This window comes from Zea mays, chromosome 2 (genome assembly GCF_902167145.1).
Source record: "Zea mays cultivar B73 chromosome 2, Zm-B73-REFERENCE-NAM-5.0, whole genome shotgun sequence".
Classification (NCBI taxonomy): Eukaryota; Viridiplantae; Streptophyta; class Magnoliopsida; order Poales; family Poaceae; genus Zea; species Zea mays.
The window spans coordinates 49,026,708-49,098,796 of NC_050097.1; the positions used below are offsets into that span (position 1 = coordinate 49,026,708).

The following is a 72,089-nucleotide window of genomic DNA, read 5'->3' on the forward strand; positions in this document are numbered from 1 at the left end:
TCTTCCTTTCTCCAAAAGCGAGGTCATAGACTTGGCAATTTTAGAGAATCCTTCAATAAATCTCCGATAATATCCTGCGAGTCCCAAGAAACTTCGAATCTCAGTAACTGTAGTGGGCACTCTCCACTCCATTATCTCCTTTAGCAGGATCCACTGCTATTCCACCATTAGAAATAATATGACCAAGGAATGGCACCTTGTCAATCCAAAACTCGCACTTGCTGAACTTAGCGTAGAGTTGATTATCTCACAGCTTTTGTAGCACCAACCTTAGATGTTGTTCATGATCACTTTCATTCCTAGAATAGATCAGAATATCGTCGATAAACACCACGACGAATCTGTCCAAATACTGCATAAACACTTTATTCATCAAATTCATGAAATAAGCTGGTGCATTGGTTAATCCAAATGACATAACAGTGAACTCGTATAATCCATATCGAGTCGAGAAAGCCGTCTTAGGAATATCTGAGGGTCTAATCTTCATCTGATGGTAACCCGATCGGAGATCAATCTTCGAGAATACTCTAGCACCCCTCATCTGATCAAATAAATCCTCAATACGGGGTAATGGATACTTGTTCTTCACAGTAACATCATTAAGGGACCTTTAATCCACGCACATCCCTTGCAATCCATATTTCTTCTGTACAAACAAAACCGGTGCTCTCCAAGGTGAAGACTCGGACGAATGTACCCAGCCTCTTGCAACTCCGTTAAGTGCTTCTTGAGTTCTTTTAATTCTTCTACAGACATCTTGTATGGCCGTTTGAAAATAGGGGCAGTCTCGGTAAGGGATCAATGACAAACTCAACTTTCCTATATGGTGGCATCCCTCGTAACTCCTCTGGAAAGACATCCGAAAAATCCTTAACCACACGGATGTTGTCACCAACAAACTTCCCATCTACTAAGAATGCTGCTAGTCTGGTGGCGGTAGTTACTGCAATTCCAACTTCAAATCTTTCTCCTTTGGAACTGGTGAGTTCTATGGTTCCTTTAGCACAGTGTATAAACTGCCTTTACCTTTCTTAACCATGACATACCAAGGATCACGTCTATAGTGCTCTCTTCTAACACTATAGGGGTAGCCCATCTGGGTTAGAAACATAAGGTAAGAAAGAAAGGATTGTAGGCAAGGCATGTAATTTCGAAGCATGTTACTTCGAGTGATTTATTAGCTAAGTGTGTCCTAATAAAGACAATACATTATCTTATGGTGGTACATGCTAAGATGTCCATATATAATATTTCAATCAATCAAAAAAGCAAATCAGACATTTATCATCAGAACAATCAAACAACATTTTTTTTAAAAATAGAGAAAATAGTTTTGGTTTGGTCTTAGGCCTCCTATCTCTTAAAAATGTCATAGGGGTAGGGATTCCAAGGTGTGAAATCCATCTTGTCTCAGAATAGAAAAGATAAGAATCATTAGAGTAGAACAGTAGAAGGTGAGATAGGATCAACATAAGGTAAGTATAGAATGAATCGGAGTAAGGTAAGTAGGTAAGGGCTGTCCATTTCTATCTAGGTTTCGTCCTACAGTCAACATTTGCTCTGATACCACTTCTGTAACACCCGGTTTTAGCGGACAAAGCCGGGTGCATCTCATACATGCGCCAAGAAGACAACATATATAATAACAGAGTGTATAGAGATAAATGTCATAAACATCAGAGTATTTATTACATAGCGGAAGACTTATTACAAAATAAAATAATAAAGATAAAACGAACTAAGGATCATCGGCGCCAATGTCAACTGAGAAACGCCACCTAGATCAGATCAAACTCCTCGCCTTGTGGCTCCTCCTGAACCACCTGCTCTTCTCCTGTGGGGGGGGGTGTGAGACAGCAAGAGTGAGCTCACATACGTTCATAGCTCAACAAGTCGTGGGGAATAATGTGGCATGAACTCACCAAAGGTGGGAGTTCATGAAGTGTAAGGCTGATCAATGAAATAGAGGCTGAAGCTGAGCATTGCTTTTATAAGTTGGTCAAAATTTTATTAGCAATTACTAAGTGTAAGTAAATACCAAACCATAGTAATAATAAGTAAAAGTAATAATAAAATAATCCCAAATGCAATGAGATGACAATTTGAGTTTAAGTTCCATAAATTAATCATGTGAGTGTCCGAGCCGCTCATGACCGTGAGCACGGCTAGTATACCAGTTTTACACTCTGCAGAGGTTGCGCATCTTTACCCACAAGTCGTGTTACCCATTTGCCACGGAGTTGATCAGACTCCATACACCTCTACCTAGGAAGCGAGGCAGGGTACCACTACGAGGCCTTTACAAAGTTCCACTAGCTTCAGACTACCCGCTACAGTTTATAGGAAGTTCCAATGCAGGGTTCCTGACTGACTGCCATCGCAGCAAAATCAACCAGGGACCTCCCTACACTGACCACTCCCCTACTGCCCTTGCCCCTTTCGGGTAAGGTAGCCCTCCACTGGCTTTCCTAGTTAATCAGCCAAGGGCGTCCCATTAAACCCTTGTGGTAGCACTGTTTTCCCGGGTGGTTCTCCATGTTCCCATTAACATAATGATCTTAACATGAACAAGGAAGAATAAAACAGATAACAATAAATAGTATAACAATGAGTGATGAATATCTCTATACCCAAATCCACATAAAGCAATAGCATGTACTACCCAAAACTTTAGTAGTAAAACCAGTGGTAAAACAAGGTATAAAGATAGTCAAAATCTAGGGTATCCTATTGGGTCCCATCAAAATTAACCTATGCAGATCATTATGAATAATAAGAACATGAATGGGTAAAAGAAGTGATCAAGGGCACAACTTGCCTTCAACGAGCTCCTGCTCAGCTACTTCAACTTGTTGAACCTCAGGTTCCACAGTGGCTTGCTCGTCTACTCGCATCAACACAATACATACATAGCATAGCATAAATTAACATTACACCAAACATATAAATAAAATACACAGTAATAAACTAGACATTAAAATAAGATCACAGGAACTGGAATCATAATTTTTGGAGTTATAGATTTTAAGATATGAATTCTTAAAGGTTTTATGTGCTTAAAATAGGATTAAGTGAGAGATTAAATTTCTTATTGTTTTCATGATAAAACAGAGACTCTAAGTGGTAGAGAATAAAATTACAAAATTTTTGAAACTGAAATGGAGTAATTTGGAGCTCATATGAATTTTCTATGAATTATCAAAGTTCTAGCATTTAGTTTCTCATTAAAAATCATTTCCAGATATCATTTATCCATTTCCTATGAACTCTGGATTGGGCGCATTAATACTGAGAAAGGCAGGGGCCTCGGGGTAACTTCTCCAAGACACAGTGCACAATACCCGCAGGACGGCGGGTTCATAACACAAAACCCCAGGGACTCTTTAGTAAAATCACACGGCCGAAGCGGTATGGTGTGATATGGGCCGTTGGATCCGAGATCGAGCGCCCCGATTAGATCCGGCGGCCGCACGAATCGGTATGCAACGCGAACCCCACGATTTGAAAGGAACGGTTCAGATTTTATTAAGCCCGATTCACTGAGATCCACCCGATCGGATCCGACGGCTACGGTTTACGCACGCGAGAGGGTATTCGGCGTTCTAATCCTGACCGTTCATCCACGAATCAACGGCCACCAACCCCTCTTCCTTCTTCCCACGACCAGAACAGCGGCGCAGGGGCCTGACGCGGCGGCGCGCTCGTCGGAGAGCAGCCAATGCCGCACCCAAGAGCCCTACAACTTAATTTAATCGGCACAACACAACATAGATACGCATGGGGATTTCTTGAGGGGACTCACACCGTGAAGGATGGCGCCGAGACCCCGGGTCACGCAGCATGGCGGCAACGCGGCGGATCCGTTGTCCCGATGAGAAATTCCACTGATTTGGCGGTTTCCTGTTCTGGGGGCACCGAACTGTCCGGTGGGTGGCACCGGACCGTCCGGTGCGCCATGTGACTGTTGTCCTCCACCCGACGTGGCCACTAGCCGTTGGCTAGCTCGCACACCGGACTGTCCGGCATTGTAACACCCTGAATTTGGGGGTATTATGTTTCTTTCCTAATATCCACCAAACTCATGTGTTACTCTCTCATTTCTTTGTTTTCCTTCACTTTTTCCTAAATAGTGCAGAATTTATTTTGTTTTATATACATGTAAGCATAGTAAAATAAAACCCTAGAGGTGCTTTGATTGTTGCATCATGCTGGAACATTTTTATTTTGTTTGATGAGTGATCTTGTGGAGCATGCATTTAATAAGGAATTCGATTTGAATTGGTAGAGAGAATAGAAAAGAAGAGAAGATAAAGAAAATAGGAGAGGAAAGGAAAAGGGTCCATCCCTCCCTTCCCCTCCCGGTTGGTCCAGCTCACCTCCCACGCTCGTGGCCCAGCTTGCTCACCCCGGCCCAACGCGCTGGCGCGGCCCACACGCATCCCCCCGTTCCCGCGGACCAGCTGTCGCGCTTCCCAGCCCGCCTCCTCGCACCGCCCACAGCGCGCACCCCCACCCGCAGCCCAGCGCGCCCGCGCTCCCCAGGCGGCCCAGTGCTACGCTCCGCGCCCCTTCGCCCATGCGCGCGCGGCCATTCCCCGTTATCGGCCACGCTCGCTTGGACGCCCAGCCGCGCATGCAGCCTGAGTCACGCCCATGACGCAAAAAGGAAAAATAACCGCGCCCGGCTTACATGCGCTGCATGGCTTGCCCAGAAACGCCCAGCCACTTGGGGTCTGCGTGTCAGGATCTTCTTCCCCACGCAAACAAACTGTCTGCCCGCTCCCTTCAGCGTCCACGTCGCGCACACTCGTGGAACCGCCCAGCGCCTCTACTCCTTCCTCATTCATGCGCGCAACTCCCCAACCGCACGCTCCTGTCGCCCGCTGCTCCAGCAAGCCTCCTCGGTGCTACCAAAACCAGCGCTCAGCCCACCGTTTGTCGTGCCAAGCAGCGCCCTCGCCTCGCCATCGACGCCCGTGCAGCAGGAGCGCGCGCCTGAAATTCCGCCCACGTCGAGTCCGCCCCACTGCCTCACCGTCGTGTCTTCGTAGTGCTGCCATCGTGTGTCGTCTGCGCGCTTCTCGTTGCGTGTTTGCCGCGTTCGCGCTGCAGTAGAGCTGGAGCCTCGCCATGCATGAGTCCAGCAGCCGCTCGTGGGCTCATCGTCTGCCCGCTCGGCACGCCTCGCCGTCCGCCGTCGTCGCAAGCTGAGATCCCGTCCACCTCCCCTTCTTCCTCGTCGTCTGTCGTGTACCCGCCCCGCCGGGCACGCTATCGTTCGTCACGCGCCGTCGATCGCCCGCGCACACGCAACAGCCCCGAAACACGTCATCATAGCGCGCATCGATCACATGTGTCGTTGTTGCCATTCGCGTGCACCGTGTGCGCAGTCACCACCCATTCGCGTTGTTTCGCACGTGTCGCGCGCGCGATCCGCGCACGTTATTTAATCGTTTCGCTATAGTCGTTCATGCTTATTAATTAGTTCTTGTTTAATCGTTGACTAATTGATAATTTAATTTATCTAAAATATCTTACGCAAATAATTTATATTAACTAAAATCAACTTAGAAATATAGTTTTGCGTATTTAATCATAATCTAGTGGTATTCATATGTCGCGTCGTGGTTAGCCACAAATGGTCAGTTATTCAACATATAATGTGTCGTAAACCCATTTCGTCTCATTTTAGTCGCGTCAACTTCGTAACAACGTCGATTTCATATTAGTAACATTATTTTGTCACGACGCAAGTTTTAATTAATTAATTAGTGAATTGTTTGTTCATCCGATATTTTAGAATAGCAATTTAAATAAAACTAATTTTATAATTTTACTTGGGCTTTATAAATACAAAGTAATGTGATTAACGTCGACTCGCATGTCCTGAATTAACAATAAACATGATATTTGTTAGTGATCCTCGCGTGTTGTGCACGCTGTTCGCACGTTGTCGCGTGTGCTGTTCGCACGCATTGTCACATGTCGTTTGCGTGCGTCGCATGTGCCATTTACACGTGTTTCTCACCTTGCCGCGCATCGTTCGTGTGTATCTCGCGTGTCGATCAGGTGTGTCGCGCGGCGTCTACGCGTGGTAATAAATTGTTTTCGCTTAAACACTCATGTTAGTAATGTTAATTCGTTGGGTCATGTATTTTAGATAATTAACTTAAGGTTTGCTCGACTAATATTTATTAGATTAATATTTCAATTAGATTAAATGTGTAGTATTCAACTTGTGCTTTTTATAATAAACATTAACATGACTAATATTAACTTAACTATTTTTTTATTTAATATTTGTTTAGTATAAACGCGTCCTCTATTTAGTATTTTATCACATGTCGCACGTGTTGTTCCGCACGTGGTGGCGTGCTGGTTCGCGCGTCGTTCGTGCTGGTCGCGCGCACTATTTTGTGTGTCGTCAGCGTGCTATGTCGTGCGTGTCCGCGCGTCGTTTGCACGCTGTCGTGTTGTTTCGCGCGTCGTAAATTCACCTCGATTAGAATCTCTCGTGTTAATTAAAATACTTATTTAACTAACAGTTGTTAGTGTAGCAGATTAATCGAAACTAAAATGGTAGATATTATTTGTATTTGATAATGTCGAATAATGCGAGTATGTCAACTTAAATATTCTAATTAATACTTGTTTAGTTTAAACGCGCTAACTTTTTGACCGTAGCTTCGAGTTCGATGTTTCTTTTCCTCGTGTAACCGTAGAAGCGAGCTCTATTTTATACTGCACGTTTTTATAATGTTTTATCTTGTATGGCGTAATATTCTTATATATATATATATATATATATATATATATATATATATATATATATATATATATATATATATATATATATATATGTGTGTGTGTGTGTGTGTGTATGTATATATGTTTGTTTGCTTGTGCTTGTTCGTCTTCGCTTCACGTTGCGATTAGACTGTGATCTATTTCCGAGCTTCGAGGAATCGACGATCAAGTTTTGACAACCAAGAGATCAAACTCTTCGAGTTCTACGAGGCTGAAGATCCTGAGCATCTGTTGGTGAAAGCAAGTGTCCTGTGACCCATTATGTCCTACATACTTTATAATTCACTGTCCCGTATTACTTAATTGAAACCTAAGGATTGACTAGCTTTGTATTTACCTTACCCTTGATTACCTTTTGGGTTATTATGGTTAGCTTCACGCTATTGCTCTACTTTAATCAACGAACATGATGAGAACATTTATGATGCGATGTTGTTATTATAATTATGATGATGTTCCTGTGACACTTTAGGGTACTCAGGCTGTTTTCCTGAGTACCTCTCCGTAAGGACCTGTTCGTTGAGTACCTAGGATAACAGTGCAGCCATGAGGGTGGAATGAGACGCCCTTAGCTGAATAATTAGATGAATCTGGGGTGTAGTTGGCTTTGCTGGAGGGCCATCATTGGGGTCGGGGCATAGTGCTCGCTCTGCTAAGGGTGGGTGCCGAGGTTCATTCGATTTAGTTTTGTTAGTCACCCACCTTAGGGAGGAGTACTGTGTTTGTACGACTGGCGAAACCTAACGAGCAGCTATACACTAGGGGAGTCTTTGTAAAGGCTGCGTAGTGTATCCTTGGCCATTCACCTTGGTAGTGAAGATCGGGTCTTACAATACTCAGGCTGGAAATGGATCACTGCTCATGGGTAAAGTGTGCGGCCTCTGCAGAGGAATGAAACTGATATATCAGTCGTGCTCACGGTTAAGAGCGACATTGGGATCTTCTTTGATTAGAGATATAGATGGTTCTGTTGATGGTTTTGGTTACGATGATAATAATGATGTTCCTCGATGAGGAAATGGTTCACGGGTTGGTTATTGCTAAAACTTGGCTTCCACTAATAATAAATACCTGACTAGCTAAAATCAACTGTTTTGAGCTTAACTCCACTTAAAGCTAGTCCACCTCAGTCAAACGGGACATTTGATGAGTACGTTGATGTGTACTCACCCTTCCTTTCACAAAACACCATGTTGCCTTTGGTGCAACCTATGCTCAGGTAAAAAAGAAGAAAAAGAAGGCGTCGAGGCAGATCTCCAGGAGTTCCAGGACTTTGATGAGTTTGAGGATTAGGCTAGCGACCTCTCCCAGTTATCTGTTTGTGGTGGGTTTATTTACGTTAGCTACATTTCTATTTTGTGCACTTTAATTTATGTTGTGTAAATGACTCTAGTATTTAATATTATTGCTTATTCTTTATTGTTATTCGAAGCATTTTGCTATGATGAGTCATTTATGTAATCGCTGTGTACGTGAATTTCTGATCCTGGCACGTACATGGTTCGCATTCGGTTTACCTTCAAAAACCGGGTGTGATAGGCGCTCTGCGCGGACGGTCCGATGAATTATATCCAACGCAGGCTAAAATTCCTGAGAGCGGCCTGTTTGGCGGACAGTGCAACGGACTGTCCGGTCGGTGGCACCGGACTGTCCAATGCAACGCAGTCCAGCCCAATTTCTCCTTTTCAATCTTATTCACTTTTGCTCCTTTTTGGCTTAGCTTCATAAAGTCTCTAGCACTTAGACAAATATAATTAGTAACCAAAACAATTGACTAAATGTCTAGAGCTTACCTTTTTCATAAAGTCCCTAGCACTTAGACAAATATAATTAGTAACCAAAACAATTGATTAAATATCTAGAGCTTACCTTTTTCACTCGATCCCATATAGATTTGTATTGTCCTCTTCTAAGCTCAATTTTCTTTATGTACCTATGCTCATTTCTCATGTTTGTTTTTTTTTTGCACATCTCGGCTCCGTTGAAGCGGAAGATAAATAGATAATTATCAAAGGCTTCTTCGATTTACTCCCATCAAGCTTGCCGAGGCCAGCAGAAATTCGAAACAGAGCTGTCATAACGAGCTGATCCTGCTTGATAGCAGTATAGTAACCTCACGGAAAGCATTACAACGCACTGCACTCAGCTCTACCTAAAAACATACAAGAACCCTCGTACAAAAGACGCCGGCAGGTCGCAGAGTGATGTCAGAAACAAAGCAACTCAAGCGACATGGGAGAGTTGCCAACAGATGACGAAACCAATGACTGATTGTTAACGATCGCATGATCATCTTGAACCTTTTTTTAATTCGATATGAAGAGAACTCGGATAGGCAGACCTACTCATCATTTTCCTGAACATTTTCCAGAACGGTAACTTGTACATTATGTCTACTGCTGCCATTTTTTAATGAGCCCAGGTATCTGAGAAAAGTGAAATGTCAAATATCAGGTCAAGGCAAGGAGAAAGAAAAGGTGGAGAAACTGCATATTTTTCAAACCATAAAGGTGAGAGAGCTAACGAAAGGTTCATTACTGACCTCGACACCATTAGGCCCTATTTTGTTGCGGGATATGAACTTCAGTATGTGCGATGCAAATTCTTCAGGTACATCTTCCTGAAATAAATAACGGTTTGATGACATGGCAAAAGCAGTAAAGGTTTGTAATTCGTTGGCTAAAACTATATTCCTAAACCAATGCTTCCAAAAGAAAAAGTTCACAGACTATAACAGAACACAATCAGCACTCGGAGAATAAATCTTTCATTGTCAATTCCTGCTATTGCTACGTGAGTGCAAATTAGTGAAAAATTGAAGTAGCCCTAGAGCATTCAGGCACAGCACGATCATCACAAGCTCTAGAAATGACTACTGAACGAATCTAGAAGAATGGTACAAAAGCTCCTAGCCTTGCAAGAATTATGCAATGGACTCATATATTAACATAACTCAAACATACTATAAGAACCAACCTGTATAGCATGTCCAGTGTGCCGAATCACCACCATTTGAAATTTTCCTTGCATTTGACCGATTGTTAAAGCTCTGCAAATTGTAAACCAACTAACCGATACATTACACAATTTATCTTCGATAGTGGATCATCGGCATGAGTGATTGAAGGTGTTTGATATTTCAGAACACTTAATTATGATGGCAATATGATTCCACATCCAACAAAATCAACAATTCAGAACACAACAAACAATTTTACAAGAGGTTTCACTTCAATAAACAGCATTTTGATAATCGATTATCACCCATCCGATTTGTCATTCAAAAGCTCTAGCAACAAAGCCTGGCAAAAATTTCCATATTTTGCGAACCATAATCATGACAAGCAACTGACTTTGCTACCTTTTGATTTATAATTTATAAGCCATAATCAACAGCTGATAAACCATAATAAAATATGCTAAAGACTGACTTTGCAAGCCCATTCCGTTGAAACTGACAAGCAGCAAAACATTGAATGACACCGAGTTAAGTCACTAGCCAAAGTTGATGAAATTAAATGTGGAGTAAACATCATGAACATGGACTAGAAAATAGATAATTTCTCATACTCGAACATAACAAACCTGTCCAGTCTGTCGGTACCAGCTAACAACAGGATCTTTTGCACTGGGCAAGATAGGAACTTGTCTGAAAGACCTTCATACCTAACAAAGAAACACATGCACTTTAGTATCGACTAACACAGAAGAGAAAAAAGGACATGAGAAGACAAACGATTTTACAAAACATAGATTTTTTTTTTTTTTAAAAAAAGAAGGAAATGTCAGACTGAAAGCATACCATCCTTTCCAGTACTTTTCTGTTTGCTCAAGAGGAGTGCGATATGTATAGCTGAAACAAAGTATGACAGCATACTTAGTTTCAAAATAATAACAATACTACATCTGCAATGGTGGCCAACAGGCCACCATGATTCTTTATGTGCATAGGCCTGTGAGATACAATACGAAAAACATACACTTCTCAAACTACTCACCATTCTCGTGATTCATCGTATTTCAGGGTAGATGGAATGGACACACGAGCAGACTCGATGTTCCTTAATGGCCCACCTTTGACACTCCATTCAATCTGCATAATTCCAAAATTGATTGAACAAGAAATAAGGTGAAGAGAAAAATTTAACAATATAAACTGCTGCCTTAGCAAGAATGGTTTACTAAGCATGATGCTAATTCAAAATTGAATTAGTTTCATTGTATAGTTGTTCTTCCATTCTATTATCAACCTTTGCATGTTTGTGTCCATGCCGTACATACACAACTCAAATACATATGTGACTGACAGGTACTCATTTCATCTTGAAGTGATGAACACGATATCTTTTAAGATAATGAGGGAAATGGATAATTACACATATTCAAAGCTGATTTGAGGTATCAAAAACAAGGTAGGCCGAAATCAACATACTGCTTTTTCAATGCTAGGAAAATGCTGTGCCCGGTTTGCTAAGATCTTCTGCATATGAACTAATGAAGCCATTGCTGTTCCCTGTTTAGAATAAAGATATGCCAGAATCAGTGATGGTTAATATTGTACAACCACAAAGTAAGATGCCAATAGGGAAAAATTCTTGCTGACCTCGACAACATCAACGACAACAAGCCCATGAAGATTTCTAATTTCTTTTCTTGCAGCCACATGTATAGCCACTGAACCGCCCATGCTAAAAAAGGAAGTTCAACCACTCTATTAATAAGGTTTTTTCAATGATTTAAGCTATAGACAGAAATAGAAATATTCTATACAAACAGGCTGGCTGAACTTAAAAGAGAAAAGAAGAAATTTTATAAAGAGAAGTGATAATATATATGTCATCATTCGTGTAGCAACACCAGGGTACAAAGATTATCAAAAGGAGAGAATTAGGAGGGAGTGTGGCGCAAGTCGGCTGTCGCACTGAATTTGGGCACGAGTGCGAGCCAGCATGGGTGCAGTTATTGAGGTTCGATTGATGAACACAAAGGTAGAAAAGATTATAAGCTCAAACACCCGTGAGTATCAAGACATTCTAGCTCCCCGTCACCTCTTTGTTGTGGTGGGAAGTCTGGCTTAATGGTTCTAAATCCACCTTTATGCCTGCCCACTGACCACTGTGAAGAGTGCATTCTACACTAGGGGAGTGTATATTCTCAGATCCCCTAGGTATACCCGGAATGGTTCTGTCCTACTCAGCTTGTTCTATCGGAATCGAGTCTGGTCTCCAACGCGGAATCGATCCTTTTCCCTTCCTTTTATAGTGCAAGGGACGAGATAGAGGTTACATGAACCTCGGATTCCACTAGCTAAGCCCAAGCCCAACTACCATGTTCTTATCATGATTCAGATAATGTGGCAACAGAAGAAAACAGAAGGGAAAACGCATGCTGCTGACTCACCTATGCCCAACAAGTATAATTGCTGGTGGCAAATCTCCATACATTGTACGTATAACAGCTATGACATCATTGGTAAGAGTCTGCAGTGTCAAACAAAAACACTTTTAAGGCTGAAATGTGTCCAGCAATGAGCAAATCATATAACAACTTATGTAACAGAAGTGTAGCCACCAATCAACTAAATAAGCATGAGAGTATAACCATTATATTTATAAAAAAAACAAGTCTGGAAACATGATGGGCATACTTCAATGGACAAATCCAGATCATCATTCGTTGTTGATTTTCCATGCCCCCTTAGATCCATGGCAACAACACGAGCCTTGTCCTTCATTTGACTTGCTGCTAGAGCAAATGAAAGCCTAAGGAAAATCAAAGAATAATTGCAGCACAGTAAGCACATCGTTTTTCCAATAGTCATGGCAACATTGCATAAAGCAATGTCATTAAAGAACACTTAAAAGATTATCAGAAAATTTTGTATTCACATGCTTCCCTACCAAGCAAGGTTTCAAATCGTGTTTGTAGCAGAAAGGCGCCAAAGTCTACTACAACAACTATAGAGGTATGTACAACACAACTATAGCTAGCTATTTAGAACCTTACCAAGAACCAAGATCAATTATGAAAAGTTCCAGAAGGATTGCTCCAGACATACAACAAGATGCACTAGCAAGTAGCAACTCTTAATTTCACAAAATAAGCATTTCACACTGGTTTATTCAAGTGCAGCCCTTAAGCTCATTAAGCACTAACTTTGCCCCCACAGCTTTGAATGTCACAGATAGCAGCTGTTGCTTAAAAATTCTTTTATGCTGAGTCCATCCCCAGTTCCTCACCAATACGTTTACAGGGTAAGACTAAAGAGTAAAGACTATTTCGAGTTTAGATTGAACCCATCCCAATCAACCTCAGTGCCCATGCTACGGATTTCTTGCCAGTCCCAACTCCCAACACATGGACATTTGCACAATTCACTAGCAAAACATATAGACTATTTGTAGATAAAGCTCGGCGCCAGATTTTCACCCCGAATAACCGCCTCCGTGCAGGCAGAACACGACGGGCCCCTCCGATCCGGTCGTGTACGCATTGAAAACCTATAGTAATAAACAAAAAATAGGAGAGGGGGACCCGACAGTTAGATCACATCGCGTATCAGAAGCACCCGAGAACTCCGACTAAGGCCAAAACTCACGTTGTCGGTGTCGGGGATGGCTACGCGGCGCTCCTCGTCGAAGTAGGCGGACCAGTCCAGAGGCGCGTACTTGTGGAGCGAGTGGCTGCTGCAAAAGCACCGACTTAGGGCATCGCGGTACCGAAAGAGTAATTAAGAGGTGCGGGAGAAGTGTGTGTGTGTGTTGTGGGTAGAGGGGTGCGGATGACGGGAGGCTTACTGCGTGGCGGGGCGAGGCGGCACAACGGCGGCGGAGAAGACGGACGAGTCCTCGACGGTAGGCCCCTCCTCCCCCTCCTCCTGCAACGAGGAGAGCGGCGGGGGCTCCATGGACAGCGCTGGTGCTGCGGTGGCAAAGGAAGCAGCCGGAGGTGCCCGCGAGAAGAAGCCCCGAGACTGAGAGAGGAACACAACGGCGAGGACGGTGACGAAAGGAAACAGAGGAGCCCAGAACGCCCGATTCCGAGAGGAAGCGGTTCTGTCTCTGTCGTTTGCTTAGGTAGGATGAGATTCTAAAATTCAGATTATGGATAAAAATAATCTCGGATGTTTATTGGATTTCTCATATGTTTCTTAGATTTTGTCATATGGTTAGAATCCTCTACAATATTAGGGTTTTTGCATAGAATTATATGGTTTTGAAACTTTTTATCCGGATTTTAAAATTTTCTGTAGGTTCAAACACTACGTAAGAGCATCTCTAATAATTCTTATAAAAACTTGGTAAGTCAATGAGTTTTAGAATTGACTAGAAAAAAGCTACAAGCATATTTGTTGACTTTCACTAGCAGCTTCCAAATTCTCACTACTAATATAGAAGATAATACATCGAAAATCTCAAATTATTTTTAAAATATCCAAATTCATTTATTCCTTTTCTTTTATACATCTGTATCAGGAACCTTGTTTTACTCTTTATTCTTTCCATATTCTTCCACCCCCAGATTATCATGTCGATATGTGTGCCTAAATTTTTTAGGCGATTGGATTGAAATTTTTAAGTGTAGAAAGATTGAGAGTTGAGATAAAAGGTTATTGAAGAGCCCTTTTAAAATACTGCTAAAAACTAGATTGGGGTGTGTTTTTAGCAACTTTTGGAGATACTCTAAGCCATGTTCTTAGTCCTCTATTTCTAAATAAGTATACTTTAACAATAAAATAGTGGTACTATAAAATTATATACATACTAGGTGAGTGCCCGTGCGTTGCGACGGGATTAAAAAAATTGTATGAAACATATAACTGAACGACAAATATCACTATGATATACAAAATATGTGTGGTAAACATTATGGTGATCATGTTCCGAAGCTGCAGTTTAGAAGGTGACATCTAGTCTATATATGCAGTTTCCTAAATGCAGGTACAATCTCAAGAAGAAAGCAGTCCTTGAGATGACATCAAGTCTATATATGCAGCAGCTTAGAAGGTGTACGGCAATATATTTCAATCCCAGGGAGACCATGTTTGATTAAAATCTGAGTTACCGGAGCCACAACATCAACATTAATCTCAGTGTCATCTTTCTGAAAGAAATTACAGTTGCAGGGCATTGTCGGCGGTCGCCCACATATGCACATACCGTTTGCATTTCTTGAGTATATCTAGTAGTCATCTCAGTGAACTTTGCCAAAACCTTCCAAATTAGCGATGTGTTTGAGCAGTAAAACTTTATAATAAATAAAGAACCTGCATAAATAAAATGTCTAAGGGAAGTGCATACCTCTTGATACTCAGCCTCAAATTTAGACAGTGCAGATCGTTTTTGCCTCCACACCTCTAAGTAACTGAATTTCACTTTCTTCCGCAAATAAAAGTAATCCCGATCGCGCTGAAGAGATATTTTGACCTCCAAATCTGTTGTGCAGATGTCTACACCGATGAGAAAGGTCACGATGTTCATCTGATTGACTTCTGGCACCGTTAATCTCTACTACTTATTAAGTAAGTAATAGTAGTCTGCCTCTGACTGTTCTGCCTTTTGACCTGTTCTGCCACCGACCCGTTCTGCCATCGACGGACAGCCTCGCGCCGCCAAAAAATCTGAATAACAGACAACACACAAATGCTTTTAGTCTGAGCAATAGACAACATACACTAACGCTTATAAGCCACGTTTCGATGCTCTTCGTGGCCGGTATGGCACTAATAAAAAAACCCCATAGCAGCGCCGCAGTTTATACAGCCCAGTGGTTCGTGCGGCCCAGTGGTTCGTGCGGCCCATTGTGCAGCCCAGCGCGCCTGCCATCCTCTTCGGTGTGGGTGGTGGCCTCCCTGCACGCCGCACTCCTCGACCTCCTCCACACGAGCACAACCTCAACCGCTCCGTCAGCTCTGCCACTTACGCACGCACGACCTGCACTACACCATGCGGCGAGGACGAATGGAAGAGCCATGGCCACCAGCACGATGAAGCTGTCGCCGTCGAAGAAGGCAAGAAGAAGAACAAGTCCTTGCTCCGAGCTCGAAACCCACATCGGCGTCGGCGACAAGGTGCTGGCCGAGTTCATCACCGAGCTCGACCGTGACTCCACAACCGTCCCCGAGTTCAACACCAAGCTCAAGGAGAAGGGCGCCGACTTCCCCGACTACTTCGTCCGTACGCTCCTCACCATCATCCACGCCATCCTCCAGCCTACTGCTTCCAACCCTAGCTCTGCCACCGTCGCCGAGGGCCCTACTGGCGCGGAGTCGGCCAAATTCCCCGGGCTCGCCCGCCCCGACGACCCCGACCATGCCCGCAACCTCCGCCTCGAGCTCGAGCGGGATGCTGATGCGGCCCCTCCTGCTCCGATGAGGGACGACCGCGACCGCCGCTGGGATGGGAGAGGCCGAGACCGGGACTACGGCCGCGGCGGCCGTGAGCATGATCAAGACAGGAGGCAGCACGATTCGGATCGAGACGAACTCCATGAACGCGATTGGGTAAGATTCTGCGCCTTTTTGTTGCTTTGAGCTTCGAATTTTGTGACATGGTGTTCGGATATCAGGGTTGATGAGCGCGAGCGATTTGTTAGTAGGGCCCATTGTGGATGGATCACACGCGATTAGTGCGATCGGTATGCTGCGATTATTAGGGATTAAGACGAGTGATTCGTGCTGCTGTCTACTTACCTTGTAGATAATTCAGTTGTTGTCCCAAAGTTATGGTTGAGGAATTCAATCCAAAGACAAGTCGATTACTGTATTGGACAGTTTCATTTCTCCAACTCCAAGTTTGTTGTATTAAAACTGAGTTGAAGATCTGGTTTAAGCATTCGATGAAAGGTGATCCCCAGATATCTTATATTCCTTACCAGTGATTCCATTCAGTTCATCTCTCATGAGCTATGAATAAGTGGACTTCTACTTTTGCAGGATTAACGCATGGACCGAGGAAACGCAATGACAAGCCTGATAGCCTAGAACTGATGAAAGGGATGGTCTTTGCAACATGTATTATTATCCATCCCATCTTTGTTTAATAGCGGCAGCTGCTTTATACAATTATTCCTACTTATGCTAGATTGTGAGACATTGTATATCAATGTATTCATATTGATTCCGTTGCAACGCATTGCAAGACGTGTGGCGGCCCAGCTGATCAGCGAGATGCATTGCAAGATATACAGGGACACTGTCTTAGGGGAGCTGAACCGCCACGAGCCTGTGCCTGTTTTCCTCAAGGACACAAGGTGTTTTTTCTTCTTCTGAATCTTCCTCTATCTGTCAGTTCTGTTTTCTTTTCCTACATTTGTTGGACTAATCTCTGATGCAGCTCAAATGGCACATTCATCAACTGGAAAAGGCCAAGAAAAATTCATCCCCGGTCAAGCTTAATCATGGCGACATTATATCATTATCATCACCTCCTCATGACGGTAATATCCTATGAATAATTCTGATTCATTCATACTGGGTTTACTGGGGTAGGTATTCATTACGCACTGTGTGCTACTATTGTTCTCTGTGTTCAGTTCATCATAATGTTTCTGTGGCATTTTATTACTGCTATGTTGTGATTGATGTTTCAAATCTTCTATTCAAGTTGTATGTTGCTTTTGCAGACAATTCCTTTGTATTTATCTACCGGGAAATGCAATCAGTCGTGTAGAGAATGGGGCTCCCATTCTTAAAAGGAAGTCAGGTGAGGAGTTTCTATCTTATTGTTTGGTGATCATGACTACTCCCTCCATCCAAAAAGAATGCAATTGTAGGTTTGGGACAAGTCAAACTTCCTTAAGTTCGATCAAGTTTGTAGAAAATAATAGAAATGTTTATATTTCCAAAATAGGTTTACTATGAATTTATCTGGTGATACTTATTTGACATCATAAATATTAGTACTTTGTTGTATGAATTTGGTCAAACTTGAATTTGTTTGATTACTTGAAGTGATAATTGCATTCATTTTTGGAACAGAGGCAGTATGTTACAAGTTTTGATAGTTATCATCGTTTGATGGTCATGCTATGCTACAAGTTTTGATATGTGCACTGTTATTTTGTTTGATTCTGAAGTGGAGGGTGGTTCTGGAAGTAAGAGGTTAAAGGGTCTTGGTATTGGTTCTCCTGATGGTCCTGTTTCACTAGATGATGTCCGAAGACTAGAAAAATCTAATGTTGTAAGTTGGCTCCTTTGATATGACAATAATTTTGTACCTTTGTAATTTGCTAACTTAGTAGCTTAAATTGATTCAGGATCTTAGGGAACAACTTGAGGCACATGTTGTGACAATTGAGACTTTGAGGGCTGAAATAAAAACAGCCCAAGTGCAGCATGGAAAGGTCATATATTACTTCCATGTCCCTCCCCCGTTTTTTGCATGATGTGTTTTTTTGCTTTTGTCTCGGTGTTATATCTCTCCTACCATAAATAATTTTGCCTCTTGTATTTCATGGCCCAATGTCACTTCTAAATTCTAATATTAGTCTACTTGATTATGATGTTTCACAATGTCGATTATGGACTAGAGATTGCAGGAAGTTGGGAAATATATCACCTTAGACAAATTTGATAAAACGGCTCGCCCATTTGCAATACTAGCTGAAGATTTTCCTCCAACTGCTCCTCAACCCTTGCATGTTCGCTTCTGCAAAGATATTGAATTACAAGGAGGAAAACTGGTAATCTCTAGCTCTGTTACATTGGACACTTTCATAAGTAGACAAAAAGAATTTTGTATTTTTTTGGACTTTATTATGGTATTTTTCCTTACAAGACAGAAAAGGTATTTTGCCTTACAAAAACCACAAATAGGACTATGAAATGTTGCAAATGATATGCCAATAAAAACAAGGATGATAAATTTTAGCCTCCATACACCACATATATGCTTCTTACCTTCTTACAAAAAACATAGTCAACACAGAAATGTACTTTCTAGATTTTTTGAAGTCCTCAAAATAATTGACAAGCACAGCAAGACCATAAGCAAGAGGTAGCTGCACAACATTTTCCAAGATCTCAACTCTCTTATTACCATCCCCAATATTTCATTCTTCAGATTCTTCACCAAAACTTGATTGTTACTCCTCTCAAGGCCACAAAAACAGTAGAACCAAAGACAAGGAGACTAAGTGGAAATAAACCAAACTTACGTGGGTTCAAACTTGCAACTGTCCACTGTTACAAAAACTACAATTTTCATTGTAAAAAGAAGCTACTCGGGTATTGAGAGTCTAGCAGCAAAAACAAAGAGACGATGTAAAAAAGATAAAAATGGATCATCACTAAGGAATAATTTATGTGTACTACTTTCTTGAAGATAAACGGTAAATGAATTGTGTTGATGAAAGACTCAAACAGTAACCAAGCTACATGACTATTATTATGCTATATTCATATGAGAACATTCTTTATTTTATATGTTTAAGTTACTTGCATGCAGTGAGATAGCCTCAATAGGTTGTGCACAATTCAGTCCCAACAATAATTGTCTTGCTTCCTATCAACAGGAAAAAAATGCCAATATCAACAAACTGAACCTAGATGCCATCTAGATATCCATATGATTATGACCCAATAGAGTAAACCGGGAGTTGAGTACAACAAGGTATAATATTTGATATATAGCTGTTAGAGCAACTCCAGTTGGATCATCTACAATATCTTCTATTTAATATTGATACCCAATTTCATAATTTTACACAATCTATACTACTTATTAAGAAGGTAAGAGTAGTCTGTCGTTCTGCCGTTCTGCCACCCATCCATCTCGACCATCCGTAGTATCGTGCGTCCCATCCGTCCGTTCTGCTTTTCTCTCCTTCTCAATCGCACAACCGTCGTCGTTCCCCTTCTCTCTACTCTCCCAATCGTGTAGCCGTCGCTGCTCCCCTCCACTCCAACGCCCATCTCCTCACACTCGGCCTCTCATCGAGATTCCAGGCACGCTCGCGCGCGGGTCTCCCTGTAGCATGCCCCGCCGCGCGCGGGGGAGAGAAGGTGACTCCGGCCTCGGTCGTCGTTGCCGGCATACAATGGTGCCGCCTCGTCGCCTGCGACCGCGTTCTTCGGCTTGAGCAGTTGCGGCGTCGGTGTTGGTGCATGATGCAGGAGGAAGTGGGGACGACGTCGTAACGCGATCACGACTTGGTGGAGGACATGGCGGGCCGCTGGCGAACCCTAGCTTCCTGGCGCTAGATCTGGCCTCGGTTTATAGAATCGATGCGCTGGCTCCTCCCTCTCCTCTCGCTGATGGGCCTGTAGAGCACCATGGGTGCGCCGTGGTTCGCGAGGCAGAACATGTCGAGCCCTCGGCACGCCGCTAGCACCTACCCCGACGCCTCAAGCTCCACCGTCGGGAGCTCCAGTTCGCCCCCCCTCATGCAGCGTGGTCGTGGCCTTCGCCCTCCTCCTCTAGCTCCAAGAAAGGGAACAACGGGCAGGACAAGTTCGCCACCGCTGCTGCCCATGACCCCGACTCTGATGATGTCTGTCCATCTCCTCGGTCGACGACGCCTCCCTTTGCTAGACTCTCTCTTCTTGGCTTTCTCATGTGCTCGATACTCTTAGGCTCAAGTGCACTACACTGCGCCTCTGCTTGGATCCATGGACAGAGTAAGAGGAGGAGCGGAAGAAACTAGCATGTCGGCCCCCATACTCTCAGGTCCATCTTTCTGAAATTTCCAAATGTATGTCCAAATGCAAACTAACCTTGCTTAAATCTAAATGCAGTGCAAGTCGCATGGAAATACCATCTACATTTTGATGGGAAGTAATTTCCCCACTGTTCGTGTTCAATTGCAATTTTGGCAGTTCAATTAAATTTGTTGTGTGGACCCAGGAGAAGAGTAACAGGAGTACAGGACTCAGTGCACCAAGAATAGGAAAGACTAGAACAATTGTATGAGATACTGTGATTTCTGGGTTCATTTGTTTATCTGATTATGCGTTCTTTGGTCTCTTGCATCACTCATGTGGTTGTATGCACTCCTCCAGAACTTCAAGATGCTTGAAGTGAGGACTGCAAGAAGGTCGGCTCTCGCCGACATCTCTGGTGGTGGGTTCTTTATCAGGACAGTAGAATCGCCAGCAGGTGTGCTGGTGAATGGTGCTGTCAAGCGACCGGCTCGGCAGTTTCTATCACCTTCAAGCAACAAGGAGAATGTGCCACCAGTGGGAGCATTGAGGGCTACACCAAAGAGGAGGACCCCCTTGCCTGACTGGTACCCGAGGACACCACTCTTTGACATCACAAAACGGTTATATTTTACTATTTACTGTGGTTAAAAGAATGCATATGTCAGACTTTAGTATCTGAACTTATTTTGCACTTGTTTTTTATAATTCAGTAACTCTGACGTAGGCATGTAATGACTCATGGTTACTGAGTGACACAAAACCTGGTTATATTTGTTATGTCACTCAGTAATAATCCAACTCATTCTACATTATTGTCAAGCCAGTTTAGTGTCCATTTGTACCCATTTTTGACCAATGTAAATTACAATATTGGTCTTTATTTCTCTAGGTTGTTCGGCTGAACTCTGGAGGTTAGAGATAAGTTTTAGGCATGATGCAATTTTGATGGTTTCTTTCTTGTATGAAAATTTCTATTCAAGACCGAGGTACCAATTTGAATTAATTTATTTAGTATAATTTGTAATTTTCTTAGTTTCCAGCATGGTCAAGTCTGGTTTGATGAAAAGAACCAAGGGACCTTTATTTTTTATTATTGCAATGTTATAACATATGTAGGTGCAGAAGTTGGGGGTATTCTGATTGTCCTGGACTCATTTTTGAAGCGACATCCATTTTCATGTCTAGCGCCACCCACGTCTACAACCTCCAGACAATCCAGCCGCTCCGCCTCATCCGATCTCGCAAGATCGACACATATATTTATTATCAGGTTAGATGCATATACAGACATATACAATGGTGTCCATATGCTAAAATTTGTATAATATCAAATAGCAATGAAGAACTTCTGTAGGCTCATTCCTGTTTGTTATTTTTAACCATTTCATTCTGGTATATGCCAGAGGTTCATGATGTCATTTCTGGTCACATTTTTGAAGTGTTTAAAATGTAAATTAATGCTCTGTAAACTATATCACCAACTAGACCTTCTCACTTTTGTGACTCAAATTTTTGATAATATATTCTAGCTACTTACACAGAAATAAAAAGATGAGAATTTACTGTGAGTAACTCGTAGATGTAGTATCAAATGTCATAATCTGTTATTGTTGGGTACAACACTTTGAAATATGTGTTGTTGGCATACTCCATACTCCAAGATCAAGTTGGGTGTTTTTGAATGTTGACCTCTAACAATATCAAGCAACTTCACAATGTTAGGGCCTCCATAATGATTCTAAAGAATTTTAATATCTCTTTTGATCTGCACCGGCACGAGAGTTGTGGCTTAAAATCGAGATGAAAATCGTCACTGAAATTAAGAAATTTAAATAGGTGCGAAATGAAAACAGTAGCCTGTCATTGCCGGAGAATGACAAATTGTAGAAAATAGGATTCATGGTCTGCCTTTTTTCCTTCACAGGCTTGAGGATCTTAATGATGCATTTCTCATTATTGTTAACATTTATACCCTTAATGACTTCACTGTATTTTCCTCTCCCAACCTCCCGTTGTTGTCGTTCTATCTATAGATTAAATTCTGATCGGCGTTGTTTCTCACGTTGATGCCTCTAAACAGTGCATCTGTCAGGGTGTGTGAACTGTAAAGTAACCTTAGGATAGACGCATAGTCTCTTAGATTGTTTCCCAAGGTAGCACAGGGTTAGTTACTGCATGCCAGTCATGAAGGTATTAGAAGATAACGTCAAATTAGATAAAGCTGAATTTATATAGATTTCCCTAAGTAAGTAGGTTCTGGACAATGTTTCATTGGCACAGTATTCATACACCAGGTACTGGTTTAGTGCTGCAGCTTGCAATGTGTTTATTCTTTTGTACCAGTGAAATGTATGTAGCCTATTTGGTGGCAGTTTCCCTGATGCATATTTAGAGTCTGCATTCTCTAATGGTTTTCAATTGGCCAGGATCCTACAAATAAGAATGGTGGCAAGTGGGTAATTAGATTCAAAAAGGCAGTTTCCAGGTTGATTCTATGTGGATTTGGTAAGTTAACTTGTACTATCAATATATGCGCTTTTACAAGATTGTTTGTTGCGTTGATCATATTTTGGTTAAACCCCAAACTCTTCCATTACCTGAACCCCTACTCTATGATGACACAATCACATAGGCTTGTTTGGTATTATATGCAGAAAATGATCTGTTAATTGCGAGAGCCTGAGCCAAAAAGTAAAAAAAAATGTTTGTGCTTCAATTTCTAAATTCTTTCAAAGAAACGCAACAAAAGAATTCAGTTTGGTTCCTACAAACAACGCTTCATTTCTGAAAATTGGACTGTTAAACAACAAGCAAATCACTCAAAAGAATTTAGTTTGGGCGTGCCTCTTCTGTTTATATTGACTGTTGAGTGATTTTAGGATATCAATTTAGTATAGCATGTCATTGAGTAAAGGAACAAACATCCATGTTTTTTTTGTTTTTTTTTGCGCAAAGGAACAGACTGTCCGAATACTCAGTTGCTCTGAATGCTATCTATCCTGTTTTTGATTTTCTTACAGCTCAGTTTTCATCATTCTTTGAAGTGATGCATTGTTGTTTTTTGGTTCCTACATAAATAGAAAGGGCTGATAGGTTATTGGATTATGAGTGATGATAACAAAATATTCTGTTTTTAATTCGGGCAGTCATGCTTTCAATTAGTGTTTAGAAACATATAATCTATTCAAGTGTAGGGTGTTCATTTGCTTTTAGTTCTTCAAAACAAAGCGGAATCAAGGTGTTCATTTTAAACATATATCTGTAACTAAAAGGGTCTATTAAACTAACTGAAATTGTGCTACGTGGTATGGCTATTTATGTTTTAAAATCCTATCTTTTATTAGAGTTCATTTCTGAAAATTTTGGTAATGCTTCTGAACACACAAAGTGTTTCATTGCTGAAAACTGGATTGTTAAACAGCAAGCAAATCTCCACATGAAGGTGGTCCTTGTGATGAATATCCATAGGATAATCTGAGGAACTACCTTATAATCCAAAGAAACATACAATTGGATAATATATATTATCTAGAAGACAAAAATAAGATGAAAATGTAATCAGCATTTGATAACAAGTAGTTGGAGTCCAGATTAAAATAACTTGAAGAAATTTTCTTCCATGAATTTCTCTGTGATCAAATTATTCCATAGATACTTGTAACGCATCAGTTGAAGCCTACCATAATCAGATGATCATCTATCATACAGACTTCATAGATCATAGTAAGATAACCGTCTATCATACAAACTTCATAGATGCTATCGCTCTCAATGTTTTTCCAATTGCACTATACCATCTTGTCACTTGTTTGCTAACTGCTCTGGTCTCAAAGTTACTGCTGCAGTAACGGTCAAACTCTTTACACGACAACACCACTTGCATGTATATAAATAGGATCAATCTATTTTTGATGCGGCCCTGTTATTGATTTATTTTGCATGCTACTCTGATTTGGTCAGAAAACCATCACTGAGAAAAAATATGTGGGCATGTTCTTTCTAAGCTTTCCTGTGCATCGATTTGAACAAAATAATTCAGTGAGTATACAAATTAATGCCTTTTGCCTCTTTTGTTTTTCTTTTTGTTTATTTTTACAAGCTTCTATTAATATACAAATTTATACAGTGCAGATCGTTTTTCTTGGAACATCCATGCTGCAGCTTGCAACAATGGGCATGGTTTGTCTTCACTTGGTGTAGCTACTAGAAAACCGATTTCATTTTGTTGGGTTAACAATATGATCAAAATACAAAATTTATTCTCTCACCTAAATAACTCCCGAACTGTCCTGATAAGAAGTATGTTTTGAATTGCTCTTTTAGATAGATTATCTGCAAATATGGTTGCAAGAACCTTTGACATTGTGGTATATGCTGTGCAGGAAGCTGCTAATTCTGTTGCACGAAAACGGGATATGAAGATAAGAGACCGCGTGTTGAGGCTCACCCATGCAAAACCGGTGGACGCAGCACCAAAGAAAACAGAAGTCAAGAAAAGGAGCCGCGTGCCAAACCACAAGGAGGTTTCGACACCAGGCAACAAATCTAATGAAGGCAGTGACAAAGCCAAATGTAAAGCATCAGTGCTGTCGTATCAAGGCCTGAGGTCGAGCAAATCTGGTGTTGTGAAGAAGGTGAAAGTGACCCAGCAACCCAGCAACCAAGGGAAGCAGAGGAAAACTGATGAAACTGGAGCAACTGCTCGCAAAGCTAAGCGACCCGCTGTGGCTGCAAGAAAAGCAAAGCAGCTGGCCAAGAAACGCAAGGTGGATGCATCAACCCCTGAGAATACACACAGGAGCAAGAAACCAAGGAAGTAAGTTGTCCATTGCGCTGGTCGTTTGCCCTTGCTTCGTATTGTAACAGGAGTTTCACTAAATCAAATCCCGGACGATCTTGTCAGATGATTGTGTTACTAGGTAGAGGCAATGTGCGACCTCAAGTCAGGTTAGGGCAAATACAAGAGCGCTCTCGCTACTGTAAACCTTGTAACCTTATTTGGCACTTGTTTTGTTTTACTATTTCCCTCCACAAACATTTGCATTTTACTATCTCCGGCACAAAGTTTCTTCCTAAGTCAAACTATCGTATGTTTCACAAGGTTGTAGAAAAAGATTATATTACAATTACAAATGAGCATCATTATTCCCTCTTGTGATGTGGTGCTCGCTAACAACCTTCAAACTAGGGTTCCTACTTATTATATTACTAGGTGAGTGCCCGTGCGTTGCGACGGGATTAAAAAAATTGTATGAAACATATAACTGAACGACAAATATCACTATGATATACAAAATATGTGTGGTAAACATTATGGTGATCATGTTCCGAAGCTGCAGTTTAGAAGGTGACATCTAGTCTATATATGCAGTTTCCTAAATGCAGGTACAATCTCAAGAAGAAAGCAGTCCTTGAAGATGACATCAAGTCTATATATGCAACAGCTTAGAAGGTGTACGACAATATATTTCAATCCTAGGGAGACCATGTTTGATTAAAATCTGAGTTACCAGAGCCACAACATCAACATTAATCTCAGTGTCATCTTTCTGAAAGAAATTACAGTTGCAGGGCATTGTCGGTGGTCGCCCACATATGCACATACCGTTTGCATTTCTTGAGTATATCTAGTAGTCATCTCAGTGAACTTTGCCAAAACCTTCCAAATTAGCGATGTGTTTGAGCAGTAAAACTTTATAATAAATAAAGAACCTGCATAAATAAAATGTCTAAGGGAAGTGCATACCTCTTGATACTCAGCCTCAAATTTAGACAGTGCAGATCGTTTTTGCCTCCACACCTCTAAGTAACTGAATTTCACTTTCTTCCGCAAATAAAAGTAATCCCGATCGCGCTGAAGAGATATTTTGACCTCCAAATCTGCTGTGCAGATGTCTACACCGATGAGAAAGGTCACGGTGTTCATCTGATTGACTTCTGGCACCGTTAATAATATAATAAGTAGGAACCCTAGTTTGAAGGTTGTTAGCGAGCACCACATCACAAGAGGGAATAATGATGCTCATTTGTAATTGTAATATAATCTTTTTCTACAACCTTGTGAAACATACGATAGTTTGACTTAGGAAGAAACTTTGTGCCGGAGATAGTAAAATGCAAATGTTTGTGGAGGGAAATAGTAAAACAAAACAAGTGCCAAATAAGGTTACAAGGTTTAAAGTAGCGAGAGCGCTCTTGTATTTGCCCTAACCTGACTTGAGGTCGCACATTGCCTCTACCTAGTAACACAATCATCTGACAAGATCGTCCAGAATTTGATTTAGTGAAACTCCTGTTACAATACGAAGCAAGGGCAAACGACCAGCGCAATGGACAACTTACTTCCTTGGTTTCTTGCTACTGTGTGTATTCTCAGGGGTTGATGCATCCACCTTGCGTTTCTTGGCCAGCTGCTTTGCTTTTCTTGCAGCCACAGTGGGTCGCTTAGCTTTGCGAGCAGTTGCTCCAGTTTCATCAGTTTTCCTCTGCTTCCCTTGGTTGCTGGGTCACTTTCACCTTCTTCACAACACCAGATTTGCTCGACCTCAGGCCTTGATACGACAACACTGATGCTTTACGTTTGGCTTTGTCACTGCCTTCATTAGATTTGCTGCCTGGTGTCGAAACCTCCTTGTGGTTTGGCACGCGGCTCCTTTTCTTGACTTCTGTTTTCTTTGGTGCTGCGTCCACCGGTTTTGCATGGGTGAGCCTCAACACGCGGTCTCTTATCTTCATATCCCGTTTTCGTGCAACAGAATTAGCAGCTTCCTGCACAACATATACCACAATGTCAAAGGTTCTTGCAACCATATTTGCAGATAATCTATCTAAAAGAGCAATTCAAAACATACTTCTTATCAGGACAGTTCGGGAGTTATTTAGGTGAGAGAATAAATTTTGTATTTTGATCAGATTGTTAACCCAACATAATGAAATCAGTTTTCTAGTAGCTACACCAAGTGAAGACAAACCATGCCCATTGTTGCAAGCTGCAACATGGATGTTCCAAGAAAAACGATCTGCACTGTCTAAATTTGTATATTAATAGAAGCTTGTAAAAATAAACAAAAAGAAAAACAAAAGAGGCAAAAAGGCATTAATTTGTATACTCACTGAATTATTTTGTTCAAATCGATGCACAGGAAAGCTTAGAAAGAACATGCCCACATATTTTTTCTCAGTGATGGTTTTCTGACCAAATCAGAGTAGCATGCAAAATAAATCAATAACAGGGACGCATCAAAAATAGATTGATCCTATTTATATACATGCAAGTGGTGTTGTCGTGTAAAGAGTTTGACCATTACTGCAGCAGTAACTTTGAGACCAGAGCAGATAGCAAACAAGTGGCAAGATGGTATAATGCAATTGGAAAAACATTGAGAGCGATAGCATCTATGAAGTTTGTATGATAGACGATTATCTTACTATGATCTATGAAGTCTGTATGATAGATGATCATCTGATTATGGTAGGCTTCAACTGATGCGTTACAAGTATCTATGGAATAATTTGATCACAGAGAAATTCATGGAAGAAAATTTCTTCAAGTTATTTTAATCTGGACTCCAACTACTTGTTATCAAATGCTGATTACATTTTCATCTTATTTTTGTCTTCTAGATAATATATATTATCCAATTGTATGTTTCTTTGGATTATAAGGTAGTTCCTCAGATTATCCTATGGATATTCATCACAAGGACCACCTTCATGTGGACATTTGCTTGCTATTTAACAATCCAGTTTTCAGCAATGAAGCACTTTGTGTGTTCAGAAGCATTACCAAAATTTTCAGAAATGGACTCTAATAAAAGATAGGATCTTAAAACATAAATAGCCATACCACGTAGCACAATTTCAGTTAGTTTAATAGACCCTTTTAGTTACAGATATATGTTTAAAATGAACACCTTGATTCCGCTTTGTTTTGAAGAACTAAAAGCAAATGAACACCCTACACTTGAATAGATTATATGTTTCTAAACACTAATTGAAAGCATGACTGCCCGAATTAAAAACAGAATATTTTGTTATCATCACTCATAATCCAATAATCTATCAGCCCTTTCTATTTATGTAGGAACCAAAAAACAACAATGCATCACTTCAAAGAATGATGAAAACTGAGCTGTAAGAAAATCAAAAACAGGATAGATAGCATTCAGAGCAACTGAGTATTCAGACAGCCTGTTCCTTTGCGCAAAAAAAACAAAAAAAACATGGATGTTTGTTCCTTTACTCAATGACATGCTATACTAAATTGCTATCCTAAAATCACTCAACAGTCAATATAAACAGAAGAGGCACGCCCAAACTAAATTCTTTTGAGTGATTTGCTTGTTGTTTAACAGTCCAATTTTCAGAAATGAAGCGTTGTTTGTAGGAACCAAACTGAATTCTTTTGTTGCGTTTCTTTGAAAGAATTTAGAAATTGAAGCACAAACATTTTTTTACTTTTTGGCTTAGGCTCTCGCAATTAACAGATCATTTTCTGCATATAATACCAAACAAGCCTATGTGACTGTGTCATCATAGAGTAGGGGTTCAGGTAATGGAAGAGTTTGGGGTTTAACCAAAATATGATCAACGCAACAAACAATCTTGTAAAAGCGCATATATTGATAGTACAAGTTAACTTACCAAATCCACATAGAATCAACCTGGAAACTGCCTTTTTGAATCTAATTACCCACTTGCCACCATTCTTATTTGTAGGATCCTAGCCAATTGAAAACCATTAGAGAATGCAGACTCTAAATATGCATCAGGGAAACTGCCACCAAATAGGCTACATACATTTCACTGGTACAAAAGAATAAACACATTGCAAGCTGCAGCACTAAACCAGTACCTGGTGTATGAATACTGTGCCAATGAAACCTTGTCCAGAACCTACTTACTTAGGGAAATCTATATAAATTCAGCTTTATCTAATTTGACGTTATCTTCTAATACCTTCATGACTGGCATGCAGTAACTAACCCTGTGCTACCTTGGGAAACAATCTAAGAGACTATGCGTCTATCCTAAGGTTACTTTACAGTTCACACACCCTGACAGATGCACTGTTTAGAGGCATCAACGTGAGAAACAACGCCGATCAGAATTTAATCTATAGATAGAACGACAACAACGGGAGGTTGGGAGAGGAAAATACAGTGAAGTCATTAAGGGTATAAATGTTAACAATAATGAGAAATGCATCATTAAGATCCTCAAGCCTGTGAAGGAAAAAAGGCAGACCATGAATCCTATTTTCTACAATTTGTCATTCTCCGGCAATGACATGCTACTGTTTTCATTTCGCACCTATTTAAATTTCTTAATTTCAGTGACGATTTTCATCTCGATTTTAAGCCACAACTCTCGTGCCGGTGCAGATCAAAAGAGATATTAAAATTCTTTAGAATCATTATGGAGGCCCTAACATTGTGAAGTTGCTTGATATTGTTAGAGGTCAACATTCAAAAACACCCAGCTTGATCTTGGAGTATGGAGTATGCCAACAACACATATTTCAAAGTGTTGTACCCAACACTAACAGATTATGACATTTGATACTACATCTACAAGTTACTCACGGTAAATTCTCATCTTTTTATTTCTGTGTAAGTAGCTAGAATATATTATCAAAAATTTGAGTCACAAAAATGAGAAGGTCTAGTTGGTGATATAGTTTACAGAGCATTAATTTACATTTTAAACACTTCAAAAATGTGACCAGAAATGACATCATGAACCTCTGGCATATACCAGAATGAAATGGTTAAAAATAACAAACAGGAATGAGCCTACAGAAGTTCTTCATTGATATTTGATATTATACAAATTTTAGCATATGGACACCATTGTATATGTCTGTATATGCATCTAACCTGATAATAAATATATGTGTCGATCTTGCGAGATCGGATGAGGCGGAGCGGCTGGATTGTCTGGAGGTTGTAGACGTGGGTGGCGCTAGACATGAAAATGGATGTCGCTTCAAAAATGAGTCCAGGACAATCAGAATACCCCCAACTTCTGCACCTACATATGTTATAACATTGCAATAATAAAAAATAAAGGTCCCTTGGTTCTTTTCATCAAACCATACTTGACCATGCTGGAAACTAAGAAAATTACAAATTATACTAAATAAATTAATTCAAATTGGTACCTCGGTCTTGAATAGAAATTTTCATACAAGAAAGAAACCATCAAAATTGCATCATGCCTAAAACTTATCTCTAACCTCCAGAGTTCAGCCGAACAACCTAGAGAAATAAAGACCAATATTGTAATTTACATTGGTCAGAAATGGGTTACAAATGGACACTAAACTGGCTTGACAATAATGTATAATGAGTTGGATTATTACTGAGTGACATAACAAATATAACCAAGTTTTGTGTCACTCAGTAACCATGAGTCATTACATGCCTACGTTAGAGTTACTGAATTATAAAAAACAAGTGCAAAATAAGTTCAGATACTAAAGTCTGACATATGCATTCTTTTAACCACAGTAAATAGTAAAGTATAACCGTTTTGTGATGTCAAAGAGTGGTGTCCTCGGGTACCAGTCAGGCAAGGGGGTCCTCCTCTTTGGTGTAGCCCTCAATGCTCCCACTGGTGGCACATTCTCCTTGTTGCTTGAAGGTGATAGAAACTGCCGAGCCGGTCGCTTGACAGCACCATTCAGCAGCACACCTCTTGGCGATTCTACTGTCCTGATAAAGAACCCACCACCAGAGATGTCGGCGAGAGCCGGCCTTCTTGCAGTCCTCACTTCAAGCATCTTGAAGTTCTGGAGGAGTGCATACAACCACATGAGTGATGCAAGAGACCAAAGAACGCATAATCAGATAAACAAATGAACCCAGAAATCACAGTATCTCATACAATTGTTCTAGTCTTTCCTATTCTTGGTGCACTGAGTCCTGTACTCCTGTTGCTCTTCTCCTGGGTCCACACAACAAATTTAATTGAACTACCAAAATTGCAATTGAACACGAACAATGGGGAAATTACTTCCCATCAAAATGTAGATGGTATTTCCATGCGACTTGCACTGCATTTAGATTTAAGCAAGGTTAGTTTGCATTTGGACATACATTTGGAAATTTCAGAAAGATGGACCTGAGAGTATGGGGGCCGACATGCTAGTTTCTTCCGCTCCTCCTCTTACTCTGTCCATGGATCCAAGCAGAGGCACAGTGTAGTGCACTTGAGCCTAAGAGTATCGAGCACATGAGAAAGCCAAGAAGAGAGAGGCTAGCAAAGGGAGGCGTCGTCGATCGAGGAGATGGACAGACATCATCAGAGTCGGGGTCATGGGCAGCAGCGGTGGCGAACTTGTCCTGCCCGTTGTTCCCTTTCTTGGAGCTAGAGGAGGAGGGCGAAGGCCACGACCACGCTGCATGAGGGGGGCAAACTAGAGCTCCCGACGGTGGAGCTTGAGGCGTCGGGGTAGGTGCTAGCGGCGTGCCGAGGGCTCGACATGTTCTGCCTCGCGAACCACGGCGCGCCCACGGTGCTCTGCAGGCCCATCAGCGAGAGGAGAGGGAGGAGCCAGCGCATCGATTCTATAAACCGAGGCCAGATCTAGCGCAAGGAAGCTAGGGTTCGCCAGCGGCCCGCCATGTCCTCCACCAAGTCGTGATCGCGTTACGATGTCGTCCCCACTTCCTCCTGTAGCATGCGCCAACACCGACGCCGCAACTGCTCAAGCCGAAGAACGCGGTTGCAGGCGACAAGGTGGCACCATTGTATGCCGGCAACGACGACCGAGGCCGGAGTCACCTTCTCTCCCCCGCGCGCGGCAGGGCGTGCTACAGGGAGACCCGCGCGCGAGCGCGCCTGGAATCTCGATGAGAGGTCGAGCGTGAGGAGATGGGCGTTGGAGTGGAGGGGAGCAGCGACGGCTACACGATTGGGAGAGTAGAGAGAAGGGGAACGACGACGGTTGTGGGATTGAGAAGGAGAGAAAAGCAGAACGGACGGATGGGACGCACGATACTACGGATGGTCGAGATGGATGGGTGGCAGAACGGCAGAACGGCAGACTACTCTTACCTTCTTAATAAGTAGTATAGATTGTGTAAAATTATGAAATTGGGTATCAATAATAAATAGAAGATATTGTAGATGATCCAACTGGAGTTGCTCTAACAGCTATATATCAAATATTATACCTTGTTGTACTCAACTCCCGGTTTACTCTATTGGGTCATAATCATATGGACATGGAGAGATATAACACCGAGACAAAAGCAAAAAAACACATCATGCAAAAAAACGGGGGAGGGACATGGAAGTAATATATGACCTTTCCATGCTGCACTTGGGCTGTTTTTATTTCAGCCCTCAAAGTCTCAATTGTCACAACATGTGCCTCAAGTTGTTCCCTGAGATCCTGAATCAATTTAAGCTACTAAGTTAGCAAATTACAAAGGTACAAAATTATTGTCATATCAAAGGAGCCAACTTACAACATTAGATTTTTCTAGTCTTCGGACATCATCTAGTGAAACAGGACCATCAGGAGAACCAATACCAAGACCCTTTAACCTCTTACTTCCAGAACCACCCTCCACTTCAGAATCAAACAAAATAACAGTGCACATATCAAAACTTGTAGCATAGCATGACCATCAAACGATGATAACTATCAAAACTTGTAACATACTGCCTCTGTTCCAAAAATGAATGCAATTATCACTTCAAGTAATCAAACAAATTCAAGTTTGACCAAATTCATACAACAAAGTACTAATATTTATGATGTCAAATAAGTATCACCAGATAAATTCATAGTAAACCTATTTTGGAAATATAAATATTTCTATTATTTTCTACAAACTTGATCGAACTTAAGGAAGTTTGACTTGTCCCAAACCTACAATTGCATTCTTTTTGGATGGAGGGAGTAGTCATGATCACCAAACAATAAGATAGAAACTCCTCACCTGACTTCCTTTTAAGAATGGGAGCCCCATTCTCTACACGACTGATTGCATTTCCCGGTAGATAAATACAAAGGAATTGTCTGCAAAAGCAACATACAACTTGAATAGAAGATTTGAAACATCAATCACAACATAGCAGTAATAAAATGCCACAGAAACATTATGATGAACTGAACACAGAGAACAATAGTAGCACACAGTGCGTAATGAATACCTACCCCAGTAAACCCAGTATGAATGAATCAGAATTATTCATAGGATATTACCGTCATGAGGAGGTGATGATAATGATATAATGTCGCCATGATTAAGCTTGACCGGGGATGAAATTTTCTTGGCCTTTTCCAGTTGATGAATGTGCCATTTGAGCTGCATCAGAGATTAGTTCAACAAATGTAGGAAAAGAAAACAGAACTGACAGATAGAGGAAGATTCAGAAGAAGAAAAAACACCTTGTGTCCTTGAGGAAAACAGGCACATGCTCATGGCGGTTCAGCTCCCCTAAGACAGTGTCCCTGTATATCTTGCAATGCATCCCGCTGATCAGCTGGGCCGCCACACGTCTTGCAATGCGTTGCAACAGAATCAATATGAATACATTGATATACAATGTCTCACAATCTAGCATAAGTAGGAATAATTGTATAAAGCAGCTGCCGCTATTAAACAAAGATGGGATGGATAATAATACATGTTGCAAAGACCATCCCTTTCATCAGTTCTAGGCTATCAGGCTTGTCATTGCGTTTCCTCGGTCCATGCGTTAATCCTGCAAAAGTAGAAGTCCACTTATTCATAGCTCATGAGAGATGAACTGAATGGAATCACTGGTAAGGAATACAAGATATCTGGGGATCACCTTTCATCGAATGCTTAAACCAGATCTTCAACTCAGTTTTAATACAACAAACTTGGAGTTGGAGAAATGAAACTGTCCAATACAGCAATCGATTTGTCTTTGGATTGAATTCCTCAACCATAACTTTGGGACAACAACTGAATTATCTACAAGGTAAGTAGACAGCACCACGAATCACTCGTCTTAATCCCTAATAATCGCAGCGTACCGATCGCACTAATCGCGTGTGATCCATCCACAATGAGCCCTACTAACAAATCGCTCGCGCTCATCAACCCTGATATCCGAACACCATGTCACAAAATTCGAAGCTCAAAGCAACAAAAAGGCGCAGAATCTTACCCAATCGCGTTCATGGAGTTCGTCTCGATCCGAATCGTGCTACCTCCTGTCTTGATCATGCTCACGGCCGCCGCGGCCGTAGTCCCGGTCTCGGCCTCTCCCATCCCAGCGGCGGTCGCGGTCGTCCCTCATCGGAGCAGGAGGGGCCGCATCAGCATCCCGCTCGAGCTCGAGGCGGAGGTTGCGGGCATGGTCGGGGTCGTCGGGGCGGGCGAGCCCGGGGAATTTGGCCGACTCCGCGCCAGTAGGGCCCTCGGTGACGGTGGCAGAGCTAGGGTTGGAAGCAGTAGGCTGGAGGATGGCGTGGATGATGGTGAGGAGCGTACAGACGAAGTAGTCGGGGAAGTCGGCGCCCTTCTCCTTGAGCTTGGCGTCGAACTCGGGGACGGTTGTGGAGTCGCGGCCGAGCTCGATGATGAACTCGGCCAGCACCTTGTCGCCGACGCCGATGTGGGTTTCGAGCTCGGAGCAAGGACTTGTTCTTCTTCTTGCCTTCTTCGACGGCGGCAGCTTCATCGTGCTGGTGGCCATGGCTCTTCCATTCGTCCTCGCCGCGTGGTGTAGTGCAGGTCGTGCGTGCGTAAGTGGCAGAGCTGACGGAGCGGTTGAGGTTGTGCTCGTGGGGAGGAGGTCGAGGAGTGCGGCGCGCAGGGAGGCCACCACCCACACCGAAGAGGATGGCAGGCGCGCTGGGCTGCACAATGGGCCGCTCGAACCACTGGGCCGCACGAACCACTGGGCTGTATAAACTGCGGCGCTGCTATGGGGTTTTTTTATTAGTGCCATACCGGCCACGAAGAGCATCGAAACGTGGCTTATAAGCGTTAGTGTATGTTGTCTTTTGCTCAGACTAAAAGCATTAGTGTGTTGTCTGTTATTCAGATTTTTTGGCGGCGCGAGGCTGTCCGTCGATGGCAGAACGGGTCGGTGGCAGAACAGGTCAAAAGGCAGAACAGTCAGAGGCAGACTACTATTACTTACTTAATAAGTAGTAGAGATAGCCACCCGTGTCTCATGATAAGTTAACTAGCCAGTTTCCCATGCTGTTGTTATATATCATATAAATAGGTACAGAGATATTTTTATTCAAATATAATTATTATTTATTTTTAAACACTAATATACGTGTGATCTGGTGGTTAGCACCAAATTTCTCAAATTTCTGAAGCAGGGTCGTTATTTTGCACGGTGTAGAGGGTGGACCCAGAGTGTCAATGTGGAGGATGAAGCCGTGGTAGCCCACATTAGGTTCTTAATAGAGTAATGTAGATTAAGAGCATCTCAAAAATTAAAATAAGATCTGTTTTAAGCGTTTAGGGATAAAAAAATTTGGAGCTCCAACAATTGAGTCATATATCATGCTATTAGGAAATACATCATGTTATTTAGAAAATAAAATGTTAGGGATAGTGTACAAAATGAGAATATGGCTCCACAACATATAGAGTCCTATATTTAGGACCACAGAATTTGAGTCTTATTTGATGATTTTTTTTATGAAATGGGACCCTATTGTAGCACGTTTTGGTGGTAGGAACCTATATTTCAAAAAAAGAACTTCGTTTAGGACTCATGTTGGAGATGTTATAATAGCATCGACTTCTTATTTTCACCAACTTTATAGAAGTGAATAATAACATCTAGACATCAAATAAGTATATTAGGAAAATATAATCACGGGTAAATCTAGTAATAGTAGTACAGAATCATAATATTGGTTCCTTTATATGTAATTAAATTGATTTTAAAAATAACTTGTCATAGAACAATTCTAGAATTTGAACTAATAAATTAATTACTATAGTTAAAATAAAACTTAAATGCAACAGAGCATGTGAACACATGATTAAACTATAACTTAACTTCTTATTATATATTATAGCTATATTATATGTTCATAAGGCATAACAATATCAATATTACATAGTGGGCTCATTAAATATGCACATATTGGTCATCGAATTTTTGTCATAGCATATACATGTGTTGTAATGAAAACTGAACTAAGTTACACCATAATCCACCTCCAACATCTATACTACTTATTAAGACTGCAAGATTAGTCTGTCATTCCGTGTTCTGCATTTCTCATTCTCATGTTCTGTCATCATTTTATGTTCTCTCATTCTCATTCCCCCCTCCCCGCAAAGCCCATTCCCATTCTCATTCCCCCGTACAACCCACGTCTAGCTAAAATTTAAAAAAAACACACATGATCTCAAGGGGATTTGAACCCATGACCTCTCTAGCAAAGGCCAAGAGTAGCTACCACTACATCACATGTATGTTTATGTCTACATCTATGACAGGAAACACATCTACTACATCTCTCACCAAACTCACTTGCTACCCTTGCACAATGCGTAGTAGCAGATAAGTATCACCGAGATTCTTGAATTATATTTTTGGATGGAGGTAATATTATTTAAAGAAGAGCTTTGCATGCAATTTCTTTTGTTTGAATAATGTATTATACTTAAATTCCTTTTTTTGCATGCGTGATATTTTTCTTCGTAATATTTTTTCCATGGATCAGACTTGTGAGTCATTTTTATAAACCAACGCCAAGCATGAATCCATGTTTCTTACTTGAAACCCTGAACAAACACCATGAGCAGGAGGCACTCGCGTTGGCGTCGCTCATCGATGACGAGAAGAAGCTTGACGACTGTCAGTTCGACCTCTAGAAGCAGTCCTACGTGGTCGCATGCGCCGTTGTGTACGACAAGCTCCCACGAAGCCACCGCTTGGATGTGGTCCAGAGTAGCTACACCGCGCTGTCCATCGTTAAGCAGGGGGCCTCATGGTTGTTGTCAACATCGACGACTCTCGGGTTGTTCTGGACACCGTATCCGACGACGAAGCCATCACGCCGTCCAGCTCATCGTCCACCTGAAGCCCAACCTGCCACGTAAGTCGCTACTGACCTGACATGAATTCTTGTGCGCTGGGACGATGGACGTTGCTGACGTTGTATGAGTGTCCTCGAACATGATGTATGTAGTGGAGTAGCGCATCCGGTGGTGCAATGGCCAGGGGTACTACCTCGCTGATGAGCCCGGGGTGCACTTCGTTTGGTAGCCCAACCAAGAGTCATTGGTACTCGTCATGTCGCGCGCGTTCGACGACTACTATATCGAGGATTGTGGCGTCATCTTGGCGCCAGAGGTAACACAGAGGAGGATCGACAACCGTGACCAGTTCGTCATCCTCGCCATCGTTAGGGTAGCTTTTGTGCCGGTCTGCCTTTAATTCTCTTCGCAAATACAAACACTTACCTTTTTGTTTAAGCAAGAGCGTATGGTGGTGCGTGTCTGATGACTAACAATGTACGAGGAAATTTCTTCCGGCATGTGTGGAACGTGCTCTCCAATGATGAGACCATACAAATCGTGGCATACATCGAAGTCTGCATGATACTGATGGTTGCAATGTAGTGGTGAAACAACTAGATTAAAATAACAAAATTTATGTATGGCTAGGATCACAAATTGATTATGAAACATTTTCTAATAACAATATAACACACATTTTGTATATAAGTTATCGTAGTATACTGATATTATATATTCCCGTTGCAACGCATGGGCACTCAGCTAGTAATAGATTAAAATAGATATGAGTGCATCCAAACAAGGATTTTCACCTTTTTCAAAACGTGGCAAACAAGTTGTGTGCAGGTTCCACCATGTAAAGATATAGAAATTGGGAAAATACCTCATACTCAAATGTAGAGGTGACTTTCACACATATGTTGAATTTTTCTTCTAGTACATATGCAATTGAATTTTGTTAATTTCATTGTTTGTTTAGAAAACAAGGTTACATGAAACTTTTTAGCAATGTATATCTATAAGTTTTGAAAACTCATATACTAAGAAAGTCTGCACCAGATATTTTCTTCATATATAGTCATATGCAACTTGGGTTACAAGTATACAACACCAAGGAACATAGGTTTCAACAAATTTGCAAGTAGGGAATGAAGGTGGACAGTATATATGCACATGGAAACCTATACTTGGGGGGATCACATCTAAACATGTAAAGGGAAAGAAGGAATGCTGATGTAAGGGTCTAGAAATAATGTGTCACATATGAGGTATCGACACATGAGGAAGGGTGGATGCATGCTAGAAAACAACATATAATTAGGGTTGGGATAGAGCAATAGTGAAAGGGAAATACGCCCTTGGGTCATTTCTAGTTGTTTTGGTGATTAAATGTTCAACACATCACTTTGAGCTAACATATATCATATGAGTTTGAGCATAGGTGTATACAAGATAAATTGAAGTGATCAAGTCCAAAAGAGTACATGAGAAAAGAACTTGGACTTGAGAATGCTTATATTGGAAATCCTTTTGAGTAATGAGACAAGATATGATTCTAGAACTTAGTCAATTATTTTAGTGACTAACAATGTTCATATAAGTGCTAGGAAACTCTTCAAGTCGAGACAAATTAGAGGAAAGGTGTTTGGCTAAGTCTAGCCAAACACAGGGCAATCTAGGCCTCACCGGACTATTCGGTGTGCACCGGATAGTGTCCGATGACCAGGCTGGGCGACGGATGAAAAGGCCGCTCTTGGGATATCGCTGTGGCGCCCTAGCTAAAAATCATCGGACTGTCCGGTGTGACAGGCCACCAACGGCTACTCTCTGTGCAACGGTCGGCCACGCAATCAACATCGGCCACGTCAGCTCGACAATGGTTGCCAGGCTGCACCGGACTGTATGGTGTGCCAGGCGGTTGAAGGTAAGCAACAGTCAGCTCGACCGTAGAAGGAAATAAATCGCTGACTGTTTAGTGTCCAGTGCACCCGTGGATAGAAGGCAATCCAGAGTTGCCAAATGAATAACCAATGGCCCCTGGGCTCCTTGGGGCTATAAAAGGGACCCCTAGGCGCACCGAGTAGGTACTCAAGCACACTTTGAACACACTACAACTCTGAGACTCCGCGACCATGACTCTAAAGTGTTCTAGAGATATTTGAGCGCATTTCTTGAGTCGTTACTCTGTCGTTTTGTTGTTGCGCTCTCTTCTTCACATTTGTGCGTGTTGTTGCTGCGTTGTGCTTCTGTGTGCGCATTCTATTCCCTTCCTTACTCTTATTTTGATTATGATCAATTGTGTAAGGCATGAGAGACTCCAATTTGTGGAGATTCCTCACAACTAGGATATTGATATAAGGAAGACAATCGTGGCACTCAAGTTTGATCTTTGGATCACTTGAGAGGGGTTGATTGCAACCCTTGACCAAAGAAGGTCACCACAACATGGAGTAGGCATTGGCCGAACCATGGTAAAAATGGTTGTCTCTTGTCCATTTTACTTATTTCAATTACTATCTTCTTGAGTTCTCATATTCATTTGTAATATTGCTCCTAAGTTTAATACTCATCTTAAAGGAGCAATCAAGTGAAGAGTTCTCTTTTCTCCTCTCTTATCGTTGTAACTTGGTTTTGGTTCTCACTAACACATTTTATAAACCAAGTTTGTGTTGTTTAGAGCTAATTTTACAGGATCACCTATTCACCCCCTTTAGGTGCTCTCAAACAAAAGGAGACATACTAGGTATTAGACTCAACGATATTGTGCCCCATTTAGTGTGGCTTTTACACTGGTATCTCCTTTGACTTCACCGGTAGATTGGGTAGAGCCTCACTAGGTCATATGTGGAGGAGCGCTTATGGCTGAAAACATGGAGCCGAAGCCATTTTCATGTATAGATGCGGGACCGCAAAAACCGACTTCATAGGAAGCATTTTGGTTCTAGCTCCAGCATAGTGCTCGTGCGGAGGAGCCACACCAAGTGAGCCTACTTAGAGAAACTAGAAAAATATTGCATGCCCTTGTGGTAGTGACTTATATATATATATATATACAACTTAAGTTACAATTGTACAACATAGTTATGGTTATTGTGTTTGATTTTATATTACTAGATTTTGCTTGAAGACTAGTGCTCTATTGTCCTTTATCAATGGCAATGTTAGGGTTATGTTTAAGGTCTAAACTATGGGACTATGGATTCAAGGGTGAAAAGGCAATGGTAATAGTGGGTTAAATTAAGGTTTAAGTTGCACAATCAAGTTTGGAGGAGGGGCGTTGCCAGCTTAAATTGTAGCTCAAGGACATCATTGTGAACACCACATGGCGAGTGGGATGGTGAAGTAGCCGAGGGGTGCTTGCCATGGTAATGATGGATTGCATATGGATTTTGGTGGCAGTGATGGTAAACATCGACGACAGGATGATGATGATAACTCATGGGAGCTGAACTGTAGGGTCAATATGAGCAACAATTAATACCATAGAAGAAAGAGGAAAGGTCAATATAGGAGTAGGATAGGCACTTCAACATGGGAACAATATTGGTGAGGCGACGGTGAAATTCGATGGAATCAAATTATAAAGCTTATTGAATGGGGTGGATAAGAAGGTGAAAAATGGATGTATGTGAGAGAGAAAGAGAATAGATATAAATTGCATATTCCAATCAATGGACTACCATAAAGGCTTTTTAATCGAACAAACTAAATTGCAGGTTGTATCTTTTAAGTTTGTCATTATATGACTAAATGAACTAAAAAATAATAAGGAAAAAATGCACTCCATTATATTAAATATTCTAGAAAAGTGATATGGTTCATTGAAATTAAAAATGAATTGTCCAAATCTTTAGGGATGGATCATAAACATCCAATGACAAAATTAATATTTTAAAATAGATATAGAATATGGTGTTGATTTTTAGTTATGTTGTTAAGCACATTTTTAGAGCAAGAATAAAATTTTTATATTTTTTGTGCATCATTTGTTCTCTAAAACGAAAAAGGTGAAAAACATCTGAATTCGTATCTATATCCGAATTTTATATCCGTTATTCGAGAATATATAGGACGAATTTAAGGTTTACTTTTTATGAATCTTAACAAGCTCGACGTTAAAAGCAAGAATATGAATTTGCATGGCAGATTTTGCATCTTATTTATTCACAATCGAAGAAAGAAAACAAAGAATTTAACATCCAAATAAACATCCGGATACATCCCTACAAATCTTATATGCAACTCAGTCATCTAAAGTCTAGGTATATTTAATAATCAAATTGTACTAAGGGATAGAAATATACATAAAAAGCTAAATTATAATTTGATGCTTTTGGATAATGACATCACTAAATGGTTTCATACGTTTTTGTCGGAGAGGAAATTCTTCGGCCGGGTGGCGGAACGCACCCGCCCTAAATCCTAAGATGAGGAGGGGGCCTAAGTGTTTTGCCTGCTAGATGGATTCGGGATGAACACAAGAACACATAAGGGTTTAGAGTGGTTCAGGCCACCGTAGCGTAATACCCTACTCCACTGTGTGTTGTATTGAGCTTGAGAGCTTGTATGAACTTGTGAGTCTGAGCGTCTAAGTTGGGTCTAAGTGAACGTGCCTTGTAACGTCGTGTGCCCTCCCTTTTATATCTCAAAGGGGGGCACGCACAAGGATGCTGAGCCCCAACATGTGGGCCCAGGGAAATAACAGAAGGAATACACTATAGGAGCAACTATCGCCTGTGCAATCTCCTGGCGCCATAATATCTGTAGTTCATATAGTATTAATATGTTGCGGCTGCTTCCTCGGTAATGCGCGAGTCATGATGAGTATAGTGCATGCGGCAGTATGGATGTGCCACCTGCCGATGGAATGGACAGGCACGCCGCCTGCGAGATGGTCTGGTCGTCGTCTGTCAGCGGAGTGGACAGGGCTCATTAAATGCTGAGGCGGCACATCGCCTGCCAGTGGAATGGACAGGGCTCATTAAATGCCGAGGCGACACATCGCCTGCCAGTGGAATGGACAGGCAGTGCGCCTTATCCGCAATAAATGCAGAGGCCGCGTGGCCTAGAGGCCTTACGTCAAGCTCCGCCCGTCGGCTTACTTCACGCGCAGTAGGCCACGTGGCAGCATCAGGGCTCCGCCTGAGCAGGGAGCAGAAGCGTATACAGTATGGTCCGGACACGTGTCGGCTCCGGACCACTGCCTGGCCTTGATTAAGGCATGGGTACTCTTTGTCCCAGAATCCCGGGACCCTACCGTGAGTGGCCCGGACCCCACACAGAGGGGTCCGGTACCCATCCCAGGGGTCTAGTTTGCACCCGTGGAGATCCTGGACTTTACCCGGAGGTCCGGTCTGTATATACAGGGGTCCGACACTTTCCCATGGGGTCCAGACTCACTGCTGATACCTTGGAGTATATCATCTTTCCTGGCCACGTGGCGGCCCCGGAGCCATCTACGTGGTGGGGTCGAGTGCTGTTTACCACGCGGCTAGAGATAGCCGTGTGGGTACCGCGCCTTCATACTGTAGAAAGGGATACCTCTGTTTTAGGTACCGACAGTGGCCCCCAGGCCCACCTCAGGGGAGGATACGAGCCTGCAGATGGAGCCAAAGCTTGATTGGCGATTGGTGCGCCGCTTCCGCGTGTTTGCTGACGTAATCACCGCCAATCCGCCTTTGGTCACGCCAACTGCCATGTCTGTCCCCACGGCTGACTGACCCGCGGCCCCCACGCCTGATGGTTTCGCCGGGCCACGCGCGAGGCGCCTCGATACCGCTGCATTGGTTTAAAAAATCACCTTCTCTGTCTTCTGCGGCGGCCCCGAGGAGGCACAGTACTGGCGCGAGCGGCGGTTCGCTCTTCCTGCACCCAGGAACCGACGCCCAAGGAGTATGACATGTGGGCCTGGGCCCTCGTGTCATAGACTGGGCCGTTGTTTTCGGCGGAGATGAAGAGGCGCACTACCGTGGGCGGCGATTCGCTCTTCGCGTGGCGGTTCGCCTTCTCCGCACCCGAAGACCGGCACACTAGCTGTATGACTTGTGGACCCGGGCCCCCGTGTCATAGGCTGGGTTGCTTTGGTGCGCATCGGGCGAGCTTTTTCCACGGTGTCTCGGGGCACGAGCGGGAGAGTCTACCTTGAAAAGGGATTCACCCCGCGTGCGGCAGTTACGCTTTCGCATTCTCTCCCAATTGCTGCGCCCTTTCGCCTCCGAGCTCTCCGCGCCCCTTTGCATTCGCGCCCTTCTGCTTTCCACCGTCGTAGTCGCCATGGCCTCGCTAGTTCATCCCGAGCGCTTCCCGTCCGAGGGGCACTCAACCTGGTGCGCAACCTGCTCAGATGGAGCGCGCCGGCGTTCGCCGGAAGGATCCACGCCGGCGCCACTCCCCTCGGCGATCTCGCCGGCAGGGAGTTCGTGCTCTTCGTCTCATACCTCTCTTGCGGGTTGGCGCTGCCGGTCTCGCCATTCTTCTTGCTGTTGTTGGAGGAGCTCGGCCTCTAGCTTCAGCACCTCACGCCCCACTCCATCCTCCAGGCGGCCATCTTTGCCCACCTCTACGAGATGTTCGTGGGGGTGGCCCCCAACACCTCCCTCTTCTGCCATTTCTTCGTGCTGGTGAAGTCTAGGAAGGCCAATGACCACCTCGGCGCCTACTACTTCCAGACAAGGTCGGATTCGGACGTGGCCTACACCCCCACCCTTGGCGGCGCAAGGAGGGAGAACTGGCACGACGACTGGGTGATCGCCAGCGCGGATGCCAACGACCGCCTCGCCCTGCCGAGCGACGGGCCAAGACTCGACTGGAAGCAGTGGAGGGCCAAGCCTTCCCTGGCACCAGAGTTCCAGCTCGTACTGGACAGGATCAAGAGCTTGGCGGCGGGCGGCCTGACGTTGATGCACGTGGTTGGAGACTTCCTGAAGTGCCGGATCATGCCGCTACAGCAGAGGGCGCGCCTGTGTTGCTGGTTCACCGGCTCAAACGACATCGGCCGGGTCCAGCGCGGGCCAGGGACCGACCTGTCCTGGGACGAGCTAGAAGTCCTGGTGAAGGGGATTACCGATGAGTCCTTTATTCCTGAGTCCCTGATCCTCCCCTAGGGCATCTATGCGCTCTACGACGATCCAGGGCTGAGGACGGCGATCTTGGCCACGCTGCCGACCCTCGATGAGAGCGGCATGGCGGTTCGCCAGACCGGCGGCCGGGACCCCCACCGCGGGATCCGGATCTCCGATGCGCCGGCTGGAGGCCCCTAGACTGCCGGCGTGGCTCCCAGCGCCCCCGTCGTGCCCCCCCCGCCCCTTAGACAAGGGCAAAGGGCTGCAGGCATTTCCTCTGCCCCGGGTGCCACCGGGGGGTCGGAGGAAGAGAGGCGGCGCCAACTGCGCCGCGCCGATGGGTCATTCATCTCGGACCCCCCAGAAGCGTCAGAGAACTGCTGGTGGGGCCAAGGAGACCGGCTCTCAGGCTCAGGGCGTGCAGAGGTGCGTCAGTCCTATGCCACCACCACCATCGGGTCCGCCGCCACCACAACCACCACCATCGTCGGATCCGCCGCCGCCACCACCACCCAGGGGTGATCTCCCCCAGGGGCACCAGCAGCAGCAGCAACAACAACACCAGCAACAGCAGCAGCAGCAGAAGCAGCGGTCGCCCCGCTTTCAGGGTTGTTGGAAGGTCCAGGGCCCTAAGTGAGTGGAGCCCCTTTCTTTTTGATTATTCTATTTATTGTGCTGACAGGTCTTAACCCATCCTTTGCTTGCCAGGGCTTCCTCCCCCTCTGGTTCCAAGGTCGCGCCTCGCCCGCCCCCGGCTGCTACCGCCGAGACAGCGCCATCGGGCCCCCAAGCTCCAGGTGGGGGTCCGGCAGCGGCGGCGCCAACGTCAAGCGGCGCCACAACGGCGGAGGGGGTACCAACTGCTCCGACGGCTACCACAGCCTCAACGACGGTGATGCCGTCGAGTACACCGTCAGCAGCGGCAGAGGAGGCCCCAACTGCGCCCGCCCCCGCCATCGAGGTCGACGCGGGGGGTGCGTCCAGCTCCATCCCGACGCCCACTCTGGAGGAGACAGAGGTGATTTTTGGGTGGCGGCTCTGGTCCGGCGCCGAGCCAGAAGCGGCGCCGATTCCCCTCCTCGGGTGTTGTCTCGTGCCTATCAGGCTCTTCACGAGACTGAGGCAGCGATCCTGCGGGAGTGGGAGGCGCTGGAGGCCGAACACCAGCGCCTCAGCGACTGGCGTACCCAGCTGGAGGAGCGCACCAATGCGGCGTCCCACCAGTTCACCTTCGAGCGGTCCGAACTTGAGCGGGACCGTAAGGACTACAAGAAGGACCTCCAGAAGGTGTACGCCTGGGAGCTGGAGGTGGCCCAGAAGGAGAAGAGGTTGGCCAAGAAGGAGGAGCACTTGGACCAGAGAGAGGAGGTCGTCACGGAGCTCCAGGCCAAGCTGAGTGCCTTCAACAAAATCCTGGAGGAGCAGCGGGTCCAGCAGACCACGGCTGTGGAGAGCCTGCATAGGCTGCAGCGGGAGCTAGAGGACAAGGCCAGCAGCATTGCCCTGGCCGAGGAGAACCTCAAGGAGAAGGATGCCTCCCTGGATAAGCGGGCGACAGATCTCGCCTAGCGGGAGAAGGACCTCGCCTTCAGGGAGGAAATGTTTGAAAGGCGGGAGAAGATGTTGGCCGATCATGAGCTCGAGGCGAAGGAGAAGGAGCAGACACTGGAGGAGCGGGTCCACCAGTTCTAGGCGGCGCAGGCGGCACAGGCAGCACCGGGCCCCCAGGCGGTGGAGGCGATGAAGAAGACACTTGAAGATCTTTAGGCGGAGCAGCGTGCCGGGGTCCAGCGCATCGCCGCATGGGTTGGTGAGGCGAGCACGACACTGGTGCCGCTAGGGGTGAGTTCCATCCCGGTGTCGGAGCTACCGACGTCCATCTCCGACGCGCTCCCGGTGCTAGACTCTGCCGCCGACCGCCTCCGACGCCTGGACCAGATTTTTGGCGCCCGCCTGGAGGCCGAGGGCGGCAGGCTCTGCCGAGCGGTGATTGAGTACATCCTGACGTGCTTCCGAAGCCATGACCTGGCCATCTCCTTGGAGCCGGTGATTGCTGGTCCGGTGGCCGACACTGAGGACGTCGCCCGGGAGGGTGTACAAGGTGTCGTAGATCTGGTGGCCAAACGTTTCCAGCGGGATCCTGCTGATGATGAGTAGCTAGATCTGCAGAGAGAAGGCAAGGGTCCTTTTGATCTTTGTAAGGTACTTTTCAGTACTATTTATCGAGCAGTATTAGCACTTATCTGTATACTATTTGTCCTTGTTGTGTGTGGCGTTACCAACTCCTCCCTGGTACTTGGCCCCCCTAGGATGTAGGCTCGACGTGTCGAGGCTGGATACCAGTACACCTAAGAAAGAGTTGGCAACGGCCCCCAGGAGGTAGCCTCGACTGGGACCTGGACCTGTACACAGCTTCGGCTAGGAAGTGTTAGTAGCACACCCATCAGACCCATCGTCTGGTATCAGCCATCCTTTGATTCACATAACAGGACCTGCAGGATTGAGTCTGGGAAGCCAAGCCTCATGTCCAGACCTACAAGGTCACAACTCCAAATACTAGGGCACCTATTGCAGAGTGGTGGAGATGCATGCTTAGGGTACGGGACCAGGCTAAGCGGCTACACAGCTCCGGACCACCCCAGGAAACAAGCGCCCATTCTCTAGAGCCAGACCCGCAGGTTGCCGGACCCCCTGTATTAGGATAGGGGTCCTGAACTGCAAGGTTGGCTTACTCAATTCGGATGTCATCATACCAGCAAGGGTGGGAACTATATGGGTGGGTTAGATAAAAAATAATATATGGAAACTATAGCAGAATAAAACTATCACAGAAGCACATCTGGGGGCGTAAATCCATTCTTTATAACTTGATATGCATGGGTGTAGGGCAACAGGCCAGGCTTATGAGGGCGGACCTCACCGGGCGGACATACACGTATGCACAACCTAGTTACAAAAAAGAAGAAACCTTAACCCCTCAGACTTGCTCCTATGGATAGAACTTACGGAGATGCTCTATGTTCCAGGGGTTGGGAAGAGGCACTCCTTCAGTTGTGGCAAGGCGGACACACCCAGGTCAACATACTTCTGTCACCTTGAAGGGTCCTTCCCAACTAGGGGAGAGTTTGTGGAGCCCTTCTCGGTTCAGTACTCGCCTTAGGACTAGGTCCCCGACCCCGAGCTCCCTACTATGCACGAACCGTTGGTGGTAGCGCCTGGTTGTACCGTGCATTTCGGATTGCTGCTTGCCATCTGTGCTCGTCGATGAAGTCCACGTCCTCACGTCGTAGCTGTTCCTGCATAGACTCATCAAACGACTGGACCCGTGGGGAGCCCATAAGGATTTCTAGGGGAAGGCAGGCTTCAGCCCCGTAGACCAGGAAGAACGGGGTCTCCCCGGTAGCTCGGCTGGGTGTGGTCCGGTTCCCCCATAGCACGGACGGAAGCTCGCTGACCCAATTTGCACCATGCGTTTTCAAGCAGTCGTAGGTGCGTGTCTTGAGTCCCGTGAGGATTTCTGCGTTTGCCCTCTCCACTTTGTCGTTGCTCCTTGGATGAGCCATGGACGCAAAGCAGAGCTAGGTGTCAATGTCCTCACAATACTCCTGGAAGGTCCGACTTGTAAATTGGGTCCCGTTGTCCGTAATGATACGACTTGGTACCCCAAATCTATAAACGATCGACTTGAGGAAAGTGACAGCAGCACCCTAGGTGATATTGACCACAGGGGTGGCCTCTGGCCATTTTGTGAACTTGTCGATGGCGACGAAGAGGAACCGGTACCCGCCGACGGCCCTGGGGAATGGTCCCAGGATATCCACCCCCCATACGACGAATGGGCAGGAGGGTGGAATCATCTGCAGAGCCTGAGCTGGTGTATGTATCTGCTTTGCATGGAACTGGCACGCCTTGCAGGACTTTAGCATCTTAGCTGCATCCTGGAGAGCGGTTGGCCAGTAAAAGCCATGCCGGAAGGCCTTACCGACCAGCGTGCGGGATGATGAATGACTTCCGCACTCTCCTCCATGGATCTCCATGAGCAACTCACGGTCTTCCTCCTAGGTAATGCACCGCATGAGAATGCCATTGGCGCCATGGTGGTATAGATCCCTGAAAGTCGCCTAGAGGGGAGGTGAATAGGGCGAAACTGAAATTCTCAAAAATAATCACAACTACAAGCCGGGTTAGCGTTAGAAATATAATCGAGTCCACGAGAGAGGGTGCAAAACAAATCGTGAGCGAATAAGGAAGAGACACGAGGATTTGTTTTATCGAGGTTCGGTTCTTGCAAACCTACTCCCCGTTGAGGTGGTCACAAAGACCGGGTCTCTTTCAACCCTTTCCTTCTCTCAAAACGGTCCCTCGGACCGAGTGAGCTTTTCTTCTCAATCACTTGGAACACAAAGTTCCCACAAGGACCACCACAAGATTGGTGTCTCTTGCCTCAGTTACAAGTGAGTTTGATCGCAATAAAGAATCAAAGAAAGAAGAAAGCAATCCAAGCGCAAGAGCTCGAAAGAACACAAGCAAATCTCTCTCTCTAATCACTAGGGCGTTGTGCGGAGTTTGGAGAGGATTTGATCACTTGGGTGTGTCTAGAATTGAATGCTAGAGCTCTTGTAAGTAGTTGAAGTGGGAAAACTTGGATGACTTGAATGTGGGGTGGTTGGGGGTATTTATAGCCCCAACCACCAAACTAGCCGTTTGGTGGTGGCTGACTGTCGTATGGTGCACCGGACATGTCCGGTGCGCCAGCCACGTCACCAGGCCGTTGGGATTCGACCGTTGGAGCTTCTGACTTCTGGGCCCGCCTGGCTGTCCGGTGTACACCGGACAAGTATTGTAGATTGTCTGGTGCACCGTCTCGCGTGTGCCTGACTTCTGCGCGCTTCTGGCGCGCATTAAATGCACCTACAGGTGACCGTTGGCGCGAAGTAGCCGTTGCTCTGCTGGTTCACCGGACAGTCCGGTGAATTATAGCGGAGCAAATTCCCGAGGCTGGCGAGTTCCAGAGTCGCTCTTCTCTGGGGCACCGGACACTGTCCGGTGTACACCGGACAGTCCGGTGAATTATAGCGGAGCGCCTCTAGATTTTCCCGAAGGTGAAGAGTTCAGCGTGAAGTCCCATGGTGCACCGGACACTGTCCGGTGGCACACCGGACAGTCCGGTGCGCCAGACCAGGGCACACTTCGGTTATCCCTTTGCTCTTTTGTTGAACCCCAAAACTTGGTCTTTTTATTGGCTAAGTGTGAACCTTTGGCACCTGTATAACTTATACACTAGAGCAAACTAGTTAGTCCAATTATTTGTGTTGGGCAATTCAACCACCAAAATCATTTAGGAAATAGGTGTAAGCCTAATTTCCTTTCAATCTCCCCCTTTTTGGTGATTGATGCCAACACAAACCAAAGCAAGTATAGAAGTACATAATTGAACTAGCTTGCATAATGTAAGTGCAAAGGTTGCTTGGAATTGAGCCAATATCAATACTTATAGTATATGCATGGATTGTTCCTTCATTTTTAACATTTTGGACCACGCTTGCACCACATGTTTTGTTTTTGCAAATTCTTTTGTAAATCCTCTTCAAAGTTCTTTTGCAAATAGTCAAAGGTAAATGAATAAGATTTTTGCTAAGCATTTTCAAAATTTGAAATTTTCTCCCCCTGTTTCAAATGCTTTTCCTTTGACTAAACAAAACTCTCCCTAAATGAAATTCTCCTCTTAGTGTTCAAGAGGGTTTTGATATATCAATTTTGAAATACTACTTTTCTCCCCCTTTTGAACACAATAAGATACCAATTTGAAATTTATCAATTGAGAATCATACCAATTGAAAAACTCTTTTTAAAATTAGGTGGTGGTGCGGTCCTTTTGCTTTGGGCTATTATTTTCTCCCCCTTTGGCATGAATCGCCAAGAACGGAGTCATTAGAGCCCTTGGAATTACTCTCTCCCCCTTTGGTCATAAATAAATGAGTGAAGAATATACCAAAGTAGAAGAGTGATCTCTCCTCCAAAGATGGAGAGAGTTGCTCGGAGCGACGACGAAGGATGAGTTACGGAGTGGAAGCCTTTGTCTTCGCCGATGACTCCAATTTCCTTTCAACACACCTATGACTTGGTTTGAAATAGACTTGAAAACACATTAGTCATAGCATATGAAAGATACATGATCAAAGGTATATAAATGAGCTATGTGTGCAAATCAACAAAAGAAGTTCCTAGAATCAAGAATATTTAGCTCATGCCTAAGTTTGTTAAAAGTTTGTTCATCAAGTGGCTTGGTAAAGATATCGGCTAATTGATCTTTAGTATTAATGTAAGAAATCTTGATATCTCCCTTTTGTTGGTGATCCCTTAAAAAGTGATACCGAATGGCTATGTGTTTAGTGTGGCTATGCTCAACGGGATTATCCGCCATGCGGATTGCACTCTCATTATAACATAGAAGAGGAACTTTGGTTAATTTGTAACCATAGTCCCTAAGGGTTTGCCTCATCCAAAGTAGTTGCACGCAACAATGGCCTACGGCAATGTACTCGGCTTCGGCGGCAGAAAGAGCGACGGAATTTTGCTTCTTTGAGGCCCAAGACACCAAGGATCTTCCCAAGAACTGGCAAGTCCCCGATGTGCTCTTTCTATTGATTTTACACCCTGCCCAATCGGCATCCGAATAACCAATTAGATCAAATGTGGATCCCCTAGGATACCAAAGCCCAAACTTAGGAGTATAAACTAAATATCTCAAGATTCGTTTTACGGCCGTAAGGTGAACTTCCTTAGGGTCGGCTTGGAATCTTGCGCACATGCATACGGAAAGCATAATATCCGGTCGAGATGCACATAAATATAGCAAAGAACCTATCATCGACCGGTATGCCTTTTGATCGACGGATTTACCTCCCTCGTCGAGGTCGAGATGCCCATTGGTTCCCATGGGTGTCTTGATGGGTTTGGCATCCTTCATTCCAAACTTGCTTAGAATATCTTGAGTATACTTCGTTTGGCTTAGGAAGGTGCCCTCTTGGAGTTGCTTCACTTGAAATCCTAAGAAATATTTCAACTCCCCCATCATAGACATCTCAAATTTTTGTGTCATGATCCTACTAAATTCTTCACATGTGGACTCGTTAGTAGACCCAAATATAATATCATCAACATAAATTTGGCATACGAACAAGTCATTTTCAAGAGTTTTAGTGAATAAAGTAGGATCGGCTTTTCCGACTTTGAATCCATTAGTGATAAGGAAATCTCTAAGGCATTCATACCATGCTCTTGGGGCTTGCTTGAGCCCATAAAGCGCCTTAGAGAGTTTATACACATGGTTAGGGTACTTACTATCTTCAAAGCCGGGAGGTTGCTCAACATATACCTCTTCCTTGATCGGTCCATTGAGGAAGGCACTCTTCACGTCCATTTGATAAAGCTTGAAGCCATGGTAAGTAGCATAGGCCAATAATATACGAATTGACTCAAGCCTAGCTACGGGTGCATAGGTTTCACCGAAATCCAAACCTTCGACTTGGGAGTATCCTTTGGCCACAAGTCGAGCTTTGTTCCTTGTCACCACACCATGCTCATCTTGCTTGTTGCGAAAAATCCATTTGGTTCCTACAACATTTTGATTAGGACGTGGAACTAAGTGCCATACCTCATTCCTAGTGATGTTGTTGAGCTCCTCTTGCATTGCCACCACCCAATCCGAATCTTGAAGTGCTTCCTCTACCCTGTGTGGCTCAATAGAGGAAACAAAAGAGTAATGCTCACAAAAATGTGCAACACGAGATCTAGTGGTTACCCCCTTATGGATGTCGCCGAGGATGGTGTCGACGGGGTGATCTCGTTGGATTGCTTGGTGGACTCTTGGGTGTGGCGGCCTTTGTTCTTCATCCTCCTTGTCTTGATCATTTGATTCTCCCCCTTGATCATTGTCGTCATCTTGAGGTGGCTCATTTGCTTGATCTTCTACTTCATCAACTTGAGCTTCATCCTCATTTTGAGTTGGTGGAGATGCTTGAGTGGAGGAGGATGGTTGATCTTGTGCATTTGGAGGCTCTTCGGATTCTTTAGGACACACATCCCCAATGGACATGTTCCTTAGCGCGATGCACGGAGCCTCTTCATCACCTATCTCATCAAGATCAACTTGCTCTACTTGAGAGCCGTTAGTCTCATCAAACACAACGTCACAAGAAACTTCAACTTGTCCGGAGGACTTGTTAAAGACTCTATATGCCCTTGTGTTTGAATCATATCCTAGTAAAAAGCCTTCTACAGTCTTAGGAGCAAATTTAGATTTTCTTCCTCTTTTAACAAGAATAAAGCATTTGGTACCAAAGACTCTAAAATATGAAATATTGGGCTTTTTACCGGTTAGGAGTTCGTAAGATGTCTTCTTGAGGATTCGGTGTAGATACAACCGGTTGTTGGCGTAGCAGGCGGTGTTGACCGCCTCGGCCCAAAACCGATCCGAAGTCTTGTACTCATCAAGCATGGTTCTTGCCATGTCCAATATAGTTCTATTCTTCCTCTCCACTACACCATTTTGTTGTGGAGTGTAGGGAGAAGAGAACTCATGCTTGATGCCCTCCTCCTCAAGGAAGCCTTCAATTTGAGAGTTCTTGAACTCCGTCCCGTTGTCGCTTCTAATTTTCTTGATCCTTAAGCCGAACTCGTTTTGAGCTCGTCTCAAGAATCCCTTTAAAGTATCTTGGGTATGAGATTTTTCCTGCAAAAAGAATACCCAAGTGAAGCGAGAATAATCATCCACAATTATTAGACAGTACTTACTCCCGCCGATGCTTATGTCACACCCGGTTTTAGAAGGCAAACCGAATGCGAACCATGTACGTGCCAGGATCAGTTATTCACGTACACAGCAGTTACATAATATGGACATCATCACACAGTGCTCAAAATAGTATTAATAAGGGAAATAGTCGATTACATCATACGTCTGAGACGTCCATATAGGTCTTACAATAAATCAAAGTGCGGAAAAGAAACGTAGATAACGCGGCCTTCACAGGCAGCCGACTGGGGGTTGCCGCTAACCCACACCTAGAACTCGTCGTAGTCTTGGAACTCCTGGAAGTCTCCTTCCACAGCTTCATCTTCGCCTGAGCAGTGGTTGCAATGCTGACAACCTGGGGGGGGGTTTGGTGTGTAGAGCAAGGGTGAGTACACATCAACATACTCAGCAAGTATCCTGTTTGGCTGTAGTGGACTAGCTTTATGTGGGGATAAGTCAAGCAGTTGCTTTTAGTTGGTCAGATTATTATTTACTAGTAGAAAGCCAAGTTTTAGCATTAACCCAAGTTATTAACCCGATGTACCCTCAAACGGAAAGAATACCACTTACCAATACCATAATCGTAATCAGAACCATCAATCTCATTGTCACCTATACCAAAGTATCTCTGATCAAGTACCACTAATCACTGGAGCTCCCTTGGCCGCTCATAACCGCGAGCACGGCTGATATATCAGTTTTCAAACACTCTGCAGAGGTTGTGCACTTTACCCACAAGCCGTGATTCCCTCTCTGGCCCGGGCTTGCAAGACCCTTATTCACTCCCGAGGTGAATGGCCAGGGATTCACTACGAAGCCTTTACAAAGATTCCCCGGGACTGTAGCCACCCGTTAGGTTTCCTAAATGCACCGCACTCCTCCCCAAGGGGCGAACCCAAACTTGGCAGAGCGAGCCGCATACACCGAGCCCCATTGACGGCACGACGGCTAAGTGAACTACACCCCGGATCCTCTAATTATTCAGCTAAGGGCACCCCATTCCACCCTTATGGTTGCACTGTTTTCCCGGGCGGTCATCCATAGAACAGGTCCTTACGGAGAGGCACTCGAGAAACCGCTCGAGCCCCCTTGAAGACCACAAGTACCACATCATAATAAGAGAAGGGAAAACAGCGTATCATAGATAATCTCATCATGTTCATTGATTATAGTTGAGCAATAGCATAAAGCTAAACAGTAATAATCCAACCCAAATAGGTGAACAAGGACATGGATAACAAAAGCTAGTCAATCCTTAGGCATAAATGTGTAAAGCGGGAGGTGAATTAAATAATGAATAGGACATAGATAGGTCAAGGGACACTTGCCTCCACCAAACGACTGCTGCTCAGGGGCTTCTCCTGCGAGTTCCTCGGGCTCTTCGACCGGATCGTTCTCTATGCGAGCGCAAACATACATACATCCACATATTTAACACAAAAGAACAGTACACCATACAAGGGAACAAATAAAGTGAATATGCATCAAGTATGACATTTGACATTGCATTTGTTATGGTTAGAAAGAAACGGGAAAGGGCCTCGCAGGGGGTTAAATCTTATGCACTAACGATCAATTACAATTGGTTCTTAACAAAAGAATTCTGTCACATATACACTAATGGAAACCTAATCATTTTAAGTTGATCAACATTGCACGAGATAAACAATTAACTACATGAATCAATTAGCATAACGGAATTTTAAATTAAACTTCATATTTCGATAACATTAACAATGATTAGCCTACCTAAAATAAAATAGCTATGATCACAGAAAGTAAATAAAATAAAATAAAAAAAATAAAAAAAACAGAGGGGGGGGGCGGTTGAACCGGCCGGGGGCAGGGCGCGCAGGGGCGGCCGAGCCGGGGCGGCTGAGCCGGCCGAGCGGCCAGGGGGCGCGGCCAGGGGCCAGGCGGGCGGCCGGGGGCGCGGCCAGGCGGGCGACCGGGCGGGCGGCCGGGGGCGCGGCCAGGCGGGCGGCCGAGCGGGCGGCCAGGCGGGCGGCCGGGGCGCGCGGCCAGGCGGGCGGCCAGGCGGGCGGCCGAGCGGGCGGCCAGGCGGCGGCCATGGCGCCGAGCGGCGAGGGGAAAGGGGAGGGGGAATGGGAGAGGGAGGAGAGGGGGAGGGGGAGGGGGCTCACCAGCGACGGGGACGGGGCGGGGCGGCCGATCGGCGACGGGGAGGGGCGGCGCTAGGGCAGGGGCGGGTAGGGGCGGCGCTAGGGGAGAGAGAGGGAAAATGAGAGAGAGGGAGAGGGATTGGGGGGTTTTGGGAAAAATAAAGGGAGGGGGGGCGGCATGGGCCAATTGGGCCCAAAGGGGGGGCACCAGGGGCGGCTGGGCCGGCCGGGGTCGGCCCACGGCGCGGGAGAGAGAGAAAAAGAGGAGAGAGAAAGAGAGAGAAAAAGAAAGAAAAGATCTTCTCCTCATTTTCGAAATCCGATCTTTCTACATGAATGCATTTGCATTTTCAAAGCAATCAAAAGAAATGCAAGGTTCGGCATGGTGCATCAAACAACATAAAGTATTTAGGGTTTTTCTTACACGGGAAATCCAAACCGAATCCCGCTAGAACTTTGGAAAAGGTCAAGGTTTAGCGAGGGAAAAAAGAAAAAGAAAAGGTAACGCCCGAATTTTGGCGAGTAAAGAAAAGAAAAAATTCAACTGCAAAATTCGGGGCGTTACAAACCTATCCCCCTTAAAAGAATCTCGCCCTCGAGATTCAGGGCTGGCTAGCAAAGAGCTCTGGGTACTTGGCCATCAAGTCATCTTCACGCTCCCAGGTTGCTTCTTCCTCAGAGTGGTGATTCCATCTGACTTTGCACATTCTGATGGTCTTCCTTCGGGTGACTCGGTCTGCAACCTCAAGGATTTGCACTGGCTTCTCAACGTAGGTCAAGTCCTCCTGGACCTCAAGACCTTCCACTGGCAACTGCTCTTCTGGCACACGCAAGCACTTCTTCAACTGAGACACATGAAAGACATTATGCACAGCAGACAAATTCTCGGGCAAACTGAGCTGATAGGGCACTTCTCCTCGTCTCGCAAGAATCTGATACGGACCAATGTAGCGGGGTGCTAGCTTGCCTTTCACTCCGAATCTTCTGACTCCTCTGATCGGTGACACTTTCAGATAAACAAAGTCTCCGACTTCGAAACTCAGCTCTCTTCTTCTTGTGTCTGCATAGCTTCGCTGCCTCGATTGCGCTATCTTCAGATTCTCTCGAACCATCTTGATGTTCTCTTCGGCTTCAAGCAAAATGTCTGGCCCAAACACTTGCTTTTCTCCAGGCTGATCCCATTGCAACGGAGTTCTGCAACTCCTTCCATAAAGCGCTTGAAATGGTGACATCTTCAAACTGGCCTGGTAGCTGTTGTTATAGGAAAACTCTGCATAAGGCAATCGCTTGTCCCATCCGGACTGATCTTGCAACGCACAGGCTCTCAACATATCTTCGAGAATTTGATTGTTCCTTTCAGTCTGGCCATCTGTCTGCGGATGATAAGCTGAACTGAAATTCAGATGCGTGCCCAAAGCTTCATGCAACTGCTGCCAGAAATGAGAGGTGAACTGCGTTCCTCTGTCTGACACTATCTTCTTTGGCACACCATGAAGACAAACGATCCGAGACATATACAATTCTGCCAATACTGCACTGTTGTAGCTGGTCTTGACAGGTATGAAGTGGGCTGACTTGGTCAAACGGTCCACTACTACCCAAATGGAATCGTAGCCGGCTCGAGTGCGAGGCAATCCGACTATGAAATCCATACCAATTTCATCCCATTTCCACTGAGGGATCTGCAACGGTTGCAACAATCCAGCAGGTCTCTGGTGCTCTGCCTTAATTCTTCGGCAACTATCGCACATAGCCACATGCTCTGCGATTTCCCTCTTCATTCCATACCACCAGAATTTCCTCTTCAGATCCTGATACATCTTCTCACTACCAGGGTGAATCGAATAGGCTGTCTCATGAGCTTCCTTGAGGATCAATTCCCGAATAGACTGGACATTGGGAACACACAAGCGGTCTTTGAACCATATCACGCCTTCTGCATCTTCTCGAAAATCTTTGCCTTTGCCATCTAGAATCAATTGCCGAATCTCACTGATCTTTTCATCACTCTTCTGCGCTTCTTTGATTTCGCACTCCAAGGTAGGTTCCAATTCAACTGTGACTCCTCGCGAATTGTTCAGAAACCCGAGACTCAACCTGTCGAACTCCTTGGCCAACTCATAAGGCATCGGACGAGCGACCATCAGATTGACTTGGCTCTTTCTGCTCAAAGCATCTGCCACTACGTTTGCTTTGCCTGGATGGTAATGAATCTCCAACTCATAGTCTTTGATCAGCTCTAACCATCTTCGTTGCCTCATGTTCAACTCTGACTGAGTGAATATGTACTTCAGACTCTTGTGATCTGTGTAAACATCGCATTTCTGTCCATACAGATAGTGCCTCCATGTCTTCAGTGCGTGAACCACTGCTGCCAACTCTAGATCATGGATTGGATAGTTCTTCTCATGAACCTTCAACTGTCGGGACGAGTAAGCCACAACTCTTCCCTCTTGCATCAACACACATCCCAAACCTGTGTAACAAGCATCGCAATACACCGAGAAGGGCTTGTGCACATCAGGCAAGACTAGGACGGGCGCTGTAGTCAACTTCTCTTTCAGCGCTTCAAAGGCCTCTTGACATTTCTGGGTCCATTTGAACTCAACTTTGTTGCCTAGCAACGCTGTCATTGGTTTCGCAATCTTCGAAAACCCTTCAATGAATCGCCGATAATATCCGGCCATTCCAATGAAGCTCTTGATTCCTCTAGCATCTGTTGGCGCTTTCCAGTTCAGAATGTCTGCCACTTTATTCGGATCCACAGCCAAACCTTCTTTGTTGATTATGTGACCCAAAAACAGGACTTCACTGATCCAGAACTCACACTTACTCAACTTTGCGTACAACTGGTGCTCTCGCAATCTCTGCAATACCATCCTCAAATGATCCGCATGCTCTTCTTCGCTTTGAGAATAAACCAGAATGTCATCAATAAATACCACCACAAACTTGTCAAGGTAGTCCATGAATACACTGTTCATCAGATTCATGAAGAACGCTGGTGCATTGGTCAAACCAAAAGACATCACTGTGAACTCATACAAACCATACTTGGTAATGAATGCCGTCTTCGGAATGTCCGAAGGTCGGATCCTGAGCTGATGATAACCTGACCTCAGATCTATCTTGGAGAACACACTGGCTCCTCTCAACTGGTCGAACAGATCTTCTATTCTGGGCAAAGGATACTTGTTCTTGATCGTGACCTCATTCAAAGCTCGATAATCGATGCACATCCTCTTGGTGCCATCTTTCTTTTCCACAAACAAGACAGGGGCGGCCCAAGGCGAGGTGCTTGGCCGAATGTAACCTTTCTCTGACAGCTCATCAATTTGCTTCTTAAGCTCAACCAACTCTGGTCCAGATATTCTGTAAGCTCTCTTGAAGATAGGGGCGGTTCCAGGAAGAAGCTCTATAGCAAACTCAACTTTCCGCTCTGGTGGCATACCCGGTAAGTCCTTTGGAAACACATCTGGGAATTCAGACACAACCTTGATACTCTCAATTGGATCTGCTTCACTGCTATCGACAGCCATCTCATAACAACTTCCTTTCTTTGGCTCAGGCGGGACTAACTCGGTCACCACTTCCTCTCCTAGTGGGGACACCAACTTGATTGTCCTTTTATCACAACTGATAATTGCCTGGTACTTATCTAGCCAATTCATCCCTAGGATGACATCTATTCCCTGAGTACCCATTACTATAAGGTTGGCGGGAAACGCTATCCCCCTTATTTTCACACTTATATTCAAACAAATGCTATCGGCTCGAATTCTACCACCGGCTGAGTCAATTTGGATGGGGGTTGACATGGTAGTAATTGGAAGATTATGTGCTTCTACCCATGATGCAGTAATGAAAGAATGCGTTGCTCCAGTATCAAATAACACTTCTGCAATATGGGAGTCGACTGGGAACATACCTACTATCATGCCGGGGGTCTCCTGAACTGCTTCAGCTTCCAAGTGGTTCAATCTTCCATGATTATAGCGCGGCTGAGGGCGATTGCCTGCTCCAGACTGAGGCACATTCTGCTTCGCTGGGGCATTGGGGCCTGACTGCTGCTGGGCTGCCTTCTTCGGACATTGCATCACCCAATGGCCTTGCTCTCCACAGTGGAAACATGCTCTGTTTCCAACCTGAGCTGGTGCTGCCTGACTGTTCTGCTGGTTTGCTGGGGCAGGAAGACGAGGTGCCTGCTGATTCTGCCTCTGAAACTGACCTCCTGACTGATTGCTCTGACGGTTCTGATACTGATTCTGAGGGTACTGCCTTTGGAACTGCTGATGCTGCTGAGGTGGACGCTGGTTCTGCCTGAACTGCTGAGGTTGATTGCCTGAAAAACGAGGGCGGCTGCTGCTTCCAGGTTGGGGTCCACTGATCTTGCGCTTACGATCTTCCATCTCCTTGCGCTTTCTCTCCGTCATGATTGCTCTGTCAATCAGGTGCTGGAATGTCGGGAAGGTGTGATTCATCAGCTGATACTGAAGAGGGTCAACCAAGCCTCTCAGAAAACGGTATTGTCGCTTGGCGTCAGTGTTAACATCTTCAGGAGCATAGCGAGACAATTGCAGGAACTTGTCCCGGTACTCACTGACAGACAATGGCCCTTGCTTGAGAGCCAGGAACTCCTCCTTCTTCACTGTCATCAGACCTGCAGGAACATGGTACTGACGAAAGCTACTTCTGAATTCTTCCCAGGTGATGGTGTCGGGGTTGGCATGGGTGGCGAGGTAAGACTCCCACCATGATTGGGCTGCTCCTCTCAACAGACGGGGACCATACAAGACTTTCTCCCTGTCATCGCACTGAGCGGTGTGCAGCTCCCGCTCCACAGTGCGCAGCCAATCTTCAGCATCCATGGGGTCAGAAGAATGAGCAAACGTTGGTGGATGACCTCTCATGAATTCAGCACGCTTGTCTCTGGGCATCTGAGGCATCTGAGGCTGAGGTGGTGCTTGCTGCTGTTGCTGCTGCTGCTGCTGCTGAATGGCGGCCAAAGTCTGACCGATTGCTTGAACTGCCTGAGTTTGCATCAGAAACATCTGCTCGATCGACATCGGGGGTGGGGGTGGCAGCTGCTGCTGGGGCGCCTCATCTTGTTGACCGGCTTGCTCCTGCTGAGCACGCCTTCCTCCTCTGCGCCTGTTTTCTGACATCTGCAGGATGCAACCACACATCAGAACTGATCTGACAAACCTTGCAGCATAAGAAAAGAGAATAGAATTCCTCAACAGCACTGAACAGATGAGCATCTTCACTGATCTCCAACACAGGCCACACAGCTTCTCAGATAGAAAGGAAAGTGGAATAAAAGGGGTTTCCCAACTATATAACTAACTCCATTAACATAATAGGTAAACCAAAATGCAGGGGATACCCACACTCCGGTGACAATCATTACAAAGATCCAAACCAATCATAGTTCATCATGACAAACATAGATGCACAGGATATAGCAAACTACCCTGTCTAACTAAGACTAACTAAGACCGAGATTAACGCTAAGACTGAAGCTTCTATGCATATATTTCGTATTAATTACAAGACCCAACTCTAACGATCTATGGTTCTAGAGTTATCTTGGTCTTGCAGTCGGGATTGCCATAAGACTGGTGTCCACGCTGAGGTGAGCGGTACGGGTGCTGAGTCCCGACGGGAGCGGGGGAACCACCATCCAGATAACGACGTTCCGCGCGCTCAGCCCGCAGCAGGGCGATCTCAGCACGAGCCCTACTCAGCTCATCTAATGCATGGTCCAGCTCCGTGTTTAGCACGGCGGCTAGGTTGACGGTGCTGCTCAACCTAGGATTGCCCTCACCGACAGGTGAGACAATCACGCCTCCTGTGCTGCCAGATGGACGGCGGGGGTAATACTTCAGGTCAAGACCGTCAGCTGCCCCACCGAAAACCGAGCAGTAGTGCGAAAGCGCACGCCGTGCAGCATCTTGCATGGCTGCCTCAGCTGAGTCCCGTTCAGAGATAGAATAGTGCTCTGAACAGGCCTCCGCACCCTGGAGACTGTCCTCCGGGCAGCGCACCAAGCAAGTCGCCTCCCAGCGGTCCGGGTAGACCCTGCGACTATGCTGGTAGACCACACAGCGATACTCGACGGACCAAGTATGTCGGTCAAATGCCCGACGTAGCAGGGTGTCGAGCACATCGTGGAAGTGACACCCGCGAGCAGCGTCGCGAGTGATGGGTCGAGCAACCCATCCTTCCGGCTCAGGGTTAGCAGAGAAGTCGGTGTCGTGGCTCGAGCTGTCGTCACCATCTCCGTCGTCTGGGTCTCCTCCAGCAGCTACTCCAGAAGCTGGGGCGCCCAGTGGTGGTGCAGGGGGCGGCTCTAGAGGAAGCACAGGGGAGCAGCTCCTCACAGACTCTATCTCCTGGTGGAGCGAGAAGGAAGAGCTCTGCTGCTCCTGTCGTCGACGCTCCTGCTCCTCACGCAGGCGGTGGTGTAGTCTCTCCAAGTGGCTGGACTGTCCGGCCACGGGACGGCGAAGCGGACGCTCAGCAAGGCGGGAGGGTAAGAAGGGGATGACTGAATTTCGTGCAGTGTGTCTAAGTCGAGCCATCTACAAAAGACATCGCAAGCAAAAGGGTGAGAACAGAATTAATATGACCAGCAAGTAATAAGTAAGTGAAGGATCAGAACGAAACACAATTTTTTTAGCAAGGTATAATATATAGTAGAACATAGGTTTGGTCGGTATGACCAACTTTTGAAGGGATGTCAAAGTCAAGGCGGAGACAGAGGTCTATAGTCCTTAGAACGACCATTCTACTCTAGGTTAGCGGTCCTACAGTCAGCACGGCTTTGATACCACTTATGTCACACCCGGTTTTAGAAGGCAAACCGAATGCGAACCATGTACGTGCCAGGATCAGTTATTCACGTACACAGCAGTTACATAATATGGACATCATCACACAGTGCTCAAAATAGTATTAATAAGGGAAATAGTCGATTACATCATACGTCTGAGACGTCCATATAGGTCTTACAATAAATCAAAGTGCGGAAAAGAAACGTAGATAACGCGGCCTTCACAGGCAGCCGACTGGGGGTTGCCGCTAACCCACACCTAGAACTCGTCGTAGTCTTGGAACTCCTGGAAGTCTCCTTCCACAGCTTCATCTTCGCCTGAGCAGTGGTTGCAATGCTGACAACCTGGGGGGGGGGGGGGGGGGTTTGGTGTGTAGAGCAAGGGTGAGTACACATCAACATACTCAGCAAGTATCCTGTTTGGCTGTAGTGGACTAGCTTTATGTGGGGATAAGTCAAGCAGTTGCTTTTAGTTGGTCAGATTATTATTTACTAGTAGAAAGCCAAGTTTTAGCATTAACCCAAGTTATTAACCCGATGTACCCTTTCCAAACGGAAAGAATACCACTTACCAATACCATAATCGTAATCAGAACCATCAATCTCATTGTCACCTGTACCAAAGTATCTCTGATCAAGTACCACTAATCACTGGAGCTCCCTTGGCCGCTCATAACCGCGAGCACGGCTGATATATCAGTTTTCAAACACTCTGCAGAGGTTGTGCACTTTACCCACAAGCCGTGATTCCCTCTCTGGCCCGGGCTTGCAAGACCCTTATTCACTCCCGAGGTGAATGGCCAGGGATTCACTACGAAGCCTTTACAAAGATTCCCCGGGACTGTAGCCACCCGTTAGGTTTCCTAAATGCACCGCACTCCTCCCCAAGGGGCGAACCCAAACTTGGCAGAGCGAGCCGCATACACCGAGCCCATTGACGGCACGACGGCTAAGTGAACTACACCCCGGATCCTCTAATTATTCAGCTAAGGGCACCCCATTCCACCCTTATGGTTGCACTGTTTTCCCGGGCGGTCATCCATAGAACAGGTCCTTACGGAGAGGCACTCGAGAAACCGCTCGAGCCCCCTTGAAGACCACAAGTACCACATCATAATAAGAGAAGGGAAAACAGCGTATCATAGATAATCTCATCATGTTCATTGATTATAGTTGAGCAATAGCATAAAGCTAAACAGTAATAATCCAACCCAAATAGGTGAACAAGGACATGGATAACAAAAGCTAGTCAATCCTTAGGCATAAATGTGTAAAGCGGGAGGTGAATTAAATAATGAATAGGACATAGATAGGTCAAGGGACACTTGCCTCCACCAAACGACTGCTGCTCAGGGGCTTCTCCTGCGAGTTCCTCGGGCTCTTCGACCGGATCGTTCTCTATGCGAGCGCAAACATACATACATCCACATATTTAACACAAAAGAACAGTACACCATACAAGGGAACAAATAAAGCGAATATGCATCAAGTATGACATTTGACATTGCATTTGTTATGGTTAGAAAGAAACGGGAAAGGGCCTCGCAGGGGGTTAAATCTTATGCACTAACGATCAATTACAATTGGTTCTTAACAAAAGAATTCTGTCACATATACACTAATGGAAACCTAATCATTTTAAGTTGATCAACATTGCACGAGATAAACAATTAACTACATGAATCAATTAGCATAACGGAATTTTAAATTAAACTTCATATTTCGATAACATTAACAATGATTAGCCTACCTAAAATAAAATAGCTATGATCACAGAAAGTAAATAAAATAAAAAAATAAAAAAAAACAGAGGGGGGGCGGTTGAACCGGCCGGGGGCAGGGCGCGCAGGGGCGGCCGAGCCGGGGCGGCTGAGCCGGCCGAGCGGCCAGGGGGCGCGGCCAGGGGCCAGGCGGGCGGCCGGGGGCGCGGCCAGGCAGGCGGCCGGGCGGGCGGCCGGGGGCGCGGCCAGGCGGGCGGCCGAGCGGGCGGCCAGGCGGGCGGCCAGGCGGGCGGCCGGGGCGCGCGGCCAGGCGGGCGGCCGAGCGGGCGGCCAGGCGGCGGCCATGGCGCCGAGCGGCGAGGGGAAAGGGGAGGGGGAATGGGAGAGGGAGGAGAGGGGGAGGGGGAGGGGGCTCACCGGCGACGGGGACGGGGCGGGGCGGCCGATCGGCGACGGGGAGGGGCGGCGCTAGGGCAGGGGCGGGTAGGGGCGGCGCTAGGGGAGAGAGAGGGAAAATGAGAGAGAGGGAGAGGGATTGGGGGGTTTTGGGAAAAATAAAGGGAGGGGGGCGGCATGGGCCAATTGGGCCCAAAGGGGGGGCGCCAGGGGCGGCTGGGCCGGCCGGGGTCGGCCCACGGCGCGGGAGAGAGAGAAAAAGAGGAGAGAGAAAGAGAGAGAAAAAGAAAGAAAAGATCTTCTCCTCATTTTCGAAATCCGATCTTTCTACATGAATGCATTTGCATTTTCAAAGCAATCAAAAGAAATGCAAGGTTCGGCATGGTGCATCAAACAACATAAAGTATTTAGGGTTTTTCTTACACGGGAAATCCAAACCGAATCCCGCTAGAACTTTGGAAAAGGTCAAGGTTTAGCGAGGGAAAAAAGAAAAAGAAAAGGTAACGCCCGAATTTTGGCGAGTAAAGAAAAGAAAAAATTCAACTGCAAAATTCGGGGCGTTACACTTATGTAAGCTATCGGGCCGAATAGATCCATGTGTAGGAGCTCCAGTGGCCTGTCGGTCGTCATGATGTTCTTGTGTGGATGATGGGCACCAACTTGCTTTCCTGCTTGGCATGCGCTACAAACCCTGTCTTTCTCAAAATGAACATTGGTTAGTCCTAAAATGTGCTCTCCCTTTAGAAGCTTATGAAGATTCTTCATCCCAACATGTGCTAGTCGGCGATGCCAGAGCCAGCCCATGTTAGTCTTAGCAATTAAGCAAGTGTCGAGTTCAGCTCTATCAAAATTCACTAAGTATAGCTGACCCTCTAACACTCCCTTAAATGTTATTGAATCATCACTTCTTCTAAAGACAGTGACACCTACATCAGTGAATAAATAGTTGTAGCCCATTTTGCATAATTGAGATACAAAAAGCAAATTGTAATCTAAAGAATCTACAAGAAAAACATTGGAAATAGAATGGTCAGGTGATATAGTGATTTTACCCAATCCTTTGACCAAACCTTGATTTCCATCCCCAAATGTGATAGCTCGTTGGGGATCTTGGTTTTTCTCGTAGGAGGAGAACATCTTTTTCTCCCCTGTCATGTGGTTTGTGCACCCGCTGTCGATTACCCAGCTTGAGCCCCCGGATGCATAAACCTACAAAACATGTTTAGTTCTTGACTTTAGGTACCCAAATGGTTTTGGGTCCTTTGGCATTAGAAACAAGAACTTTGGGTACCCAAACACAAGTCTTTGACCCCTTGTGCTTGCCCCCAACATATTTGGCAACTATCTTGCCGGATTTGTTAGTCAAAACATAAGATGCATCAAAAGTTTTAAATGAGATGTCATGGTCATTTGATGCACTAGGAGTTTTCTTCTTAGGCAACTTAACATGGGATTGTTGCCTAGAACTAGATGTCTCACTCTTATACATAAAAGCATGATTAGGACCAGAGTGAGACTTCCTAGAATGAATTCTCCTAATTTTGCTCTCAGGGTAGCCGGCAGGGTACAAAATGTAACCCTCGTTATCCTGAGGCATAGGAGCCTTGCCCTTAACAAAATTAGATAACTTCTTAGGAGGGGCATTAATTTTGACATTGCCTCCCTGTTGGAAGCCAATGCCATCCTTAATGCCAGGGCATCTCCCTTTATAGAGCATGCTTCTAGCAAATTTAAAATTTTCATTTCCTAAGTCATGCTCGGCAATCTTAGCATCTAGTTTTGCTATATGATCATTTTGTTGTTTAATTAAAGCCATGTGATCATGAATAGCATTAACATCAACATCTCTACATCTAGTACAAATAGAAGTGTGCTCAACGGTAGATGTAGACGGTTTGCAAGATTTTAATTCTACAACCTTAGCATGCAAAATATCATTTTTAGTTCTAAGGTCAGAAATAGTAGCACTGCAATCATCAAAATCCTTAGCCTTAGCAAGCAATTTTTCATTCTCAATCCTAAGGCTAGCAAGAGATATGTTTAATTCTTCAATCTTAGCAAGTAAATTATCATTATCATTTCTAAGATTGGGAATTGAAGCATTACAAACATTTGAATCAACCTTAGCTAATAAATTAGCATTCTCATTTCTAAGGTTGTCTATTGTCTCATGGCAAGTGCTTAGCTCACTAGATAATTTTTCAACTTCTAGAGCATAAGCATTTTTAACCTTAACAAGCTTTTTGTTTTCCTTGATTAGGAAGTCCTCTTGGGAGTCCAAGAGGTCATCCTTCTCATGGATGGCACTAATTAATTCATTTAACTTTTCTTTTTGTTGCATGTTTAGGTTGGCAAAGAGAGTACGTAAATTATCTTCCTCATCACTAGCATTATCATCACTAGAGGATTCATATCCAGTGGAGGATTTAGATTTAACCTTCTTCTTTTTGCCGTCCTTTGCCATGAGGCACTTGTGGCCGATGTTGGGGAAGAGAAGTCCCTTGGTGACGGCGATGTTGGCGGCGTCCTTGTCGTCGGAGGAGTCGCTAGAGCTTTCGTCGGAGTCCCACTCCCGACAAACATGGGCATCGCCGCCCTTCTTCTTGTAGTACCTCTTCTTCTCCTTTCTTCTCTCCTTCTTGTCATCGCCCCTGTCACTGTCACTAAAAATAGGACATTTTGCAATAAAGTGACCGGGCTTACCACACTTGTAGCAAACCTTCTTGGAACGGGGCTTGTAATCCTTCCCCCTCCTTTGCTTGAGGATTTGGCGAAAGCTTTTGATGACAAGCGCCATCTCCTCGTTGTCGAGCTTGGAGGCGTCGATGGGTGTTCTACTCGGTGTAGACTCCTCCTTCTTCTCTTCCGTCGCTTTGAATGCGACCGGTTAAGCTTCGGACGTAGAAGGACCGTCAAGCTCGTTGATCTTCCGTGAGCCCTTGATCATAAATTCAAAGCTCACAAAATTCCCGATAACTTCCTCGGGAGTCATTAGTGTATATCTTGGATTGCCACGAATTAATTGTACTTGAGTAGGGTTAAGGAATATAAGTGATCTTAAAATAACCTTAACCACCTCGTGGTCATCCCATTTTTTGCTCCTGAGGTTGCGCACTTGATTCACCAAGGTCTTGAGTCGGTTGTACATATCTTGTGGCTCCTCCCCTTGGCGAAGACGGAAGCGACCGAGCTCCCCCTCGATCGTTTCCCGCTTGGTGATCTTGGTGAGTTCATCACCCTCGTGCGCCGTCTTGAGCACGTCCCAAACTTCCTTGGCGCTTTTTAGTCCTTGCACCTTGTTGTACTCCTCCCTACTTAGAGAGGCGAGGAGTATGGTTGTGGCTTGGGAGTTGAAGTGCTCGATTTGGGCCACCTCGTCCTCATCATAATCCTCATCCCCTACGGATGGTACCTGTGCTCCAAACTCAACAACATTCCATATACTTTTGTGGAGTGAGGTTAGATGAAATTTCATTAAATCACTCCACCTAGCATAATCTTCACCGTCAAAGGTTGGCGGTTTGCCTAATGGAACGGAAAGTAATGTAGTATGTCTAGAAGTACGAGGATAATGTAAGGGAATCTTACTAAACTTCTTGCGCTCATGGCGCTTAGAAGTTATTGAGGGCGCGTTGGAGTCGGAGGTAGAAGGTGATGAAGTGTCGGTCTCGTAGTAGACCACCTTCCTCATCTTCTTTATTTTGTCGCCACTCCGATGCGATTTGTGAGAAGAAGTCTTCTTCTCCTTCTTCTTCTCCTTCTTCTTCTCCTTGTTGCGGGACTCTCCCGATAGAGCTTTCTCGTTGCTTGTAGTGGGCTTGTCGCCGATCTCCATCTCCTTCTTGGTGAGTTCTCCCGACATCACTTCGAGCGGTTAGGCTCTAATGAAGCACCGAGCTCTGATACCAATTGAAAGTCGCCTAGAGGGGGGTGAATAGGGCGAAACTGAAATTCTCAAAAATAATCACAACTACAAGCCAGGTTAGCATTAGAAATATAATCGAGTCCGCGAGAGAGGGTGCAAAACAAATCGTGAGCGAATAAGGAGTGAGACACGAGGATTTGTTTTACCGAGGTTCGGTTCTTGCAAACCTACCCCCCGTTGAGGTGGTCACAAAGACCGGGTCTCTTTCAACCCTTTCCCTCTCTCAAAACGGTCCCTCGGACTGAGTGAGCTTTTCTTCTCAATCACTTGGAACACAAAGTTCCCACAAGGACCACCACAAGATTGGTGTCTCTTGCCTCAGTTACAAGTGAGTTTGATCGCAATAAAGAATCAAAGAAAGAAGAAAGCAATCCAAGCGCAAGAGCTCGAAAGAACACAAGCAAATCTCTCTCTCTAATCACTAGGGCGTTGTGTGGAGTTTGGAGAGGATTTGATCACTTGGGTGTGTCTAGAATTGAATGCTAGAGCTCTTGTAAGTAGTTGAAGTAGGAAAACTTGGATGACTTGAATGTGGGGTGGTTGTGGGTATTTATAGCCCCAACCACCAAACTAGCCGTTTGGTGGTGGCTGACTGTCGTATGGTGCACCGGACAGTCCGGTGCACACCGGACATGTCTGGTGCGCCAGCCACGTCACCAGGCCGTTGGGATTCGACCGTTGGAGCTTCTGACTTCTGGGCCCGCCTGGCTGTCCGGTGTACACCGGACAAGTACTGTAGATTGTCCGGTGCACCGTCTCGCGCGTGCCTGACTTCTGCGCGCATTAAATGCGCCTGCAGGTGACCGTTGGCGCGAAGTAGCCGTTGCTCTGCTGGTTCACCGGACAGTCCGGTGTACACCGGACAGTCCGGTGAATTATAGCGGAGCAAATTCCCGAGGCTGGCGAGTTCTAGAGCCGCTCTTCCCTGGGGCACCGGACACTGTCCGGTGTACACCGGACAGTCCGGTGAATTATAGCGGAGCGCCTCTGGATTTTCCCGAAGGTGAGGAGTTCAGTGTGAAGTCGCCTGGTGCACCGGACATTGTCCGGTGGCACACCGGACAGTCCGGTGCACCAGACCAGGGCACACTTCGGTTATCCCTTTGCTCTTTTGTTGAACCCCAAAACTTGGTCTTTTTATTGGCTAAGTGTGAACCTTTGGCACCTGTATAACTTATACACTAGAGCAAACTAGTTAGTCCAATTATTTGTGTTGGGCAATTCAACCACCAAAATCATTTAGGAAATAGGTGTAAGCCTAATTTCCTTTCAATCCCCTTCAACCACCACGTAGCTTTTAGCCAACCGCACTATGCGCTCTGCGGACACTTGGTCTTCAGGAAGGATATTTTCCTTCAGGTAGTCCCGGATCTCGGAGATCCATGCATCGCGACCACTCTGAGATATTGGCTGTGGCACTAAGGGACTGGCAGGATCTCCTATAGCACACACAGACTTCAGTGGGTTCTGTAGATGGGACGCCACCGGGGCCGCTAGCTTTGAGGTGCTAGTCTCGCCCCCTTCGCTCAGTTTGGCCGGCTAGGCGGTGGGTCTCAGCAGTCGCCTTTCGAAGACGCCCTCGGGCATGGGTGCCCAAGTTGATGCCCTCACGGAGAGGTCATCTGCCGCCGAGTTGTTAGCCCGAGGAACGTGTTGTAGTTCCAGGGCAGTGAAGTCCTTTTCCAGCTTCCTCACGTGAAGTAGGTACGCTGCGAGCCTGGGCTCGTTGCAGCTACACTCCTCGCGGACTTGCTTGATGATCAACTAGGAGTCCCCCTTCACCAGGAGCTGGCGGATCCCTAGGGATAGGGCCGCCGACAAGCCGAAGATCAGTGCTTCGTACTTCGCCATGTTATTGGTGGCCTTGAACTCAAGGTGCACCATGTACTTCACTTGATCTCCGCTTGGGTCGATGAGGACCACTCCAGCTCCGCCAACTTGCTGACGGGCGGATCCGTCGAAGAAGAGCGTCCAGTGGGGCTTGGTGAAGACCGGACCCCTAGGCTCCGCAGGTGTGGGGTCCGAATCGGGATCTGGACCCCCCAGGAGCGCTCGAGGGAGGCGTCCACTCCACGATGAAGTTAGCCAGGACCTGGCTCTTGATGGCGTGGCGAGGCTCGAAGTCCAGCTGAAACTCAGCGAGCTCCGCGGCCCACTTGGCGATGTTGCCTGTGGCGTTAGAGTTGTGGAGGATGGCCCTTAACGGAAAGGAGGTCACCACCACGACCCTGTGTGCCTAGAAATAGTGGCGCAGCTTCCTGGACGCAACAAGCACAGCATAGAGAAGTTTGTGTGTCTCAAGGTACCTGGTCTTCGCCTTGTGGAGGACCTCGCTGACGTAGTAGACCGACCTCTGAACGGTCCGGACCCTGGCAGCCGGTCCCGAGTCCTCAGGTTCTTGGCCTTCTTGTGCCATCCTTTCGACGACCAGCACCATGCTCACTGCTTCCGCAGCTGCTGTGATGTATAAATACAACGGCTCCCCAGGCTCTGGGGCTACCAGTATTGGTAGGGACACCAGGTGCTGCTTCAACTCTTGGAAGGCTTGTTCTGCCTCTTCGGTCCAAGAGAATGGGCCGGACTTTCACAACAGCTTGAAGAAGGGTAGCGCACTCTCAGCCAGTCTTGAAATGAAGCGGCTAAGGGTGGCTAATGACCCCGTAAGCTTCTAGACGTCCTTGATATGGGCCGGAGGCCTCATTGCCTCAATCGCCTTGATTTTCTCCAGGTTTGCTTCAATGCCCTGATATGAAACCAGAAACCCTAGCAACTTTTCTGCGGAGACACCAAAGACACACTTGTCCGGGTTCAGCTTTGTGCGGGTTGCCCGCAGCTTGTCGAAGACCAGGGTCAAGTATTCCACTAGGGTCGACCCTCTCTTAGTCTTGACTACGATGTCATCGACATATACCTCCACCTTGTCCCTAATCAGGTCCCTGAAAGTCTTACTCATCGCCCGCACAAATGTTGGCAAGGCGTTTTTCAGACCGTAAGGCATAACAACATAGCAGTAAAGCCCATCCACTGTTACAAAAGTGATATGCTTCCTATCTTCCCTAGACATCTGGATTTGGTGGAAACCAGAATAAGCATCTAAGAAAGACAAAAGGTCGCACCAGGAGGTAGAATCTACGATTTGATCTATTCGCGGAAGTGGATACGGGTCCTTGGGACAAGCCTTATTAAGGCTGGTGTAGTCGATGCACATTCGAAGCTTCCCATCTGCCTTGGGGATGATGACTGGGTTGGCCAGCCACACTGGGTGATGAACCTCTTCGATGAAGCCGACGTCTAGCAGCTTCCGGACCTCCTTTCGGATGAAGACATGCCGCTCGACGGACTGTCTGCGAGGCTTCTGACTCACCGGCTTGGCGTCAGGGTTGATCTTTAGATGGTGCTCGATCACCTCCCTGGGGATCCCAGGCATCTGCGATGGCTCCCATGCGAACATGTCGGCATTTGCCCGGAGGAAGGCGACGAGCGCGAGTTCCTATTTTTCCTCCAAATCACCCGCAATGCGAGTGGTCTGGGAGGAACCCGCGCTGAGTTGGACGGTCTTGACGGGGACGTCGTCCGCTCCGGATGGCCGCACCTTCGGCACCTTGGTAGGCGCCTTGGTCCCGGAGGTCGAGGGGTTCCTCCCTCCGTCGTCCGGGCGAGCAGCTTCTGCCGCCAGGGCGTGCAGCTTTTCCACAGCCGCAAGCGCAGCGGCGTGGTCGCCCCGCACGGTGAGGACCCCGGCCGGAGACAACATCTTGAGGACCAAATACTCGTAATGGGCAATGGCCATG

At 45.4% G+C, this 72,089-nt stretch overlaps 1 long non-coding RNA gene and 1 pseudogene across 2 annotated transcripts; both read right to left on the reverse strand.

Moving 5' to 3' along the window:
* Positions 1–9,111: 9,111 nt before the first annotated feature.
* Positions 9,112–13,846, reverse strand: LOC100283464 (LOC100280620-like pseudogene; annotated as a pseudogene). The gene is made up of 13 exons (NR_159710.1): positions 13,608–13,846; positions 13,409–13,496; positions 13,240–13,310; positions 12,458–12,572; positions 12,211–12,290; positions 11,414–11,498; positions 11,243–11,323; positions 10,809–10,903; positions 10,613–10,663; positions 10,396–10,468; positions 9,787–9,859; positions 9,353–9,430; positions 9,112–9,236 (listed from the first exon to the last, which is right to left on the reverse strand). The product of NR_159710.1 is annotated as a protein-like pseudogene (transcript).
* An 18,902-nt stretch (positions 13,847–32,748) lies between these two features.
* On the reverse strand, positions 32,749–33,774 carry LOC103646415 (uncharacterized). The gene is made up of 3 exons (XR_002267552.2): positions 33,406–33,774; positions 32,929–33,032; positions 32,749–32,852 (listed from the first exon to the last, which is right to left on the reverse strand). It is a non-coding gene; the product is annotated as an uncharacterized lncRNA (long non-coding RNA).
* Between the last annotated feature and the right edge of the window lie 38,315 nt (positions 33,775–72,089).